The sequence below is a fragment of the Neofelis nebulosa genome, chromosome 7 (genome assembly GCF_028018385.1).
Source record: "Neofelis nebulosa isolate mNeoNeb1 chromosome 7, mNeoNeb1.pri, whole genome shotgun sequence".
In the NCBI taxonomy this organism is placed as follows: Eukaryota; Metazoa; Chordata; class Mammalia; order Carnivora; family Felidae; genus Neofelis; species Neofelis nebulosa.
The window spans coordinates 10,891,964-10,964,052 of NC_080788.1; positions in this window are offsets into that span (position 1 = coordinate 10,891,964).

The window sequence follows — 72,089 nt, forward strand, 5'->3', positions numbered from 1 at the left end:
ATTATTTAATTCTGTGCTCTTAATAACCCTCAGCCCCCTTATGTGCATGATGTGATTTCCCCAAAGTCACAATGTTACTAAGGAGAGCCAGGATACAAAGTACAAATGTTACTAAGGAGAGCCAGGATACACACAAAGTCCGTCTAACTCTACTACCCACATTTTTTCCCATTCTTTTCTGCACAAGAAGAGCTGAGGAGAAGTGTCATGGTCGCTGTTTTCTTCTTCAGATCATTTCCCAGATTTCCTTTGGAAAAGCTGTCACTCTTTTACTGAGAACCAGGAAAATTTGCTTCCCATCAAAAGAAGCAATAAATGTAACAAGAAATAAAAACAATGGTTAACTTGCTGACTGTGTGTTAGGCACACTCATATACTTTGTAACAGCGTTATGAGGTTATCTGCTATTACTGTTTCTATTTTATAAATAAGCACTGGCGCCAAGGAGTTCAAACACTATCCCAAAGTCACGTAGATTAGTAAATGGCAGAGTTGGCCTTTGAATAGAAGCACTCTGACTCTGGGGACTTAACTGGTATGCAATCAGCCTCACGAGGACCGAGGGCTTAGCTCAATGGCAAGGCAACAACATTCCTGGTGAGTCCATTGGTGAGTCTATCCGGAAACTGGTCCAGGCAGCGCTTTTGTGGCAGATCGTATTTTCCAAAACTAGTTGCAACAGTCCTACCCATCCTCTGTGCTCTGTTTAAAAGATGACCTCAGTGCTCCTCCCCTTGAGCGATGGAGTCTATCTCCTCCCCCTTGGACCTGGGCACATCTTTGCAGCTGCCCCCATGACCGGCCTGAAATGAGTGACTTTCTAGGCTGAATTGTAAAATACCCAGCACTTCAGTCTGTTCTCGAAGCACGCTTATCCTTATAGCCCACCAGCACGCCGTAAAGAAGCCTAAGCAGGCCACGGAGGAGCCCGTGGAGAGGAAATCAAGTTCCCCTGGCCACGGTTCTGGTTGAGCTCCCAGTCAACAGGCAGCACCAACCTTTCAGCCACATGTGGGTGCCACCTTGAAAGTCACCCTTCCAGCCTCCAGTGAAGCGGTCTCCTAGCACAGTAGACATTGCACAGAACAGAGGTGAGCTGATCCTTCCCAGCCCTACCCAAAAGGCAGATTTGTGAGCAAAATCAATGATTATTATTGTTTTCAGTCCTTATGTTTTGGGCTGGTCTACTTTGCAGTAGTAAGTAATGTAACGGCTTCAAGAGCAATGTCCTCTGAGCATTTTGTTGGTGGCCTAGCAGTAGTGGTGGTGATGGTAAGGAAGGAGTGGGCAAAGGAACTAATATTTATATGGCAGGCATCTTACCAGGCCCTGCCATATGCCTTATCTGCTCTGTTTCTGAAATTGATTCCATGAAGGAAGGACTGTTGTTTCAAATTTGCTGGAGAGGCCAGCCACGTACTCATTTGACACTCCGCACCAGCAGACATGCAGTGGATTCAACTGGAGGGCTTTCTGAATCCAAGCACGTGTCTTCTCACTAACGTCTTATTTCTACATTGAACCGAACCCTGATACCCTAAAATCGAACTGAAGGCGTCGAAGTAAAAAAAGCCCAGAAGTGAAAAGGTTAATGAAAAACTTAAGATTCCCTCAAGTCTCAGATAGTAGAGTGAACATCCATGTGCATCAGGTAAATGTCTGTGATTTCTGGGCATCTGGGTGGCTCAGTCGGTTGAGCATCCGACTTCAGCTCAAGTCATGATTTCACATTCTTGGGTTCGAGCCCTGCGTCGGGCGCTGTGCTGACAACCCGGAGCCCGGAGCCTGCTTTGGATACTGTGTCTCCCTATCTGCCCCTCCCCTGCTCACACTCTGTTTCTCTCTGTCTCTCAAAAAAAAAAAAAATAAAAAATAAATAAATAAAAATAAAAATATAAATAAATAAATAAATAAATAAATAAATAAATAAATAAAATGTTAAAAGAAATTAAAAAAAAAAAGCCTGTGATTTCCAACTGGGAAATAATAATAGGGGTGGTCATGGCAATGATGATGAGAAACTGGCATTTATTGAGTAAAAATTAAAGGTATGCATACTCTATGAAACAATGAGTGAGTTTCTACTGTCAGGTGCTTCATGCCTAGGATTTCACCAACTATCCTATGATGCAGGTATTTTTTAACTCCTGAGATTCACACACGCCAAAGAATCATCTGGAAGGCAACAGTGAGAGACCATCTGACTGTGAAACCCTACTCCATATACCATCTGAGAGAAGGAGCCTTGGCAAACACATATATAATCCTGACGAAATGCATTCCCTTGTCTGACAGTGAGCAGACAGATGGGGGACAAGGCAGGATGGACACGTTTCCCAGGAGCTGGATATCAGGTGGATTCGAACTGGGGGCAGTGGGTGATTGTGCTAGGGGCTCTCAGAAAGCTACAGACTGCTACAGTGAGACTGTGTGATGTGAAGATCTCACCCGCCATGCCCCATTCTGCATTTGGTGGCTGGTGCAGCCCCAGGGGGCATTTCTTAGAGGTCTGATGCTTGAAAACGCCAGCGGTTGAGACCCCCGTGCTATTGGACAAAGCGGGAGATGTTAAAAGTGTGATGCTTGATCCTACTTACACAGACACTCCTTGTGTCTTCTCTTATTAAAATGTACACGGCATCTCTCTGTCAACCTGGGCATCTCTGATCTGTTCTGGAGAATCTTTGAAAGGGGCCAGCCGGCCTTGAAGGGCTGTTCCACCCCATCCCAAAGCAAAGTGTGTCCCAGTAACTGGACAGCCGTGCAGCCAGGCCCAGCTTGTAATTTCCCCAACAGCAACTATTTCAGAAGAAAATTGAAGGCAAGGGGGAGAGGAGGTTGTGAAAAATGTTTCCCCTAACCTGATGGTAAGGGACCATTTGTGGAGGAAAACACGTTTAAAAATAGAGTCACCTGTTTCCACTGTTTATTCCAATTCCGAGGCGAAGGGTATCTGCTTAGATTTTTAAAACGGAGGGAGTAGGGAACAAAACCCTTGTTGTCATAGGAATAAGAGTTCTCTTCCGATCAGAGGAGGATGAATTCAAGTGAAAAATTGCAATTGGGAGAAGGTGAGATATTCTTTTTTTTTTTTTTTAAACTTTTTTTTCAACATTTTTTATTTATTTTTGGGACAGAGAGAGACAGAGCATGAACGGGGGAGGGGCAGAGAGAGAGGGAGACACAGAATCAGAAACAGGCTCCAGGCTCCGAGCCATCAGCCCAGAGCCTGACGCGGGGCTCGAACTCACGGACCACGAGATCGTGACCTGGCTGAAGTCGGACGCTTAACCGACTGCGCCACCCAGGTGCCCCAAGGTGAGATATTCTAAAGGAACAATCATCCATTGTCCTGCAAAAATCTACAGCCAGAGAGAAAAAATAAATGCAGAAGGAAATGTAGAATGCAGAATTCTGCATGTCTGCGTACATTTTCAGTAGCAACGGGAATCTTTGGCTGACGTGGTTTAGAGGCTAACTCCAGTATAATTTAAAATCAATATCAAAATGACTTTTCATCAGTTTGACTCATGTTGCAGAAATGACTGGGGACCTGACAGTGGCTTGCAAGCTTCAGAGAAGGTCTGTGGCTGTTGAAAGCCCAGCAGTAAAGGTGCAAGATTTCTGATGTCTTTGAAAGAGCTGGTAACAAATGTTTGATTCTGAGCTTTGGAGTCAGACAAGTTTGCAGTTGAATCCTGCCTCCGCAGCCAATTGTCTAAAGTAAGCTGGGGCCCGTTCTTTCTGAGCAAAATGAGGACAGTCATACCTGCTCTGGAGTTAAATAACCATGTGTTTATAAACTCAAAACCACGCCTGGCACATAATGGAAACCCACTGATGGACAGTTTTTATGGCTGTGATAATCCCACGCGATTTGGTCCGGTTGATGGGCCTTCTCACTTCTTCAAATCCATTCAAGCCACATACCTGGTGTTCAGGTATTCTGAACATGGATTACATGGGATATCAGGTAAGATTCAGTTTGATAGCATGTGACAGATACCCAAAATAATAGTAGGTTAAAAGAAGATAGAAATTTATTTTTTCTCTTACGTAAAATAAGACCTCACACCCTTAGTTCAGGGCTGGTGATGGCCTCAAGGACCCAGGCTGCCTGTAGCCGGAGGTTCTGTTTGTAAGATGGGCAGGAGCAGAGGTGTTTCTGGGTAGTCAGCGATCTGTGCTGTATGTGGGTTCTGTGGCGCGTCTTCCTCCTTAGACCTGATTATGAGATTTCGGGCTGTATCATCTCTCCCCAATGGAAGGAAAGGGAGAAACATGCAAAGTGGCCGCACTAAATAGAACTGTTTTTTCTCTATATTGTAATTCTAGTGTGCTTGCCAACAGAAAGAATTCACCAGCATGGTACTAAGTGCATTGAGTGTTGCCAATGCTGGTATCATTGATATTGTAGATCACATTATGTATAATATTTTTTTTTCCCATGGTACAGTATTCTAAAGTTAGCCAAGCAGTGCACCTGTTCCTGGCCCCGGAGCCTGGGTTAGAATCCCTTCCCACTGTAGGGAATCCCTTTGCCGCACTCGTGACAGTGTTAAGGTGCAGCGGCCTATTGATAAGCCAGCTGTCTCAAGTGCACTGTGTGGAGTCAGGCCCTGGTGGCTATAACTCTACGGCACTGGTTTGGTTCCAGGTCACTTGGAGAAAACAAGCCAACAGAACATGGACCATCTACTGGAGGAGCTGGGGGAGCGGGTCAAGGGGGCATGGTTTACAACCTTGACTTGCTGACTGTGGCTTGGGAGAAGGACAGCATTTTGTATTTGTTCCACTAATGCAGCTTACCACCACATTTCAGATAGTCATGGTAAACCTTTCACAACCTGGAAGATGTCGAAAGCAGCCATGCTTACTTTTTTTTAAATTAAATCCTGCACACGTACCCACACACACACTATTTATATGTAGATAATATTTTTGGATTGATATAGGATTTTATTTATAGGATATTGGATTCATAAAATCACATATTCAATATTTTCCACTCTTATTTGAAGTTTTCATTCTCCCCAAGAACAAAGAAAGATTGAGGCTAATTGTTCCACGAGGTCTTTTCCAGCAATGACATTCTCTGAATGCATGTAGTTAAGCACGCTCTACAAGGCATTGACAGTCAGCCCTCTTGACTGTGTGAATGTGGTCACTCTACTTAGTGAGTCACTTGAAAAAATGCAGGAATTTAAGGTCATGCAGTCTGAATCTCTAAGGAACTACTAAAGTGGATAGAGGACACTTCGTACTATAAAACTTTCTCATGAGGCAGGAACCAGGAAGGATCGTCAACATCAGTAAGACTGATGTTTGCAGTAAGAACCAACCAATTACTTAACGAAGGGGTGGAAGTGAGAAGCAGAAGGTAGGATTTTAGGATCCCTTAATAAATATTAACTAGTTTTACCCTGTGACTTGGGTGTTGTTTGTTATCTGTACCTTGACGGTAAAGAAATGAAGTTGAACAAAGTTAAAATGTTTCACGATTACCACTATTTGAACCCAGCTGTTTGCCTCCAAGGCTTGGGCAATTTCTTCCATGTAAAAAAAAAAAAAAAAAAAAAAAAAAGACCACCTAAGCATTCTGTAAAAATAAATAAAACATAGTCATAGAATAAATTCAAAAAGCAAACACTAGGAAAAAGCAGAATATATTTTATTTAGAATAAAAGCGTAATTGTGGGAAAATGAAGCAAAAAGACTGGAAATAAACCATTCTCAGGGGTTTTGAGAACTAGTTGTTAAACTGGTGTTAGCTTGATATCAGCCATTAAGGGTGTATTTACACCGTGGAAATAGTATATAAATATGGCTATAAGTATAAAAAAGACTATGAACACGGCTTTATTTTTCCTCCAGAAAGCCAGTTTGCAGGCATACTACTCACTGCTCATGCCCTCCATGGTTTGTGCATCGTGTTTCGTATCGAACCATTTCTACAATGGCATAAATTAGCTTGTAACCCAGAAGAAATGACTATGGCAGGGTTAATAAAGGATGAATGAACTCAACCAAAACCAGTAGCTTCCAGAAAACCTGGCTTTCCAGACATGGCTTTCCCTTGTCCCTGCTGATGTCTTTGAACTCAAGAATTGCCTGTGGGTTCAAAGGAAAGGTCAAGTCCCAGATGTTTTCTCCACGTGCAGGGCCATTCTCAGCTCCACCTTGCTCACTGGAGAGGGTGTGCACACAGGTTAACTAAAGAAGATGAGCTGTGTGTGCTGGGCTGTGGATCACACAGCACATTTTCCCAAAGGGTCCTTGCTGGAAATCGACGCATCCTTTTGTCACACGTGGTCTTCTGGGACCTGGTGTGGCTTAGAATTTTTCTTTCTCTCTTTCTCTCTCCTTCTTTCTTTCTTTCTTTCTTTCTTTCTTTCTTTCTTTCTTTCTTTCTTTCTTTCTTTCTTTCTTTCTTTCTTTCTTTCTCTCTCTCTCTCTCTCTCTCTCTCTCTTTCTCTCTTTCTCTCTTTCTCTCTTTCTCTCTTTCTCTCTTTCTTTCCATTCTGGAAGCCCACTTCCAAGGAGGAAAAATACTCAATTTAGGAAGATCTGTAAGAGACCATTGATCTCCTCAGCCTGCTCGTGAAAGATGCACAGCAAAGAAGTCGAACCCCTCTGCCCGAGCACTCGAAGGCTGCCCAAAGGTACATGGTCATGCTTGGCTGGTGCACCCTGCACACACCATTAGGCACGTGAAAAGGGAGCTGCATTCAGCAGAGGGCTTCATCCATCTGCCATAGTCCTGACATGGATATCCTGATGCTCGATGGCAAGTGCAATTATGTCACTGGTGGGGGCTAAGCCAAGGCTGTTACAGGACACCTAGTGCAATTGTGGAGTAATGTGAAAAGGAGGAGACCAGATAAAACAGGCAGCTTTCAATCCAAAGTCCAGAAGGGCACACAGAGACTTTTTTTAGGCTGTTGCCTGCCTGGTGTGCTGAGTCACAGCCCTAACTTCTTTCGTTGGAAAGGTTGCTCGTATCAAATTATCCTGCACCCAGGGAGGTAGAGCAGCCCCATTTGTCCTGGTAGCCTTGTTCCTGTTGAGTCACTGAAACTACAGACTGAAAAGACCTGTTAATTCCTCTGTCCGTCCTCTGGGGCCTGATATAAACCAGATTATTATATGCATTGCCTCTGTTTCTTCTTCCATCTGGTTCTGATTAAGACAGTTGAGAGGATATCCATGGCCTGATTTGGAATCTGCAAAGCCTAAGAATGATGGTGGTGTCCAATCAAATTACCCAACCGTGATTGAATCACTACACTTGGTTAGGCACCGATGCAAAACTCTATTTACGGAAATTCTTCTTTGTATTCTTCTCTCAGCAGTTATACTTCCTCAGCTAATTCATTTTCTCCAGAAAAGGGTAATTTATTGATTTGGGTAAATAAAAAAAGTAATGTACGTAATAATAGTTAGATACTGTTTATCGATCCTGTGTCCCTGATGTTATGCCATGTGCTTTATACTCAATCTCATTCAATTCCACTGCCCCAAAACTAGTCATTATTCTTTCATTTTCTAAGGAGGAGAGAGAGACTCTGAGAAGTGAAGAGCTGGGTAATCTATCCCAGGCCCCCTTCAGTGGTCATTCAGAGCCAGAATTCACCTGGGCCATGCTTTTCGCATCCTGCCTTGATGCTCCCCTCAGTGACAGCTTTATCAAGACCTTTGTGCCCATCTCCCCCAGTGTGATTTTCAGAAATAAATTTGTAAATGTTATAATCATTCTTAGTTAGGGGGAGAAGAGGAAATCCAGATATCCTCGGGAAAGCAGAGATTGGCAGGAGAACCCCCTGCCCCAGCTCATAGTGAATATCAGAGAAGCACCCACCAGGGTATCACAGATGCCCCTGTCCCTTACACACTCTAAAGGCCTGGGGGAAACGGTTGTCCACAGACACAGAAGGCTGTGGTGCTTGCCTGAGTAAGGGAAAGGCAAAGGTCATGATGCCGGCCATTTTCTCTGGAAACACACAGCACTCTGTGTAGGTAATCACTCTGGTGATAGCATAATGCTTCAAGCAGAGCCCCACCATAGGCGTGAAGGCATAAAACACTTTGCTTACTCTGTTTACACCCTGGCAAATTAAAATGTATTCCCAAATCAGCTTTGTCCTTCCCATTAAACACATGGGGTAGGGCAAATTCTTCATGTACAATGTTTTTCTCCAGCACGCGGGTCGATAAATGCTATCACTATGGAATTCATCACGGGATGTGTCCTGCATTATCCACTGACATCAAGAGACTCTCCTTATTTTTTTTTTTTTAATTTCACCATCAAAAGCATGTAGCAAACACTGCACATTTGTTATGCTCTTTCTCTCTGTGTGTCGAAGGTTAATCACATAGTAAGTCTGAAGGCTCCGTTTCCCCTATTCCTTTCAATTTTATGAGGTATTACATTGGCCTTCAAGGTTTAAATCAACATATATCAACCAGAATTATAAACCAAACTCCATTTGAGCTTTCTGATTGCATGGGCTTTCTGCCGGACTCAGTGACAAACGTGACCTCCAGAAGAGATGTAAAGAGCTCTCTAGGAAAGATTGGTCAAGAGATTTCTAAAAGTAAAATATCTTCAAATTTAAATTCTGAAGTTATAGATTTTATAGTTTCATCTCCTAGGAAAACACATCTACTGAGTATTTTCTTATGTTCCAAATATTCTCAGGATCTCTCGTACACATCATTTTCATTTATATGTGTGATCTATTATCATCCTCCATTTTTCAGCAAAGGAAACTGATTGAAAGGTTATGTGAGAGACACAACTAGAGTCTGAAATAAGCCTTGTCTTGCCCTGAAACTCATGGTCTTTCCAATACTCTGGGCTGTAAAGCAGGGTCAGCAAACTATGGTCCTGTGGCTCCCCACTTGTTTTTGTAAATAAAGTTTTATTGGAACACAGCTGTGGTAATTTGTTTATGTATTGTGTATGGCTTTTGCAATACACGTGAGAGCTGAGTAGCCATGGCCGAGATCATATGTCCCACAGAGACTGAATTATTTATTGTCTGACCCTTTACAGAAAAAGTTGCTTGACCTCTGCTGCAAAGAGTCCTGATATATTCCAGAATACACAGTGATGAATAAACATGGCTCCTACTTTGCAGTAACTCAAATTCTAGTTGAAGAGAACAAAAATCACTCTGTAACAAAGTGACTCTGTAACAGAGATGTTCTACCTCAACAGAGTTTGGACTTCAAAATAAAGGAGCATCTTTTTATTCTTGTCAATAAATGGCTCAAGTCTCATAACACTTTGGCAAGAATATCATTTTTCAACCTCTACAATTGCCTCTCCTTGAACATCCCAAGATTCCCAGAGCCTCCACAGTCCAGGGCATCAATCCTAGATACAATTAAAGTTTGTAGAAAGAAAATTGGGGTCACTGATCAGTGCCTCATACCATTGTGACAGATGGAATGTTACGATGTCACTGCTGAAATGCAGTTGTCTGGTCTGGAGAACCGGTGTATATGGGGTACATTCCTCCACAAAACCCGGTGTCTTCTTTTGTACTAATTGCTACTCATTGACTTAGAGATCATTCTGAGTTAAGGGCCTTCCTTTGTGTTGGTTGTAATTCCTCTAGCACAGGGTCTCTTGTTTCTTTGATTTTTGACACTTCCCAAGGACATCTGGTGCTGAATCAGCTGGCTCCAAGGCCACTTGTCAGAGTCTAAGTCCTGAGTCATTGGACCAGTTGGGTCCTCGGTCTGGGATGTCATAAATGCAGGCTTCTAAACTGAGGCACCACCCTGTTCTATCGTGCTTCCAGTGAGGCTTGACATTGCATATTTCTGTTTCTTCCCTAAGATTTTTAAATGCCCCAATTTCCATTTTCCAGGCTTAGTGGCAGAACGTAAGCCTTTCCTTCCAGTCTCCCGAGAGCAATAAATCATTTCTTTGACCCTTTTGATTTGGCCAAATTCAAGACACTGTCAGCCAATCTGTTATATCATCCCCGTTGTTATGCTATTGAATGGGGGCAGTCTTCAGCTGGTCCAGTACTTTGTGCAAGTTAAACTCATTACTTGATGACTTAAAAAAAAAAAAAAAAAAAAAAAAAAATATATATATATATATATATATATATATATATATATATGCTTTATTGTTTAGAGCAGTTTTAGGTTCACAGCAAAATTGAGCTGAAATTCCAGAGATTTCCATATATCCTCGTGTCTACATTTGCATGGTCCCCCCACCCCCACCACTATCAACATCTCCCAGCAGAGTGGTACCTCTGTTCCAGCTGAAAAACCTACATTGAAACATCATTATCACCTGAAGTCCATAGTTTACATTAGGGTTCACTCTGGATGTTGTACCTTCTCTGTTGTACCTTCTTGATTGCACATTCTATGATGTACATTCTATATATAATGACGTGTATTCATTATTATGGTACCATACAGAGTATTTTCACTGCCCTGAAGATCCTCCGTGCTCTACTTATTCATCCCTTTCTCCTCCCTAACCCCTGACAACTTCTGATCCTTTTGCTGTCTCCGTAGTTCTGCCTTTTCCAGAATGTCGTAGAATTAGAATCATCACAGCATGTAACCTTCCCAGATTGGCTTCTTTCACTCAGTAATGTGCATTTAAGGTTCCTCCAGTTCTTTTCATGGCTTAAAGAGTTTCTCTGTTTTTAGTACTGAATAACATTCCATTGTCTGGATGGACCAACGGACATCTTGGTTGTGTTCAGGTTGTGGCAATTAGGAATTAAATGGGTGTAAACATCCGTGGGTGGATTTCTGTATTGATATAACTCTTCACCTCCTTTGGGTAAATGCCAGGGAGTATGACTGCTGGATTGTATGGTAGTGGTGTGTTTGGTTTTGTACTTGATGCCTTTTGAGAAGCTCTAGTCTTCAGGTGCAGACATTACACCTGTGTATGACTATTGAAGAGAGATGAGATGTAGCTAACTGAAAACTTTCTTAGATTTGCCTGTTGCTTTACACTGAGACAGACTCCCCAATCCGTCGATTCCCTCTCATACCTCGAGGCAGAGACCAATGGATAATTCCATTCTTGCTCAAACATGGAACAGGGAACTATTTTGAGTCATGCAGGGAACACTACCAGTTCATTGTTATCCTTATTTTTAAAATATTTTTCTATGGCTGTAATGCTCTTAGCTAAATGTTGTTTGGTTAAATATTTCACTTGAAGGTCCCTTTGAGGGGAACAGGGTATGATCCAGGACATTTTTACCCCAGCTAAGTGGAATACTTCACACAGAAGTAGACTCTCAAAGTCCTTCCATAATCAGAGTGGATGCCATAGGAAACTGATTACAGAGGAACATTTATCTCAATAGGCCTTGGGTTTTTATTTTTACTTCTAGTCCCTGAGTCTCTAGTAGGATAAGATTCTGCATAGCAAATGAAGTGATAAATCACCACAAATGTGTTCCCAAGATTTCAGCTCATGGGTTAAAAAAACAAACAAACAAACAAACAAACAAACAAACAAGGTTTCCACACTTAACTGGACCTATCTGTGTTACTTCCACATGAACTTCCCATGTTATAAAGTTATTCTGCTGTATGATCTAAGACTTACCCTCACAGTTGAAATGATGTCCTCAGATCTCATGTCACCCCACCTCCCACCCCAACCCAAACATGTTGCATTACTTACTGGTTCTTCGTCTCTTCAGATGACCAACACAATCAGGAAATTCTCCATGGGCCCTGAGATGATTTTCCCAGGCCATCTTCCAGCTTGAGTGGGGAGTGTGGTGGGGGGTGGGGGGGGGTGGAGTAGAGTGAGAGAAGACTCCAGTCCTGATAGAGAATTTTAACTCGAATGAGTGAGTTTAAAGCCTGAACCAACTGAATAATTACCCCAAACAGACAATTTGAAACTGGGAGGGATTGAGTCACCTTCAGTGGAGATTCCAAAATTACTGCCAGGAAGGGCTAGAGATTGCCATCTTTTTGGAAGGGAGGAGTAGAGAACTATGAATTTTGACATGCGTTGAACTTCTAGTGACTCCTTCTAAGTGCCAAGATCAAGAAATGCTCAACATCAGAGAAAGTGGCAGCTCCAAAGTTATGATGGTGCATAAACATCGCTGGTGTTTATGACAATGTCTGGTCATTCTCTCCTTTGGGATACGTATTCCTTTAAAGCTGTGTGTGTGTGTTGGGGGGGGGCATCTGACTTGCTTTAAACAATCAAATATGAATGGAAATGATGTATATCATTTCGATCTGGAAGCATTTATGGAGTGCCACACATACAGTTCTCCACATTTTCTTCTTCTAACTCTGGCAAACCCTGAAGACTTCTGTTAAGAAGCTGATGTCATACGATGATGGAGATTCTATCATCCTGGGATTGTGAGTGACTATTATGGATTCATATTGAACGTGTATCATGAGTGAGAAATAAATCTTTGTTATTTTAAGCCATTGAGATTTGGGGGTTGTTACTACAGCTACCATATCCTGATGAATGAAGAAATTCAATTATAGAAACATAAAGTTCTGTACATGCACATCTAATTTTGTTTGTAAATTTCAAACCTGCTACCCAGAAATTTAATTTATATGAATTTGACTATAGCTGCTCAGCAAGGAAAATAACGAGGTTGAAAAGTGTGGCTGATTAATCCTGATCTCTTTCAAGGAACACACATTCCAACCTGTGATATAAACCCGCTGCTCTTTCTGGGGGTGTGGGTCCCCTACTCTGCACATAGTTAAGAATCTTCACCCTGAGGCACTCTAGCCCTTAAAGGAATATATTTTGGGGCTCCTGCGTGACTCAGTTGGTTAAGGGTCCAACAGGTCATGATCTCATCATTCATGAGTTTGAGCCCCACACCAGGCTCTGGACTGACAGTGGGGAGTCTGCTTGAGATTCTCTCACATGCCCTCTCTCTCTGCCCCTCCCCCACTTGCTCTTTCTCTCTCTCTAAAAATAAATTTAAAAAATAAAGGTATATATTTTTTTTCAAACAAGATAACTCAAACACAAATGAATTCATTACTTCATCTGGAGTTTTATTTAAAAAAAAAAAAACCTCTTCCCACATTGAAGCAAAATACAGGCTGTGCCACTCGTTCCCCATGTTAACACAGGGAATGCAGTTTGTGAATGGGGTGTCAAGTCTTACTATCAGGCAGAAGTCTGTTGGTGAAATTAGGGGCTTCCTGAACCTACCATAGATCATTCTGTAGGTCCTCAGATCTGTTGTTCAAATGCAGGCGAAGGGTCAGTGGGATCAGCAAATGATGCATTAATCAGGCCACTGGGGTCCCTGATCACTTGGCCACACGTGAAGGCTGAAGACCCACAAAGTGCTCGGTGTTGGGAGACTGGGCCCTCCTCTGGTCCTGGGCCTCCCCCTTCCTTGTTGGTATTCCCAGTGAAAACTGAAGTTTCAAGGTTATGTCAACTAAAGAGTTTTAGGAAAATGGAATACTTTTCCACAAACGTCCTAAAATACTCACCAAACCTTAGGAGGTCTTTAATTCACTTGAACAGGGCCAACTGGTAATTGTAATGGTTTTAGGGGACTGTTGCCTGTTCATTCTTTTTTTATGATACCATATGCCCTACAGATTTAACTGAGGCCACAGAATTGACTTATCCGACAAGGGCTCATTTCAGAGCTCTTCCTCCCAGGTAGTTTAGTGGAAGGATAGTTCTAAGTTCAATTATATCATCCAGATGTAATATAACAAGATATAGTTATAAGATACCAACACTTCAGGATGGCTTATGTCCAAATCACCTTTGTGATTCACACCAGGAAGGGAGAAGAGGTTCCTAATTATTTTTTTGAAGGGTCTCCTTTCAAATGGTTAGAACTCTAAGTGAAAGAAAAATACTTTCTTTGTTCTTTTTCATGATACCCATTTGATAATACATACTTCTTAATCCTTTACTGGATAGTTCACTCTCTAGCAGGAAGTCCAGAACGTTGTACTGTAAAGTATCTGATAGAATTAGATAATCCAAGCATGTCTGGATTTTACCTGTTTTTGTTTGTCTGTCTTCTTGTTTGTTTTTAACTAGCTCAATGGGGGAAGCATTTGGACATGGAATGCCAAAGCGTATTGTTCTGTTACCCAGTAGATTTTAAGGTCTCAGAAATGATCCCTCTCAGGCTCCAAAATGTTCCTAGGTCTTGTGGCCCTATTTGTTGCCATTTGCTCTGAACGCACGCATTTTTTCCTCCTATTTTCCTGGTGCTAGGCATTCACAAAATAAAATCTCTCTGGATTAAATTTAAGAGCCCAGTTGAGAAAGCTTCAAGATGTGAAGCTAGAGAGGCCATACTTGGCTCCTCTCCTTTCTATTTTCTGTAGTCTCTGAACACAGGTGGTGCAGGGGAGGATCCCCCAGAAAATTTGGCTCTGGATAAGCATGTTAAAATCCTGAAATGAATTCCTAGCAATGCAAACATCTTTTGCATATTTTCTGGATCAAAGCATCTAACTACTGTCCCCACCTCTCTTTAAAGTTTTCCATCTTGGCAATCAGATAATGAGGAGAGGCTAACACATTCCAATTTGGTAAATTTTTGTAATGTGGAAAGCTTTACGTGATTCTTTTAAAATGTGCCTGAAAGCAAGGGATGAGGTCGAAAAGGATAAAAAGGACTCAGTCTCATTAACCGAGTACCTTCTGGGTGCCGAGAATGGCGCTGGATATTTTACTTACTCCTTCTGGGGCTCTCAGTAAGTACCCTGTGCCTAAGTTAGTGTCTGTGATAGAACCCTACATCCTGAAGTCCCAAGAAAGTATGGGAGTTAGACTTTGAAAACTAGAGTAGTGGTTCCTTTGTGCTCCTATCTAGGACATTTGGGGTGCTTCTTCCTAACTCAGAACTGGCCATTTGTATCAACCATAACTCCCCCTCTCCCAACCCAAGTATAGCTGTATTTATTTCTAGTGCACAAAGGGAGGCTGTGAAACCACACCGTTACTATTTTTAACAAACAAATCCGAACATATACTTCAAAATGGATGGTGTTGCCTATGACATAGTTCCTATCAGATACTAGATATTTGTGCCAATGATGTTTTCAGGGCTCAGGGTAGTACCGGGGCCGGGATGGCCTTTTGGGAATTGCCTCCAGAGTGTTTGTGTCCTTTTAGGATATTCTCAGGATCTGCACATCTTCTGCTGTGGAGGAACCATGAAACAGGAAGCTGGAAGTTAAATAGACTCTATTATTATGAATTAAAAGGATGGGGTGAATGAAACCCCCTCTGAGTGTCCAGACATGGCTTGGCCAGGACTGGAAGACAGAGTCTCTGGTTACTGAATATGCTGGTTAGGGAGGAAGGGCTGACGACAGTCAAGAGCTGGGGCTCGGAAGTAGGTAAAACTGAGGACACAGATAGGACTGTGTTAGCCTGAGTCCTCTGAGAAGTGGGTGTTGAGATAAGGTGAGGGGAAATACCTATAGGAGAGAAAACAGGAGGCTGGGAAGGTCATTGGACCTCAGTACAAGCCTGATCCCCAGTGATGGAGAAAAGGAGAGAAGGTTGGGCAGAAGTTTCCTGGATGACCATGTAGTCTAAGGGAGGTTTAAGAGGTTATTGGGAGTCCTTGAGCCAAAGCTCACCTATCATTGGCCATCAGAGGAGTCCCACATCTGCTTGGTGTCCCTGCCTTGCTTTGTGATATGCTGGGAGTAGCCGGTGGAGAACACTTTACTTCCATGCAGAACATAGAAGCTGGAGCCCTTGGGTAATTAACGTTGCTGTTTACTGTTAATAGAAGCCTTCAAGGCACTTTTCCACGGTGTCCAAAATAGTGAAGAAGAACCCTGAGAAGGAAGAACGACAGCCAAACAATATGATGCCTGAGGCTCCTAGTGAATCGGAACTGAGTTTTGAAGCCAAAATGATCACTGGTTCACTGATGAGGTGGGAGGTGGGGGACCCCAGGTGTAGGGGGGATAGCATCGACGCTGGGCAATTAAAATGGAAGACGCTGTGGGTGAGACGCTCCTCAGCAGCTGCCCCCCATCTGAGCCCAAGTCCAGGCCAGTGCCTTCCTGCTTCCCAAGGGAGCTCTGGAAGCTTCTGAGAGATACTCAAGCTGTACAGAGTTGGTTCTGATTATGAAGAATGACATGAGATCCTCAAATGAGGCCCTTTTCTGGTGTGACTAGTAAACTGGCTTGAAAGATAATGTCCCAGTTCCAGAAATAGTTTGATCGACGGCAGCATTGTTGGAATAACTGTTTATTTTCCCAAAAGGACTCCTTTGAAAGAAACAGTGCTCATTTGTACACATAGGGTCTTTGTGGTTTTGTTCCAAAAAAGTACTTATTAATACTTAACTAGCAACTGATTCCTCTTGAGGGGTGGTTCACGACTGTTTTTATCTGCCTACCCACTTAACACACCCTACCTGTTACCATCAATAACATCTTTTACTATTTCTGGTTATTTTGGGGAGCTGGCCCGGAGAGCGTTCAAAAGCCACTCCCCCAGTGCACCCCTCCCCACCATTCCTGATCCATCACCAGCACCAAGGAGAGGCCTGATGTTAACTATTGGGAGGTCTGAGATGGCAAATGTACTTCATTCCTCCTGGGGTCAGGATGGTGCCAGAAGACAGGAGATTTTCTCCAGGACTCCTTTGTTCCTTTCTTGCTGTTTAATTGGATAAAAATTCTCCCAACCTCTTGTAGGTACTGTACTAAGTGATAGCATAGCTTCTAGTAAGGTCCCTGTGGGTATAAGGGTCTTGGGAAGGATGAAAAATGCATACTTATCTTGCTGGTATATAATAAAATCTAGAATTTACAATTTTGAGATGTTTGATGTAAGGCACCATGGAGGCTGGCTATTTGGAATATCAATGGATGAGGCAGACTCTCTGGAGAAAGAGCAAATGTCCCCAGCCCTCCTTTGTCACATAGATGGCATAGGGCTCTGCTGGGATGGAGCCAAACTGGGGGGATGGGCATCAGGAATTCTAGTTCATAAAATAATTATGGAAGGGCCTCTCAGTGTCTGATGTTTGTTCTTGCACATGATTGGGAGTAGGGAGTTTGGAGTAGCTGCACATCCCCACGAGAGAGGGGTATCCTGTGGCCAATAAAATCTCCCAAGATTCTGAAAGACAAAACCTTTGCCTTAAGTGACCATACATCTGAGTCCTAGGGCTCATAGCTTCTAGGACAAGTGTGCACGCACATGTGTGTGTGTGTGTGTATGTGTGTGTGTGTGTGTGTGTGTGTGTGTGTGTGTGTGTGGTAGTGGTGGTCGTGGAGGGGAGATATGTTTTTTCTAAAAGTCCCCTCCCCTTTCACTCTACTACCCCTTCTAACTTTGAAAATAACTACTCACATATCAGATTGAAAGTTACTCAAAGTAAGACCTGGGTTATACTTTCTCATTTTGCAAATGGTAAAAACTCAATTAATATTGTTTTATTTATTTATTTTTATTTTTTTAGCGTTTTATTTTTGAGAGACAGAGGGAGACAGAGTGTGAGCAGGGGAGGAGCAGAGAGAGAGGGAGACACAGAATCCAAAGCAGGCTCGAGGCTCTGAGCTGTCAGCAGAGAGCTTGACGCGGGGCTCGAACTCAAGGACCATGAGATATGACTTCAGCCGAAGTCAGCTGCTTAACTGACTGAGCTACCCTGGCACCCCTGATTAATATTGCCTTTACGTACATTTCTGGGTTGACCTTGTTACTACCTGGTAGGTGATTTTCCATACCCATGAAAGGTGAAATTCAGGATCCTCTGTCTGGGAGAGAGCAGGATGCTCCACATAATATCTCACAGTTGTTGGCAATCTGTCCAAAGTAGAAAGTTCTAGGCCAAGGATGCATGTTCCTTCCCTTGGGAGAGAGCTAGTTTGGGTAACCCAAGTTCAGAAAACTTTTAAGAGATAAGTAAGAGGTGGGCAGTTGGGAAGAGGTAAGAAACAGCCTAAGCAACTCACTGCCTTCCCCAAAGCTCACGCTTCCTGGTTACAACACAGGTGCCTAGAGTTTTGGACTTGAGAGTGATGTTCCGGGGAGTGTGTGCAACAGGACCAGGATTGTACGTCTAGTCCTTCTCAGAGATAGGACCGTCAGAGCATCTGGATGGAAGGGAGATGAAATTTCAGTCCCTAGCAAGGATGAGTATTTGCTGATATTCAACATATTTGGGCCTTGGTCCCTTTTCTGACCTGCCAGCCCCTGAGCCATCAGTGATAAATCACCAACATTCAAGGAACACACCCGTGCACACCACTGCCCAAAGCATTCATCACTGTCTTTGGCAAGGACTGGGGCCAAAGCAGGTGCTCAGATTGGATGGCAGAAGGGTAAAGGAAAAGAGGAAAACCCTCCAAACCAAATTCCTCATCCTTTGTCATTTTGTCCCTGACAAGGTCTTCTTATTAAACAAGTCCTTGTGTTTGGTTTCCAGAAGTCTTCTTGTCTTCACCATCTGAAGTGCTGGCATCTCCCTTTCTCTCACCCTCCCGTGCTGCCTTTATATTTCCATCATTGTACTCGTCACTATGAGAAGCTATCTTCTTCACTTCTTTGCTTATTTATTGTATATCTTCATCTTCTAGAAGATATACAGGCAGAGAAAACAAGGACCATATCTGCCTTGTTCACTGCTCTGGTTGGCATCACACACACCAGACAGTAATTACACGTTCAATGATCACCAAACTTAAAGCACACAGTATTCGTCTATTAGAGAGTTGTTAGATGAGCACTTAAGGTCCCTCTAAATCCTGAAATCCAGTGACCCATGGCATTAATTTGTGAGCTATCTACATTTTTTAATTTTCTCATAAATACTCCATATTTTTTAAAAACAATTCCTTGGATACACAATGGAGTACTACGTGGTAATGAGAAAGAATGAAATCTGGCCCTTTGTAGCAACGTGGATGGAACTGGAGAGTGTGATGCTAAGTGAAATAAGCCATACATGGAAAGACAGATACCATATGTTTTCACTCTTATGTGGATCCTGAGAAACTTAACAGAAACCCATGGTGGAGGGGAAGGAAAAAAAAAAGAGGTTAGAGTGGGAGAGAGCCAAAGCATAAGAGACTCTTAAAAACTGAGAACAAACTGAGGGTTGTTGGGGGGTGAGAGGGAGGGGAAAGTGGGTGATGGGCATTGAGGAGGGCACCTGTTGGGATGAGCACTGGGTGTTGTATGGAAACCAATTTGACAATAAATTTCATATATTAAAAATAAATAAATTAAATTAAATTAAATTAAATTAAATTAAATTAAAAAACAAACAAAAAAACCCAATTCCTCGGGAAAGCCTAGCAGCACACCCCCATTTTAAAGATCAGCGGCGCCTGGATGGCTCAGTCGGTTAAGTGTCCAACTTCAGCCCAGGCCATGATCTCATGGCTCCTGAGTTAAAGTCCTGTTCAGGCTCTGTGCTGACAGCTCAGAGCCTAGAGAATGCTTCAGATTCTGTGTCTCCCTCTCTCTCTACCCCTCCCCTGCTCACACTCTGCCTTTCCCTCTCTCTCAAAAATAAACATAAAAAAATTTAAATCAAGGGCCACAGGGATATAGCACTGACTATTCATACAATACACTTACTTCGTGTTGTGTTATTAATATGTTGTTTTTTCCTGTTATGCTCTTACTTTTCCACTAGTCAGTTCTCCTTAAGAGAGGAAGTAAGCTTATCTTCTCTACATCCACAGCGCCTGACATATTCTCTGCAACGCAGTAGGCATACTCCATGCCCAAGTTCAACAAGGCTTGCAGGGATGTACCAAGACACATCCATGGTCTTGCTTTGCTGCTTTGCTTCCGTCTCCCAGAGCTTTCAAACTCAGGGTCCTGGTCTGTGAACTGTCAGGTGAGACAGAGAGGACTCGGACTCTTACTCTCTCCGGGACAGAGCTTCTGGTCTCAGGCCACTGAAAGAGCCAATATGTCCATTTCCAGGTGTGTTTCGTTTCCCCCATCACGTGAGCGCGCTAGCATCGCACCAGGGCACTCGCTTTGCAATCATCATCCGGGTCAGTCGGTGCCAAGAATAGTCACAGAGAAACCACTTCTGGGACTCACAGGGTGTATTGCTGACATCGTGTTTGTCAAGTGCCAGCAGCTCCATGTGAGCCCTCCCCAACCAAAAACAAAAGTGATTGTGGTAATGAGGATGGCAGCAGTACCAACATCCATAATCAGGACAAAATTACAAAGTTAATAGTGTTAGGTTCAGATAGAGGCAGTGACACCAACGTGTGTTCTTTCCATGTGCACTCCCAAACTCAAGGCCTCTGATTTCCTAAGAAGATTCTATTTTATGAGGCTCTCAGGGCAGCAGACAGGAGTCACGTGGTCTCTTGGCTTCCCCCGCCCCGTGGTGGAGACTAAGGCTTCAGAATCACTAACAGTGAGTGTGTAAGAAAGTAGCTAATATTCAGGCTCAGCACTCCACACGCAGAAAACACTTGATACAGGGCACCCGGGTGGCTGAGCCGGTTAAGCGTCCAACTTCAGCTCAGGTCATGATCTCATGGTTTGTGAGCTCAAGCCCTCAATGGGGCTCTCTGCTGTGAGCATGGAGCCTGCTTCAGATCCTCTGTCCCCCAATCTCTCTGCTTCTTCCACACTTACACTCTCTCTCAAAAATAAATTTACAAAATCAAACGTAGAAAATACTCCATAGAGACTCTTAAATACAGAGAACAAACTGTGGGTGGTTGGGGGGTGGGGAAGAGGGGAAAATGGGTGATGGGCATTGAGGAGGGCACTTGTTGGGATGAGCACTGGGTGTTGTATGTAAGCCAATTTGACAATAAATTATAGTCACAATTAAAAAAATAAAACTGTTGATAATAAAAAAGTACTCTATACAAATTATTGGCGGATGATGTGTGATGTCTAAAGATTTTGCAAATTTTAATTGATAGAATGGTCAAGTATTAATACCATGTCTTGGAAAACAGGTTTTTCCTGTTGTAAAAGGATTCTCCCTGACACATACTATGAGAATTAAAAACTAGCGCATGAATAAAGGAGGCAATCTGTCTACTGGAAGTCGTTGAAGATGTGGTAACCAGAAATTGAGTTTAGCTTCCCATCCTGTCCTCTACCAAGATGGCAGTGTCCCCATCTGAAACCCACAATGGGCTAAAGTAAAGGCAGGACTAATTTACATGACTTTCCCTGTAAATAGGCATCAGTGTGGCACTGACCATGATAATAATGCATTTTGGAAATTCGGTGTGGCCTTTGGACATGCAAAACCAACGTGTGTACTTTGAGTCATTAGCTGTTAGGGGTATAGAGGATCTTACATATTAGCTTCCTACTTATATAAGTATCGTTCATATAAACACCATTGAAATGCTCATCTGTATTTAATAAGCAGTGTTTTCAAAATGAGATTTTTTTTTTTGGATACCATTAGGGTGGGGAGACTGGTATTCTTTGAGGCAGACATTCGAATTCTGGGCAGACAGTTTTTCCTTATAGACTCCCTCCCACACTTGCGAAGAGGTAGCCCTGTTGGTCCAGGTTCTGACAAACAAGCCCTCATTCTCTTCAAGGTTGTGAAGGTTCTGAATGCCTGACCAAGCATCTTCTCCTATCTAGCTTTTTCAATGTTTATTTTTGAGAGAGAGAGAGAGAGAAAATGAGTAGGGGAGGGGCAGAGAGAGAGGGAGACACAGAATCCGAAGCAGGCTCCAGGCTCCGAGCGGTCAGCACAAAGCCTGACACGGGGCTCAAACCCACAAACCGTGAGTTCATGACCTGAGCCGAAGTCGGATGCTTAACCAGGGGCCCCGCATCTTCTCCAGTCTAAATGGAGACAGCTTCTTCCCCCATTAGTTACATGGTAAGATTTCAGTTCCTCTCACCAAGCTGGTCATAATTTTTCTGGGTAGATTCCACACTTTTAGTGTCCTTCTCCAAACAAGATGCCAGAAGCAAACTCAGCCTGAACGCAGAACAGAAGGGAAATCCAACCTGTAGCCCTTTTGACAGCTAGCACATCTCAGTCTCCCCATGCCCCCCTTTTAAAATTATATTAAAAACGCTTCCATAAGATCTACTCTCTTGACAGGTATATATGTGTGCACGACAGTGTCATGTACAGGTACAATGTTGGGTTCTCTAAAACTTATTCATCTTGCATGGCTGAAATGTTATACCCTTTGATTAACAACTCTCCATTTCCCCTCCCCCCACCCAGCCTCTGGCAGCCACCATTCTATCCTGTGCTTCTAGGAGTTTGACTTTTTAATTTTATTCTCATTTTGTTGTATACAGTCAGTGTTTATTTGGATGAAATTACATATACATGTATATGGCTTTACTCCTTATTTCTTCCTGCAGCTCAGATGTTTGTTCTGGGCATGGCTCCTTCCTGAAATACATACTTCAGATGTTCTTTTAGGATAAGATTTGTTGGTAAATCTTGGTTTTTCTTTTCCTGAAAAAGCCTTTATTTCGTCTTTATTCTTCTCTAATTGTTTTAGGTTGGTTGTTTCTCCCAGCACACCGAGGCTGTCCAGTCTGCCAGAGTCTCCACCGGTCCCTATTAGACATCGGCTGGCTGCACACATCTGTACTACCTGCCCTGTCCTGTAAGTACAGTGATGAACTCCTAGGGAGCTAGTGCTTCACTTATTCTTTTCTGTGCATAAGCAGCTCAATGATATGTTTTAGTTGAATAAACAAGTCTGCATTCACTGCCTGGTCCCCACACATTCCCTCTTCTGCCACCGCCCACTCAAACTGTAGCCATCTGCTGTTCTAATAACCGCAGTGTCCATTGGTCCAGGTGAGTGCGGAAAAGGAACATAGTGGGACATGGCTGAGGGAGGGAGATGGGCCAGGAGGAAGATGTGGCTGAGGATACGGGCTGCAGGTGACACCGAGGGGTATGCGAGTGCCCTCCTGGCATGGAGGAAATCATCTTCCCCCTTATACGATGCCTCCCTAATTGGCTTAATAAGATATGCCCCAATTCCCCTCATTCCTGTTGCTAAGTATTCAGATCTCAATGACTTTCAGGTTTGAGTGGTTAAGTGTCTTAGAGCTGGGAGCACGGTCCTGCCGGTCAGCTACTCGGAGTTAATTTCCCTTCCCACATCCCCAGACGGCACCGGCTTGGGCAGAGCGTCTCACAGCTCTGGCAGCATTGGAGGGCCCGGCTCATGATTCTGTTCGCTAATGGGGAGGAAATGGCCCAAAAGCTGCAGATCACTCTTACCCTTCTGGCCCGCTTTAAAAAAAAAAACAACACACACACACACACACACACACACACACACAAACAACCAAAAAATTCAGGCCTGGCATTCTATTATTTCCTCTTAATAAGGGCCTGGAAATGTCAGCCTCAGTGATTACACCAGCAGGTGCCCAGACTTCAAAGTGGGCACCTGTCACTGGAAAGATAATTGACTTCATTCAACCAATTGTCTCTTGGTTGTAATCGAGCCGTTTCATTCAAATGGATCTTTCAAACTGTTCTTTTGAGTAGGTGGGGGAGGCCGGCAGCCCAGTGGATCACAATTACTGCAGCCAGGGAGGCGGGAAGCAGAGCTAGCGCAGAAACAGAGGTAGCCAAGAGCGGTTAGCCTTTCTGAAAGCGGTGGCTGGCCTGGAGGAGAGTTTGTCGGTGGAAAAAAACCCAAAGAGTGATTAGGGAGAGGCGGGGGAGCCCCCACTATTCAGCTATCCAAGCATTCTTGTGTTTATTTAGCTTGCCTCCTGGCTGCAGACAGACACTCCCGAGTCTGCACACTGTTTTCAGCAGCAGGTACCCTGAGGGGATGGAGGGGAGGACGGAGCTCTGTGCCCAAAGCATCCCTTTCCTCCTCTGGGGACCGAGAGTCAATGTAAACGTCAAAGAGGAGAGAGTGTCTGTGGACAGAAACAGGGTAAGTGTCTATGCTCTCCCACAAGGAGCTAAAGCCTCGTCGGTCATACGGTGTGTGTCTCTGAATTTGACAGACCTGGTCATCCACGGCACAGAAGGCTAAGATTTGAGCCAAAGGGAGCCTCGGGCACCCACCTATGGAGTTCGGTGGCTCCCGATTTCATTGCGGTGTAGACAAAACCAATGTTGGCTTTTGATGGGCCATGGGAGGGTGGGACCGCTGAGTTCCAGCTGTGAGGACTCGGGAGGTGCTATGGGGCCGGGGCCCATCACCAATTTTAGAGTAACATGGGTGAGGGTTGTTCAGTCTACGAGACTAAGCTCCGTCCACAATGAGAAACCTTAGCTGACCTTGGTTCCTGGCTCAGCTGCTTAGTTACTGTCTGGCCTTGAGCAAGTCACTTAAGTCTCTGAGCCTCAATTTTCTCAAGTAAGAAAAGGGGCAGTTAGCCCATAGTGAGATGGAAGGAGATGATATGTTAAACCACGAAGCTCCATGACTCAAATGAGCACCCACTTAAGTGCTCAGGGAAACAGAGGTCTCTTCTCTCCAAAAAAAACAGGGTGAAACAAACCCCACATCCTGCGTTCCTGCAGTCCCCTACGCTGGTTTCATGCTGATGTGTGCACGGGGACACGATGAGGGTCTATTCCCAGACACAACATTGAATAGCAGGTTCTCGCTGATCCCACCAACACCAAGGATCTCTCCCATCATCATTTCTGTCTCCTATAGCCATCATTTACATACCAAACATCATCTCCTCAGATTGTCCAAGTCCCGAGTGTCCTTGTGTAACACCCAGTGTGGTGCTTTATACACGGTAAACGTATAAGTGAAAACATTGGTATGCCTGGGGCTCTGGTAGTGTTTTAATATCCCTGGGGAACCAGCAACATCATCCTTCGTTGCCAGGGCTGATTGACTCTCACTGGGAAAAATATCTGATAAAATTACAATGGATGCTACCAAGCCCTAGGCAGGTAGACCTCAGTTAATGTATCCATCTTCCATTATGGAGGCATCAGTCACTGTTGACTGAGATGCAAAGATCAGAAGCATCTGGATGGCTTAGTCAGTGAAGTGTCCAACTTCGGCTCAGGTCATGATCTCAGAGTCCGCGAGTTTGAGCCCCACATCGGGCTCTGTGCTGACAGCTCAGAGCCTAGAGCCTGCTTCAGATTCTGTGTCTCCCTCTCTCTCTGCCCCTCCCCTCTTCATTCTCTCTCTCTCTCTCTCTCAAAAATCAATAAACATTAAAAGAAGAAAAAGAAGAAGAAGACATGCAAAGATCAAAAGAAGCTCTTGTACAGGAGGAGAAATAGCTTCCTGGGAAGCTAGTGTAAGGAACTGAGTTGTAACCACAAGTGGGTCAGCCTCAGCCAGACCCCAGGGAAGAGGGAAGGACAAAGCAGGGAGAGGGTCCACTGTGTGGTTCAATCAATGACATCTTGTGCGAAGGACTGGGGAGGAATCTGAGAAAAGTTTGTAAGAGGAAGAGAATGATGTCTGGAAGGGGAAGAAAGGGGTACGCTGGGTTGATCTCTGATTTCTCCGTAAATTTGCCGCTTGGTTTGAGGAAAACAAAAGCGGTTACGTATTGAGAATGTCCAGTGCTCAACCAAACATGTGTAAGAGTAAATCGGAGCCTCACCTCCAGAGTGCTAGGCACTGAGCCCTGGACTGTCTGAGTTATAACATAAGAAGTCGTGTCAAACAGGGGAGTGCTGGTATTTTAGCCCTTGTTGGTATTACTAGGACGATAGACCTGTTTTCCTCACTGACTCTGGGGAAGGTATTAGAAAGAATCATGGACGTTGTCTCTCAAAGCCATCACCGCTGAAAAGAGCCCCCAGAAACCAGAGTCCTGGACAGAGGCAGATACCCACCAAGGCCAGAGTCATGAGCGTGCAGCGAGTAGAGTCCGGCAAGGCTCTGCTTCCAGCAGGCCTGTGCTTAGGGATAGTGGTCCACCGGTGCTGTCTGGAAATTCTTAATAATTTTATCATTGAATTTGGGTGATGTGCGTGTAGCTCAATAGGATAATGGAGCATGCGCCAGAGGCTGGAAGCCTCACCCCCTCCCTGACGTGGGTCTCTGCTGCCTGCTGCCCTGGGGACAGGATCAGGGAGGAATGAGCTCGGCAGCTGTGCACCGAGGCACAGGGAGAGGCCTGGGCACCTGCAAAGGCCAGCACTCACTCCTTAGGTGTCCCCATGATGAAGGGGACACAAAATTAAATGGCAAATAAAAAAACCCCAAAAAACAAACAAACAGAAAACTAGGCAAAGTTGAGGTAGAGATAACAAAAGAAAGGAAAAAAAGGCTCTTCCCACTTTTGGGGGGCAAGAGGCCCCATTTTTATTTCATTTCATTTTCACTGGGCCCTGCAAATTGTGTAGCCAGCTCCCATGCTTGGTCTTTGGACACCATGTGTAAGGATTCAGGGCCATCCTTCTCATGTACTTTGAGACATGAGCTCCCAACGGTGGGCTCACGGAAAGAGAAAAGCAGAGTGTGGAGGTAAGAGTCTGCAGTCAGTGTCTGCCTTTGACATATTTGTTGTGACATATGTATTATGTTTCAGGTAATGGATAACTACTCATCCTCTTTAGGGACTTGATAGTGTTCCATATAAAGAGGAAACACCTGAAACCATGGCTTGAGATATGACTGAACTTTCAGATTTGGGATGACATCCTTGTAATTCCCTAGATTAGCTCTGGTTTATAGGTCCATTAACTTCAGTGTCAGGTGAGACTTTCTTGTGGTTTGTTTTACTTTGAATATCAACCATTATAATACAATATTGCACTGTATATTAGATCACAGTGTTCTTTTTTAACATGACTATTTTCTCTGCAAGCCTTCCATCAGCCTTACTGACAGAGAAGGATAACTTTAATACTGGCTGTTTTATGTGGACGCACTCGCACGACAGCGTACAGAATATACTGTTGTTTTGTTTATCCTTTAGCGATGGGGATGGGTAGGTAACAGTTGAGGTACTCTTTCAGGATACACACTCCAGAGGTAGTTTTTATTTTAATGAATTTAACCAGAAGCTCACATTCCAGGGGAAGCTATTCCAAGCTTTCGACTATCTTTAGAACATTTGCTGATTAGCATGAATGATGTTAGAAATGATTTTTTTTTCTTTTTTTACTGGTGAAATGAGCTATATTCAGTTATGTAGACTGACTAGAAATAATTCTAGAGAAACAACCTCCCTTCCACGTATGAGTTATGAGACTAGGGTCCCAGTCAGAAACAACTACTAAAGTGGTACCCTGGCCAAAGGACTCCGTCAAATTCTGTGCCTACGTTCCCTTAGGACATAATTTCTTGTTCTCTTTAGATCACAGTGGTAAATACTTTTTCCATTATGACCTAATACATACACATGCACATTGAAAGGAAAAGTTTCGGGGCTCTTGGGCGGCTCAGTCCGTTAAACGTCCAACTCTTGATTTCAGTTCAGGTCATTATCTCACGGTTCTTGGGGTTCAAGCCCCACATTGGGTTCTGTGCTGACAGCATAGAGGCTGCTTAGAATTCTCACTCTGCCCCTCCCCCACTTGCCCTTGCTGTCTCTCTCAAAACAAATACATAACCTTAAAAAGAAAAGTTTCCAGACAAAGCACTTCTTACCCCCACTTTATATAATGCATTCTATTATTTTCTATCTGATTCAGTTCTACTATATTTCATTTTGTTAATTGCTGGTTGCAGTCCGCTCCGTTTATTTCAGAATACCCTAGCGGGATACAAATAACAGTTCTGAAAACTCTAGCCCACAGAGCTAGCAGAATCCTGCCACTAGAATATTGTTGCATATGCCATAGTGAGACTTTCCTGCAAGGTACTCATTAGAGGGCCTGACACGGCCAGGAGCGAGGGAGTCATGGGGTTACAGGACAGATGGGCACATGTTTCTGTGTAAAGGAGCTAATGAATGTTTGTGTGTGCACCCGAATGTGGTCTGGGACTTGTTTGCATCGTAACATAACAGCCAGGTAGCGAACAGGTGGAAGAGGAGACCTCTGTTCAACCTGTGTTCTCTCACCTATGTTCAACCACTGGACATTACCAATAACTGCCAGAAGGACCTAGCATTGATGGACAACTACATTGGTTTAGGTCAGTTTGCAAGTACAGTAAAACCTGGAGTGTTCTGCAAGGTGAGCAAACATTTCTAATAAATTTTAACTTGATAAATGAGTGATGTCTTGTAACCCAAGTAGTACATGATGCCGAATGTCACATGATCATAACTGAGCCAATGGTTCTTGAAATTCGCTTTGATATACAAGTGCTTTGGATTAGAAGCCTGTCTCTGGAATGAATTATGCTCACAAACCAAGGCTTTACCGTGTTACTTTAAAAAATAACATCCCTCCAAAGGGAGATCAGAGGCACAGAGTCACAGGCCAAGGATTGTCTGGAGCCACCAGAAGCTTCAAGAGGCCAAGATTGGATTCCACCCAAGGGCTTTCAGAGAAAATGTGGCCCTACTGACACCTTGATTTTGGACCTCTGAGTTTAAGAACTGTGAGAAAGAAATTTCTATTGTTTTAAGCTACAAGTGTGTAGAGATTTGTTAAAGCAACCCTAGGAAACCAATACAGATGTTACACAGACCGAGACTACAGACGTCTCTTTGATAATCCTGTCAGTTGCCCGATCCCAGCCAGAAACACCTCCCCCTGGAACAAAGGAGCAAAGATCAGTTATGTATCTTTTTTGCTAGCTTACGTAGAATCAGCTTTCAGGAAAATATTACATCTTGTCTGATCCAAAATATTTCAAAACACCACTCACCATCTCTGATGGTATTTATGGCTCAACATTCTTGATAGCAACCATATAAAATTTATTTCAAAAAAACGTGATGGGGATTCTTAACTATACACAAACTTTTTTGAGAACCAACAAGCAGATGCATATGACCAGGGCATTGCTTCTAGGAGATTTTATTTCTTTAAGCAAAGGTGACCTTCATTGGGCATTGTTGAAAGGTGGAAATGCTATCTGCATGTCAGTTAAGAAAAAGAGGCAGCCTATACATCAGGGTGTAGAAGTTTGGATATGCTCCTGAGACAAAACTGCTAACATCCTATTACCAACAACATGAAGGAGAGAAGTGGGGGAACAAAACCCTAGAAACCTAATATTTGCTTGAGAACATCAGAATACATCAGAAAATCAGAGTCCTTGGTATAGATCTTCTTAACTTTTTTAAATTGTTTGTCTCCAATTACAATCCTAGAAACTAGAGATTTAGAAAAAATTCTTCTGATGCAACTGTTTCACTCCCACAAACCACCTGCAGAGCAAGCTTCAGGCACAGAGTGACATAGGTGTATGTTGTAAGGGCAAATAATGATGGAAACAGAGATCATTGTATTTATCTTCGACGCTTACTATGAGAGGGTAAGTTGATCATTTCTACTGAATCATTCAATCAGAAAGCTTGCAAAACATCTTGAACATTGCATATGCAAATTACCTTTGAAAACACCAACATGCAATTGTCTCTGGAATCTAATAAAGCAAAAGTTTTAGGCCTGCCCAGCAGCATTTATTTATTAGGGCCAACGTGAAACATAAACATTATGTTTAGGAAGAATTTACATGACGTGAAAGTCGTTAACAATATGATAGTATTATCACGACCTTATTAGTAAGTGCTGTGGACATTTTTTGAGTATTCTGTTTATTAGACAATTTTGTTTCATTGAATTCTCTTTTTTATAATTTCTTTAAGGTTTATGTATTTTTGAGAGACAGAGAGAGACAGATCAAGAGCAGGGGAGGGGCAGAGAGAGAGAGGGAGACACAGAATCTGAAGTAGGCTCCAGACTCCGAGCTGTCAGCACAGGGCCTGATGCAGGGCTCGAACCCACAAACCGTGAGATCATGACCTGAGCCGGAGTGGAGGCTTAACTGACTGAGCCACTCAGGCACCTCTGAATTCTTCTTTAAATCTTTTTAACCCTGGAAACAACTTAATTTATTATTAGGGTTTAAACTGAACATGAGCAAACATTATTCCATCTCAGCCATCTAGGTGGAAAAAGAAACTTTCCCCCTTACAGGCACTTACTCTGTTCCTGGGGACAGATTCAGACTGGGCTGGCCTGGGTCCCATGACCATCCGTGCGTCAATCACTGTGGAAGCTGGGGGGCTGAGGTGCTTTGACTAGCAGAGCCCCTGACGTCTGTGTTGTGGGGGTCGGGAAGCATTGCTTCTCCAAAGCAAAGGTGGTTATGCTATTACCAGAGGGAGTAAAGCAGAGTTATTCAGACAAACAGGTGTTCACACATACATGCAAATACATCCACAGATGTGTTGAGACAAACTGAAAAATTACTGGGAAAAAGTGTAGGTAGCAATGTGTGTGTTAGCCACTGTTCTGGATGATGGGATTATGGGGATATACAAACATGCCTTGCTTACAAGTTGTCCAGACTGTACCATCTCACCTTGTTGTAAACAAAAGTGTTTAAGCTTCACTGACACCGGGTTTGTTACTATACATGAAGGTTTTGGCAATATAAAGCTTTGGTTGAGCCACTGGGGGTAAGAAGAATTCCACGCAGAAAATTGTGGGTGCTCTGTGACTCCAAGAAGTCCACCTGTGGGTGGGGAATGGATTCCTTTGAAGTGTGTGATGTAAATTAAATGGTCAACCAGTGACGGGGGTAAGAACAGCAGGGGGCGCCATGCAGGGAGCAGCACTGGACATGGCTTTCCTCTGGGGCTGCGAATTTGCTTCCTCTCTTCTTCCATCTCCCAGCTTACCCTGAACAGGGGCCCATCTTTCTCCCCTATGGTACCGTCATTCTCCGTCCTGGCTTGCACATTTTTCCTGACTAATTCACCCATTCAAGCTCAGTTGGGCAGGTTAAAACCTCTTCCTCTGACAAGGAATCCTTCTTTAAGTCACACGATCCTCCTACCCATGAAAATCAACACATTATTCAATTACAAACAACCCTAAAAGCTATCATTTTCTAAGCATTTATCATATACCCACATGATTTTATTGAGTTCAATAAGTCCTGGGTTACTGTTTCAAATTTCAGATGAGTAGCGGAATTATGGGAAGGTTATATAACTTGCGAAAAGTCACATTGCTTGTAGACGGCTGTCCTGGGATTCGAATGTGAGCCAGATTCTCAGCCCGTGATCTTGAAAAGGGATGGGCTCATGTTGCTTGTTGGGGAAGGTCATTGAGAGGATGTGACAGCCAGTTGACCCGTGCACTGGACCTCAGCAAGCAATGAAAGGCTCCTCACTTCCTCCCCTGTCCTTGGAATGTGCACTTTGCTTGGCTTCCCTGCTCCCAGAAGCTGCCCCAAGGATCTAGCCTTGAGAGAGTGATGTGGACTTGAGACCATCTGGACTGTGTACATGATTGAACATAGTTAGGGTCTCTGCATAAATGTTTTAGATTGGGTGGGCAAGTAGAGGATCTACTCCTCTTGAGGCCACCCAAGACAAGTCTTGTCTGCAAGCTCCCTTGCTCGTTGAACCTGCCACCTTCCGATCTGGAGTGGCCTACCTCTTTCGTTGGTCTCTTTCTGACCTCTGAGAATGGGGGCCAGTTTCAGATTCTACCTGGAAGCTCTGAAGGAGGTCACCAACCACCACTGCCACACCCTGGCTGTGACATCTTCAGTAAGTCACCTCCGCCTGAACCGTCATCTTATCGTCTATAGTCAGGATATTTCTAAATCCTGCCCGGCCTATTCTGTCATCTCTTGGAAAGTCCTAAGAGAAGGAGCTTTGCGCATTATACGTCACACATGCACACATGGGGTGTCATGGATTGAGCCTCTGGGAGACTGAAGCGGGGAGGCACATCTAGTGAGGCTCGGGGACAAGAAACTTGGAGGTTTGCACACCTGGTGGAGAGGCATACGGTGATGAAACATACATACTGAGGCTCCAGCTGTGTGTAGGCATGGAGTCCAAGTAAGATACGGTCAAGTCCTGGTTTGCCCATGCCTGAGGGCTTTCCTGGGACATGGGACTTTCTGTGCTAACCAAGATCCTGAGCAAACCAAGATGAAGTGGTTGCCCTGGTTAAGGTAAAAATGGCTTCTTAACAAGAAGTGCATGTGAACCGGCTGTTTAAAAGCAGAAGGGAAAATCACCCCACGGTAGCTGGGCTTTGAGGACATGGCAGCCCTGTTGCTCCAACGATGCCATCTGTCCAGCCCCTCGGAAGAGCAGAGGCACGGGGTGCGTTTTCCGCAGCATTGAAAGATTGGTGGGCCACCCGTTCTTCTCCAAACTCTCGCACTCTGGCAGTGGGCTCTTCCCCTTCCCTGGGCTAACAGGCACGTGGTGGTCCATTCCCGCCATAACACCCAGTCTTCTCCAGGATGAAAGGGAGAGCCCTGCCAGGAGTTAAGAGCCAAGAATGCAGGTGTTTTGCAGTTTACGCTCAGCCTTTCTTTCGAATGATGTCCCTCTAACTTGCTCTTTCCTTAGAAGGCTGTCTCTCCAGGGTGTTCCTTAGTCTTCTGACTAGCGAGTTTGTGACCTCTCCCCACCTTACGCAGTCGGGACTGAATGCCCTGAGTGGTCCTAGCTTCAGAAAGAACCTGGCTCATGTCTCCCTGCCCCCACCCAAAGCATTCCTGCTGGAAAACCCTGCAACCTCTTCTAGCTCCTTGGTGCTCAGCCAGACTGCCCAGGTTCCCAACCTCTCACTACTATCTCTCATCATCTGTGTCATTTAAAGCAAGGTACTTTGCCTGCCTTTCCCTCATTAAGAAAGTGAGAATGATAAGTACGTCACCTAAGTTAACAGGCAGTGAAAGGTTAAATAATTGAATACATGGGAAGGGCTTAGAACAGTGTCTGGAAGCTAGTAAGTGCTCAGTAAGTATTCATGTTCTTCCTTTTTACCCAGCCTAAGGTGGTATTCTCACCAGTTTCTGTAGAAAATGAGGTTTCAAGCTTCCCTTCCTTGGTGTGGTACAAGAAGCCTAAGCTTTGGAAGTGTGCGATTATCTCCAACATTATGTAACTCCCATACGTTCAGTTTCCTAGTCTGCTAAAGTGGGCTAGGAATCAACTAAGGAGGGTTCAAAGAGATGATGCGTGACAACCCTGTCCTTTGGAACCCCCACATAACTTACACTCTATCTGCAGTATAGCGCCAATCCCCCTACTGATGTTATGTTTGTCCCTAGACTGTGAGCCTCTTGAAAGAAAGGGTTGTGTCTATCCTACCTGCTCACTTCCAGGGCTTACCCCAGTGCCAGGCATAAAAGGAAAATGAATGCGTGTCTGCTGAAATGATGGCAGCTAGCACAATACTTGGCTTGTCTTTGGTGATCAGTGGATTATAGTTTCGTTCCTAAGGTTACAGAGCTGGTTAGTAGCACATGGGGACTGATCTTGACTTTTTCTTCTCCTTAAGCTGATTAGTAAAGGTGCCTTCGAAGGAACATTATTGAGAAAATGATTATAAAATGTCTTTAGTTCATGAGCAGAAATAGCACTTAAATAGAGGTTACATTATACATTTGAACTACCTTTCTGTTTTCCAAATTAAGCCCACAGTAGAACATTCATTGTATTTCCTCTTCGGTTCCAATACATGTCAGACGAGGTGGAAACTTTTAGGACACAGTCATCAATATTTCTCGATAAGAATCCTGCCTCCTTTGTAATTAAACTGCCCTTTTCTGCTAATTTGTGTGCATCCGTATAATATCCCTTTCTTCCAATTAAACACATCACTCATTGATGATGCTTCAAGTCTGAAGCCAAGACAAGTGAAAAGGGACAAGACCTAGAAGCATTCAAATTGGACATTTCCCCCTGAGTTAAGGCCTTTTTAATCCTTTATATCTTGGCAAGTAGTCACTTTCTCAGTGCTAGCAGCTGTACGATGGGAACTGATTTGATGGTTAACATGTTTTATATTTGCACATGTCACCAATGCAACACGGAAACATTTTTGAAACTAGGGAAGAAGCACGAACAGCCCATTTTTCCCAGCACAAGTTTGTAGTCTAGAGCTATTCATCTCAGATAAAACCAACTTTCTATAGCAGCTTCAAATGGAGGCAAATAATGCTTGGACGGGGACCGTCTATTCCATTGATGTGGAATTAGAAAAAGATATTGAGTCAACTTCTATTTTTGCAACATTAAATGGAAGCCCTTCTCATGCAATTTTAGAAATTCAGACACCCAACTCCAAAACAATGAAACTGATGGATCGTGGTCAAAATTTGAGATGGGATGTGTATGGAAGTGGAAACATTTTCCAGAAGAATTTGAAATGGCAGAATATGGCATGCATTTAATTAAATACTAACTGCCTTGTAAGTCTGGGCAATCGATTCTTATCAGCCTCCCCACACTGAAGTTTATTTTTCCATCTTGACTCTCTCAGTTATTCTGTTTCTCGTTTAATGAAGACTGATCTCCCAGATCCTCGTTTCATTAATGTTGGCCTCTCGTGAATGATTGAAACAGAATGGTGGTGATAATATGCAGAGTTTAATAGAGGAGAGAAAGAGCTAATTACATATGTTATCAACGGAAGCCAGGAAGGACCTGGAGAAAAGATACAATAAATCTCAGAGTCACACATCATAGCATGAAGTATGAGGCCTGCAAGGAGGATCTGTATGGTTGATGTCAAGGTCTCAGCTAGAAAATCTTGCACAGAGAGCCCTGAAACTTTTAACTGAATTGTTCCCTTCTGGTCTCTCAGATAACTTGTTAGATGACTTTTGAAAAAGCCTAATGACTCAAATGTCATACTCCAAAGAGAAGGACTATGTAATCACTGAACTGGCTGGAACTCTTAATAATCCCATGAGACTGGTGGAAGGGAGAGCCAACCCTAGGCAGGCGATCTATATGAACCATGTTCTGGAACCTTCCCTATACTGGGCTCCCACCTACTCTCTACCTCCATTACATTTTTCTGTCATATCCTCCATTAATACTCAGGTATAAATCCACTCCCTGGATATGAGGCAGCCTTGGAGATCTACACCAATGATCTCATTTCACTAGGAGAAAAATGAAGCCAGAGTTTATGACTTTGGAACAGAACGTACAACTGGTAAGTGCCAGAATTACATTTGTTGACTTTTTCTCTGTAATCAATGTCAACAGTTCTAAGAATTATTATAATTTTCAACATTAGCAGAAATGTTGAGGAAGCTAGAATAACAGTGAATGGGCCAGCCCGAAATACAGTCATGCCACACATCAAAGGGGGGAATTTCTCATGTCTGGTCCAATGTGACTTGTGGGGGAGGGGCTCAGTACCCTGTGGTCATTCAAGGTTCCAGGCACCTGCCAGTATTTGTCTCCATTATCTGTTAGAGCCATATCATCCTCTGAATTCAGCCTGCAGATCGAAAAGGCAGCCGGGAAAAGAGGAAGCATGGGGAAGGCTCACCAGTCTCAACCACACATCACTTCTGTGGCTGTTCCATCGTCAAAAATTCATCACATGGCCATGTTGAGATGTGAGGGGCCTGGAAAAGTTGGTCTAGCTATATACCTAAGAAGACAAATGGAGCACAGATTCTGGAAGGCTCTTGCAGTCTCGGCCAGTCCCAGTGGCAGCCTCCATAAATGTAGCTATGGTTACTATTAAGCTCACATCACTGGGTCAAGGTTCTGGCACTCCTACAGTGTACTTGGAGGAGAAGAACAAAGTCAAAAGTTTCCTTCTAGTTTGTCTTGCTACCCAAAGCCTTCACAGACCCGAAGGTGATGCAGGCTATTGGTCACTCTACACAGTGGCCATCTAGGGACAGGTGACCCAGAAAAACAGTGCTAAGGCCACCCTAGGGCTGCTGGTCTCTGAGAGAAGAAAAGAGAACAAACAAAACAAAGAAAAACTTAATTCTGTCCTGTTTGTTTTAAGGTCTAAGGGATTTCTAAATATTGCCAACTTTTTTTTTTTTTTTTTTTTTTGTATGATGAGAATATTTTGTTCTGGGTCCCCTGCTTTTTAGCTGTGAGACTTTGGGAAGTTATTTGAATTTCATAAGTCTCTATTTTCCCACCTACAAAATGAAGATAATAGTTGTTCTATCTCAAAGGGTTGTTCTGAGGATGGAATGAGATGATGCATGGATGTGCAGTAGTGATGTGCTGGTGCAAGGTGCGACCTTCCTTGTCCTCATCCTCCTCCTCCTCCTCCTCGTCCTCCCCCTCGTCCTCCCTCTCTTTATCTTAATGTGATTACTATTTCTATTATCATCTATAATCACATCTAACAAATTTTGTCTCTTTGATTTTCCTTTCGGCCAAGGGTAGCAGTGTGATGTGGTTGGAAAAGCCTGGACTTTGGAGTCCATGAAGGTTGGATTCACCCTGACTCTAAAACTTGCTCACTGAGCAGGGGACCTTGGGCAACTCATTTGACTCCTCTGTGTGTAATTCTTCACCTGTAAGAAAAGGCAATGATTCCTAAGAGTAAAAGGTTGTGAAGATTCTGGTAAAGCGTTCATTGCTGTGGTTGGCATGAAATGAAAGCTCATTTCCTTGTCCTTCATGGGAATTCCCAGGGGCTTAAGAATTTAGTAAGCTATAGCACCTAGGGACCTCGGAAGAATTGACATACATTCAAATAGTATTTTTATTGATGGATGTTTTATTTATTTGTTTGTTTGTTTATTTTGCCTTTATTAGTAAGTCCAATAATTAAGTGTGAAAGGTCTAGGATCTGGAACATATGAAATGCTTATAAGTTGTTGTGGTCCAAGAATGAACAAATGAATGAGTGAATGAAGAAAAATGGAGCTCTTGATCCTGGGAAAGTTAATTTATGGCACATGATGGCAAATTTTGAGTTAATGTTAAAATCAAGCCATTCCATTTTTTTGTTCTTTACTCTTTACCTCTAATCCTTTTCTCAGGAAATAACCGATCTCTTGCAAAAGGACTAATTTACTTTTTAAAAAATATTGCTTGGGAGGCGCTTGAGTGGCTCAGTCAGTTGAGTGTCTGACTCTTGATTTCGCCTTAGGTCGTGATCCCAGGCTTGTGGAATCGAGCCCTGCGTCAGGCTCCTCACTAGGGTGGAGGTTGCTTCAGATTCTCTCCCTCCCCACCGCTTTCTCTCTGACCCTCTCCCCGACTCATGCTCTCACTCTCTCTAAAATAAGTAAAATGGAAAAAAATGAAAAAAAAATATTTCTTGGGCACCTGGGTGGCTCAGTTGGTTAAGCGTCTATCTCTCCATCTCAGCTCAGGTGTTGATCTCAGAGTCGTGACTTCGAGTCCTCAACTGGGCTCCACGCTACAGGTGGAGCCTATTTAAAAAATGTTTCTTCCTGTGATAAAATATATAGTATAAAGTTTTCCATGCTAATTGGACAAGTCAGTGGCATTAAGTACATGGACAATATTGTACAGCCATCACTATTTTCCAAGCCTTTTCAGCACCCCAGACAGAAACTCTGTATCCGTTAGCAGTAACTCCCCATTGCTGCTTCTTCCCTCCCCCCCCCCCCTTGGTCATATCTCATGAACTTTCTCTTGCTATGATTTTGCCTCTGCTAGATATTTTATATAAGTAGAATCATTTTCTTTATCTACTCGTCTGTCAATGGTCACTTGGATTATTTCTACTTAAGCTATTGTGAACCATGCTGCAAGGAGCAAGGGGAAACATATCTGTGAGAGTCCCTGCTTTCAATTCTTTGGGGGACATACCCAGGGGTAGGGTTCTGGATCATGTGGTCATTCTATGTTTAACTTTTGGAGGAACTGCTAAGTTGCTGTGCATTGTGGTTGCCCCATTTTACACTCCTACTAACAAGGTGGGGGCGTTCTGGTTTCTCCACCTCCACAGCAACACATTATTCACTGATTATTTTTATTACAGCTATTCTAGTGGGTGTGAAATGGTATCTCAAAGTTTTGATTTACATTTCTCAAATGACTAGTGTGTTCAGCATTTTTTCAGACTCTTTGGCTATTTGTATATATTCTTTGGAAGAATGTCTATTCAAGTGCCTTGCTCACTTTTGGATTGTTTTTTTTGTTTTTGTTTTTGAGGACAAATTAATTTTAAATAAGCTTTCAGTTCATAGTAATTGGGTCTAAATTATGTATATCTTCAAACTTCTTTAATTTTGTTTATTTGATCTGTCAGATTTAGAGAAAGATGTTTCAAATGTTCCCACCTTAATTACAGCTTTGTAGAATGCCTGTATTTCTAACAGTTTTGCTTTACACGTTTTGATGAAAGGTTGTTCGATGCTTCGGGGTTCATTGTGGTTTTGAGATCTTGGTTAAATGTACCTCTGATGAATTGAAAATGTTTCTCTTTTCTTTTTGCACCTGCTTTGCTTGAATTTTACCTTGCTTAATGATGCATTGCTCACATTTAAGATTTGTTTATATTAGTTTGGAGTATTTTGGTCAGCTAATTTTGCATCAAACTTGGCATCAAATTACTTTATGTATATTTCTATGAACAGCTTATGGTAGGATTTTATTTTTACTCAATCTAAGGGAATTTGTTTTTACTTATTTATTTAATTTAATTTATTTATTTCAAAAGAGAGAGAGAGCTTGAGCAGGGGAGGGACAGGAGAGAGAGAATCCCAAACAGGCTCTGTGCTATCAGGCGCCCTGAGAATTTGTTTTTTAAACTCTGTTGTCATCATTAGTGTGTTGGGTATTATTCTTGCTGTCTTTTATGTACTCCCCCTCCCCGCCCCATCGAGTTCTTACGTTTCATCCTTTTTCTACTTACTGACTTTCTAAATATTCAAGTTCCCTTTGTTTTAGTTTTTCTCTTATTTATGGTCCTTAAGGTTTACATCCTATTACTTTTCATTCTACTGGTGGGTACCCTTAATTTTCTCCAAACAGAAGATGAGGAACAGATTTGGGGAGTGATGATTTCCATTTTGGAAGGAGTTGCAGGTGGTAGTATGTCACTGACATGGGGGGGCTCCACCTCCAGGTTTTAAAGCTCCAAGGCCTGGACAAAGTATTCTCCGAAGGGGTCCGCGGCACACTGTCCTTGGCTATCACAGCACTGTCCCCCTGTCTTATAACTGACTCTTCCTTGTCTATCGCTAGTGGAGGTGAACACTTTATCTTGTTCACATAGGACTGCTGTGTCAGCAAAATGAATTTTAGTAGAGACAACTGGGGCTTAGCCCTGGGGCGATCTTCCCACATTTCAGGGCAAGAACAGTTTCTTTCTTCTTTTCTTTTCTTTTCTTTTCTTTTCTTTTCTTTCTTTCTTTCTTTCTTTCTTTCTTTCTTTCTTTCTTTCTCTCTCTCTCTCTCTCTCTCTCTTTCTTTCCTTCCTTCCTTCCTTCCTCCCTCCCTCCCTCCCTCCCTCCCTCGTTTCTTTCTTTCTTTCTTTCTTTCTTTCTTTCTTTCTTTCTTTCTTTCTTTCTTTCTTTCTTTCTTTCTTTCTTCTCTTTATCTTTGAGAGAGAGACAGAGACAGAGCATGAGCGGATGAGGGGCAGAGAGAGAGGGAGACACAGAATCTGAACAGGGCTCCAGGCCCTGAACTGTCAGAGCCTGACACAGGAATCCTGAGATGAAGACCTGAGCCAAAGTCAGGCACTTAACCCACGGAGCCACCCAGGTGCCCCAGGGCAAGAACAGTTTCAATGATTTTATCTCAGCTCTTCAGAGGCTTACCCTGCAGAGAGGTTTCATGCCCTTGGGCGATTGCTGGAGGTCTGTGAGAAAACAGTGAGCTCCCGGCCTCGCTGGGCCACAGGCAGCACCGCAGTGGGCGGAGGGAGAGAACCTGCTGGTGTCTTACTGCTGCTGGTTGCCGAGCCCATGTTCGGTGAGTGCATTGAAATCTCCAGAAAGCACATCTGAGGCCAGAAGTCACGTTGCTTTTTAGTTCATTCTCAAGCACCTCTGACACGGAGAAAGCATATTTACATCCATTAGTTCTCGTCCCCTGTCCTTAATCATCTCGGGCACCGAAAGGGAGAGGGGGACACCCGGGAGGCCAATTGTGGGAGAGCATGGGAAACTGCTTCACGAAGCTGTGCATCCTCTGTGTTTGTGCAAGACAGCCTTGCTCTCAGTCACTTACCCACCATGGCAGAGAGAATTTGTGGCAAGGATAATTGAAATCAAGACCTCTCGTGGCTTACTTCCCACACTGGGAGGTCTGCTCACTCCTCAAATGTGCCACAGGGACCGAGTATGTGTATGTGGGTGCAGAGGGCGTGTGGTGGACAGGAGGAAAGGGTAAGGTGGGCAGAGGGGCGTGCTGAGCCCAGAGGGTCCCTCCTTAAAGACAATCTCACGCGGATGAGCTGCAGAAGCCTGTGTTGCACCAGAAGATTTTGCTTTCTTGCCTGGTTTGAAAGCCTGTTGTTATCTTTGGGATCGTTTTTAGAATTGCAATTAACATGGGGCATGGATTTCAAGTGATTGAAATTGTGGTATTTAGGTTCAAGACTACTGTCTATTTCAGTATTTGGTTTGGAGCTGGCTGGGTATAATTAGATACCAGTGTGGTGTGGTACCTTTGGGTTTGATTTCACTTCAGAACCCCAGACTCAGCCTCGTTTCCCCTCTAAGGAAACCTTATCTGCTATGAGAAATCCATGTTTTAGTTGCCTCCTCTTTATCCTGGTAAGGGGGTGGGGGTGGTTTCTGCTCCGGGGTTGTGGAGATGGCTGGACACATGAGATCTGACACGGTACAGAGGAGATTGGGAGTGGTTCTTTAATTGTATGTGCTCACAGCCCTGGAGAGGAAGACACCACAGGCCATGCAGGCCACGCAGGGGGTGCTCTGGGGAGCGGCTTGAACAACCAAGAGCGGAGAGAGGGAGGCTTTGTAGAATAAAGAAGATGAGTTGTCTCTTGGATCCTGTAGGAGTATGGGATTGGCTTGTTTGAGTAATTCTATGGGATAGTAGGAAACAAAAGCCCATGCTCAAGACTATGGGCTGCCTAGGGGGCTCAGTTGGCTAAGCATTGTCTGACTTCAGCCCAGGTCATGATCTCACGGTTCGTGGGTTCGAGCCCCGCATCAGGCTCTGTGCCGACAGCTAGGAGCCTGGAGCCTGCTTCGGATTCTGTGTCTCCCTCTCTCTCTGTCCCTCACCCACTTGTGCTCTGTCTCTCTATGTCTCTCAAAAATAAATAAATGTAAAAAAAAAAAAAAAAAAGAATAAGCAGACACTGTGCCTGGTACCTTGGATAGGGAAGGTTGTTGGCTAGAAGACCTTATCTGTGGGAACAGAGTTGGGGGTGGGGAGAATTTGCTGTTAGACCACTTGGGACCTTCCTTCCCATTTTTACCAGATGGCAGTATCAAGCCTTAATCTCAGGCCTGACATCACAGTACAACACCACTATGCAACTCCAAGAAAGATCATTCTTTAGATATTTATTTTTGAGAGAGAGAGACAGAGAGAGGAGGGAGGAAGAGGAAAAGAAGGAGCATGTGCGAGTGGGGGAGGGGGGCAGAAAGAGAGAGGGGGACAGAGGATCCAAGGCGGGCTGTACATTGACAGCAGAGAGCCCGATGTGGGGCTGGAACTCACAAACTATGAGATCATAACCTGGGCCGAAGTCAGACGCTCAACCGACTGAGACACCCAGGGACCCCCCCAAAAAATCATTCTTATCATCGTCTTTAGAACAGCACCTAGGCACTCCTGGGCACCCTGATGATAGGATATAAAGTTCAGATAACCACCACTCCATTTCTGTTTTCATGAATTTGGCTTTTCTAGATTCCATGTGTAAGCGACATCACATAGTATCTGTCTTTCTATTTCTGACTTATCTCACTTAGCACAAGGCTCTCCAGGTCCATCCGCATTGGTGCAAATGACAGGCTATCCTTTCTGGTGGCTGAATAATATTCCATTGTATACATATACCACATTTCCTTTATCCATTCATCCACTGATGGACGCTTAGGTTGTTTCTGGGTCTTGGCTGTTGTGAACCATGTTGCAGTATCTACTGCTTAAGTATTGTTTTATTTCAGAGGAAGAAGAACCAGATAATATCTGCTGCTTTACTTACTTGGAGATGTGTTAGATGCGGTGGTACTCAAGGTGTGGTCCCCAGGCCTGCAGCATCAGCATTACCTGGGAGTTTGGCTAGAAATGCAAATTCGTTGGCTTTATCCTAGAAACACTGCTGTCTGAACCTTGGGAAAGGGCCCGGGAATATGTGTTTTAATAAGCCCTCCCAGTGATTCTCCTTTTCTTGTAGACTGATGACAGTTACTCTCAATCTAAGTGGAAAGGAGAGAGCAGTAAGGAGAAAAAAAAAAAAGGTGAATAAAGGCCAAATAGTTCTGCGCTTCCCCTACCTCAGCCACTGGTAGATCGTAAGCCTGTTCCTGTAAACAAAACCCTTTACCTGCCCTGGAAACAGCAAAGATGGAAGAAAACTGTTAACATTACAGTTGATCCTGCAAAACGGCAGGAAAAGGAGTGAGAGTAATTTTCAGAGAAAACAGTTTTCACAAGAGAAATCAAAACGTGGGTCAAACTGATGATACCAGAATAGGTGAAGAGAGACAAAGTACCAAAAAAATCAGGGCCCGTTTGGTTTAAACTGATCAATCAATTTAAAATTGCAAAGGTGAGTTTATTACACCTTCTGCAGTGAGGGAGAATACCACCGCCCACAGAGTCTTAGTGGTGTCTCTGAGTGGGGAAATTGGAGAAGGATCTTTATCAGGCTTTTGGGTCTGAGCTGGATACTTTTATTTATTTATTTGTATATTTACTTATTTATTTAATTTATTTTTACTTATTTGAGATAGACAAAGACAGTGCAAGTAGGGGAGGGGCAGAGAAGAGAGAGAGAGAGAGAGAGAGAGAGAGAGAGAGAGAGAGAGAGAGAGAATTGCAAGCAAGCTCCACACTGCCAGCACAGAGCCTGACGTCAGGCTCGAACTCACAAAACCGCGAGATCAAGACCTGAGCTGAAACCGGGAATCAGACGCTTAACCTACTGAGCCACCCCGGTGCCCCTGAGCTGGATACTTTTAGGGCAGGTCTGCAAGATTGCAAACTGGTCAGGACTGGGCACAATTCACGGTGTAAGAGCTTTGGACGGGCGGGGGCAACATGACAACCTGAAGTAGACCTGATGAGCAAGTTGTAAGTTTTCGTAAGTAATAGAAACAAAATTAAGAAACTCATTTACAAAAATGCTTCATACTATTTTAGATCACCTCATTTAATTAAAAAAAAAATTCCAAAGAGCGCCTGGGTGGCTCAGTTGGTTAAGCATCAGACTCTTGGTTTTGGCTCAGGTCATGACCTCACGGTCTATGAGTGCACTGAGTGTGCAGAGCCTTCTTGGGTTCATTCTCTCTCTCTCTCTCTCTCTCTCTCTCTCTCTCTCTCTCTCTCTCTCTCTCTCCCCCCCCCTCCCCTTGCTCTCTCTGTCTCTAAAAAAATAATTAAATAAACTTAAAAAAAAATCTTCCAAGATTCAAACATTTCTAAAATATGACATAATCAGCATCAAAGACTGAAAGCATGATCTCCGTGCTAAAATAGATTTTATTTTATTTTATTAAGTGTTTATTTATTTTGAGAGAGAGAGAGTGCTAGCAGGGGAGGGGCAGACAGAGAGGGAGAGAGAGAGAGAATCCCAAGCAGGTTCTGCGCTGTCAGCCCACGGGGCTCGAACGCGCGAACCATGAGATCGTGACCTGAGCCAAAACCTAGTCAGACACTTAACCAATTGAGCCACCCAGGCACCCCTAAAATATATTTAAGGTATACAATGTATTGATGTAATGCAGTTCTATATTCAATATGATTACCACTAAGGCAGTAGCTAGTACCTCTCTCACATCCCACAATTATCATTTCTTTTTTGTGGTGAAAATAATTAAGAAAAAAATAATTCAACATCAGCCTTATCCTCAAAATTATGTGGCTTATTAACCCTGAATGTATGTAAAAATATTTATAAATTTTGTCAACTCCTGCTTCTTTCTGATTGAGAGAGTATCACTGCTTATCTAGAAGCAATTATGGACTATTTTCACTGCAACCAATTCAAGAGTACTTCTGTTCCATGGGTTTCTTAATTTAGAACACTATTTTTTCATGATGCTGTCCTCCACCAAAACTTGTATTTGTATTATCATCCCCCAATCAAACAACTTTTCCTTTAATGTTGAGTTTTTATCATTGAATTTGCAACACATTTACAATAATTTCAGAAGTGTTTCACTTTTGTGACAGGATGAGCTTCAGAAAGCTTTGCTAGAATTTCATAAACTGGGTGAAAAAATTGCACCACTTATGGAATCAACCTAATTTTCTACTTGAAGCATCTCATGCTTGCAAAGTGCTTGTTTTTCTAATTGTACTGGGACATGAACAGCTGTTGCTTTACTTTTTTATAGGCACAAGGAAACTTGGAATAAGTGCAAGAAAAATTATTTTAGAAGTGTCTAAGTGATCTCAATTGTATTATTTTCATTTGATCTAGATGACAAGTCATGTTTCACAGGGATATGTAAATATACTTTCTGCATAACTGCACACATGAACTTGTCCTCAGGCACAATGTTCTTTAAATAACTCTGAAATAACAGGGTATATTGGTCTCTGACCCCTGTTCATGCTAATTTGTCATCTGTGTTCCCGGTTCCTGACACAGAGCTCATAAAACCTTTGTAGTTCCCCGAGTGATAGGAGCATTCTTTGTTCTAATGAGGTGACTCTTGATGGGGCTCCTCGATAGGGCCTGGTCACCAGAAATACCAAGCCATGGTAAGAATCATGGAATTTCCAGGGCAACTTCTCATTCTCCAGGGGGGAGATGGGCTGGAAAATGAGTTAAAAATCAATCATGATCACAGGATTAAGACTCTATAAAAATCCCAAAATTATGGGGTTTGGAGAGCTCCTGGGTTGGTGAACATATCTAAATGCCTGGAGAGTAGCACAGCCCAACTCCATGGGGACACAAGTTCCTACACATGGGACCCTTCTGAGCCTTGCTCTACGTATCTCTTCATCTGGCTGTTCATCCGTGTCCTTTATTATGTCCTTCATAATAAACTGATCAATGTAAGTGAGGGTTTCCCTGACTTCTGTGAGCCATTTTAGCAAATTATTTAACTTAAGGTAGGGGTCCTGAGAACTCTGATTTGCAGCTGGTTGATCAGTATGAGTGACAAACTGGGGCTTGTAACTGAATCTCAAGTGGGGCCATCTTGTGAGACTGAGTCCTTAACTTGTGAGGTCTGATGCTATCTCCAGGCAGATGGTGTTACCAGGATTACAGGATACTCAACTGGTGTTGGAGAACCAATCAGTGTGGGAAAAACCCACACATCTGGTATGAGAGGTGTTACGAGTGAGGGTCAAGGAAAATCATGACGAGTTTTTCCTGAACAGTAGATGATAACTTTTGACACTGATGGGGATACTTCTTCAGCAGACCCTTATCTTTTGATTTTCACTGTCAGCTTATTGCTGCCTACAGGGCTTAATCTGAAAAAAAAAAAAATTACCAAAAACTGAAATGAAGTAATGTCTGTAGTTGGACACCATACAATAAATAGCAAAGCCACTAAAGCAAGAACACCCTTTCTGCACACTGTATAATTTATAATGGGACAGCTCTATCTCTCCGTCTGCACATTTGGCACACTCTTTAACTTGCAGCCTCCCTCCCTTGCCATTGACCTTGCCAACGTGAGTTCAGAGACTTTATGCATCTTGCAGACTGTGGCCCAGAGCGTGGGGTCAGCCAGGGACAGACAGTAGCACAGAATCTTTCTCTTACCTCCTCCTAAGACCAATGGCATTAGCTGTTCCCAAACATTCATGTTCAAGTGCACTTCATTTTATCATCAGTTGACTTGCTTGCAGTCATTTGAGAGACAAACGTTATGTTTGTTACATCTGGAAAAGGTTGGGGGTAGCATGTAGGTTTAGCCATTAGCATATGTGTCTTACATGTTGCCAGATTGTAAGAGAAGCTGGAACTTCAAAGTGAAACACCTGTTAAACCCAGCTTGCATTATTTTGATAGAACTGTTAATCATGATGCTCGATTAGAAAATGGGCAAATGCAAAAGTTGACGAGACCTGAAGGCAACGGAGATAAAGTGGTACTGAGCTGGGAAAACCAGGTCACATGGTCACCCTACCTACACCTACACCCACATCTATTTCTGTCTCTAAATGTCTCTTTGCTCTCTTAAGACCCAGGTAAGATGGGCTCATCTTCTTGCCTTGTAAGTGCTCAGTGCCCTTTCCAAAATGTTTGTGGCTACCAGGGCTTTGCCTTCTCACGGTTACCTCTGGCCCTAACTTTCTGATTCTTCTGAATTATTGTTCACACCTCTGTTTTCTATTTTAATTTACATTTTGGCATCAAAGGAAATTCAACTCCTTTTTTGATTTCTACAAAACAGCAACTTCTGTGACAGATATTATTGGATGTTGGTTGTTGGATGACAAATTTGGACATTGAAAGAGGAGCAAACACCTTATGTCCCAAGTGACTTAAAACTGAATATTCTGTCTCTTTGTTTCTCAAATTCCTCTTTCATGCCCTCATCCATTCTTGCCCTCCTGGCACCACCTTCACAGGACCCCTCCCTCCCTCCATCCAATTTATACAATTTTTGTTATGTCGTGTGATTAGCATTCACTAGATTTGTACTCAAACTCAGCTCCAGCCATCCTGAGTGGAAACAAATCTTTAGGACTCATTAGGACTTACTTAAGACAAATTAGGACTTATACGGAAGTCCCAAATTAAATACTGTTTTTCTTTCCTAATTTATGTGTGGTTGATGGGGATGGTTTTGTTTTTCCATATACACTTCTGTACATCCGTATAGATATTTTATACACACACACACACACACACACACACACACACACATACATATACATATATGTACATACATACATACATGTGTGTGTGTGTATTTGTGTATGTATTTCTATATTTCCTCCAAAACATTTCCCTAGCCTGTGGGTTTGGATGAGATCACATTAACATTAACACCCAAATTTCATTTGCTCACAACATCCACTTCTCTGTAGGGCCTCACTCACAGCCGCCCCAATGATGATGGTTCCCGGGCGTCTCATCACACAAATAAATGTGCTTTATTGGATGCTGCTGTGATTCTATCAGAGGCCCTCCACATCCATGGGGCTTCCAGTGGTGGTTAACATGTTTTCTGGCCCCTAGAGCCCCTCCTGGCACTTTGCCACAGTTCCTGAGATCATCACCAACGTGGTGGCAACGGGCCCAGCACAGCAGTGATGTGATCTTCCTAAGGTGGGCCAAGAGCTCATCTCCCAGACGCCGTGCCATAGTTCTTCATCTGGAGCCCCCCGTACGGTTCACAGCTTACCCATCTTTCTCCTGACCCTGTCTACAGGCATCTCCGTCCAACAAATTCCTCCTGGCAGTCATCTTTCTTCACCTACATTCCAAATGTGAATCAAGTGACATCGACACTTGTGTGTCCCTGGCCCCACACACAGCTATGTGTACATATCAGTTTAGATTCATGCGGGAAACTGGCCCCGGTTTTTTTTGTTTGTTTGTTTGATTTGTTCCTAGATTCTTGGAATCACTGGTGCAGCAAGAGCTGTTTCTTTTTTTTCTTTCTTTCTTTCTTTCTTTCTTTCTTTCTTTCTTTCTTTCTTTCTTTCTTTCTTTCTTTCTCTCTTTCCTTGATTTATTTTTGGTTGTTGTGGTGGTGGTGGCAGCTGTAGGGGAGGGCTGGGAAAAAGAACTACCATATTATAAATACTTTTGATTCTAAGATGCATCTCAATTTCAAAAACTTTCAAAAGTGAAAAAAAATCAAACTTAAACTTGAAGAAAGAGATCTAATTTAGTGGGTTTTGGGGGGTGAGGCAGGAGATATTTGGGGGAAATTTGCTTTTGTATTTCCTTTATTCCAAAAAAAACCCTGCCGTGGTGCCTGGGTGGCTCAGTCAGCTAAGCGTCCGACTTGAGCTCAGGTCATGATCTCGCAGTTCATGAATTTGGGCCCCACATGGGGCTCTGTGCTGACAGCTCAGAGCCTGGAGTCTGCTTCTGATTCTGTGACTACCTCTCTCTGCCCCTCCCCAACTCGTGCGCTGTCTCTCTCTCACAAATAAACAAACATTAAGAAATTTTGAAAAAAAACTACCTTATACCTTGGTGCAAACTTATTATATATTCAATATGTATTTATGAGAAGTAGAATTTTAGAGCTAGACAAGGTGAATTTCCTTAGTAACAAGTTGGGGCTCAAAGACTTCAGCGATGTTGCAAGGGAACAGGACCGGATATGACTCAATAGGCAATGTGCAGTTTTTCTGCCTTTCTGTTCACAACATTTTATCCAAAGGAAGATAATGTGCATTTAAAGCAGTCATTTCATCATGAAAAGCTTCTTTTTTTTTTTTAATTTTTTTTTTTTAGCGTTTATTTATTTTTGAGACAGAGAGAGACAGAGCATGAATGGGGGAGGGTCAGAGAGAGAGGGAGACACAGGATCTGAAGCAGGCTCCAGGCTCTGAGTGGTCAGCACAGAGCCCAACGCAGGGCTCGAACTCACGGACTGCGAGATCATGACCTGAGCCGAAGTCGGACGCTTAACCGACTGAGCCACCCAGGCGCCCCGAAAAGCTTCTTTACCATCAGTGTTGCTCTTATTTTGAAGAGCTGAAACATGCACTTAATTCTTTGGAAGGTGAACCGTCTGTAATTCAGCAAGAGAAGTTTGGGAATATGTTTGGGTTACTGATGTAGAAGGACAGCTATAACCAAAAGCAATAGTTTATAAATATTCATTGTGTCTTGGGGTGCCTGGGTGGCTCAGTCGGTTAAGCATCGACTTCAGCCCAGGTCATGATCTCGTGGTTCTAGGGTTCAAGCCCCCCATCAGGCTCTGTGCTGACAGTTCAAAGCCTGGAGCCTGCTTCGGACTCTGTGTCTGTCTCTCTCTCTGCTCCTCCCCTGCTCCTCTCAAAAATAAATAAAAACATTAAAAAAAATAAATAAATACAAACAGTAAAAAAAATTTTTTTTAAATATTCAGTGTGTCTAACAATGGGAATCTTTTTTGATGAAATAAGCACAAAAACTTCTGGATATATTTCACATAATAAAATAAATGTGAAATTATATAAAAGTCAAAGACTTGTTTTAGCCAGATTTATATGAGAAGTTAAAGATATCCTGTTATACAGCCATCTTGGGGTTTCTCTTTCCCTTTCAACATCCTGATTTATTGGAGAAGAAATACAACCCAAGAGAACTCACCGTAAAATTACTCACATGAGTAGGAGAGCTCTGTAATGTAGGTGGATACAACAATAAAGATTAGAAATTTTTTCTGTTAATAATCAGTTATGAAAGTGGTAGAAAACAGATAGGATTAATTAAATCAATGGAGGGGTGCCTGGCTGGCTAAATCGGTTAAGCATCTGACTCTTAGTTTCGGCTCAGGTCATGATCTCACGGTTCGGGAGTTCAAGCCTCACATCAGGCTCTGCACTGACAGTGAGGAGCCTGCTTAAGATTCTCTCTCCCCCTCTCTCTCTGCCACTCTCCTGCTTGTGCTCTCTCTCTCTCTCTCTCTCAAAATAAATAAACATTAAAAAATAGCATCAATACAAAAATAAATAATAGAATGAATGTTGTATAACATTCTTTTTGTACAAAACAAGGTCATTTGCCTGCAAGAAACTGAGAACTTAAATTTTTTTTTTTTAACCTTTATTTATTTTTGAGACAGAGAGAGACAGAGCATGAATGGGGGAGGGTCACAGAGAGAGGGAGACACAGAATCTGAAACAGGCTCCAGGCTCTGAGCTGTCAGCACAGAGCCCGACGCGGGGCTCGAACTCACGGACCGCGAGATCGTGACCCGAGCCGAAGTCGGCCGCTCAACCGACTGAGCCACCCAGGCGCCCCGAAACTGAGAACTTAAATTAAGGAAGTATTGTTACCTGTTTTAAAAAAAGAATGTTCCAAGGTAGGCAACAAAGGGCTAACTAAAGTGGTGGTTCCATAGGCACCCAGTTACCTTTTCCCTTTCTATTCCACCTTCCTTGGCCACAGTTTCCGACTCTACAGTGACCTTAGGGTCCAGGATAACCGTTTGTTTTTCCCATCATGTCACATTTGCATTCATCAGTTTCCAGTTGCCGAGAATTGAATCTACTTTGGCCACTGCACACAAAAACAACTGCGTCCTTGCACTCTAAAGGGCTTGTAGAATCAGAGAGAAGGCTGAAAAAACAACCTCCAGTTTAAGCTTTCAGGAATAAACTCCCAAGTCACATGAAAAAACCAGGCCACCGAGGGTCCTGCTGTCCCTACTGCGACCAAGAAGCTGGTTGCCTGGTGAGAGAGCTGCCCCTACATTTGCTGGATCCAGACCCACACGGCTACTGCACAGTCAGAGCCACCCAATCCCTGGAGTCACCTGACCACAAAGCTACAATGATTGGAGAGTCGGAGTCACTGCTGGTGTTTTCGGAACCAAGGTGTTTCTGCTTCAGTCGGCACCCACGACTTCAGTGACCGAAAATGGGGTCCTCAGCTAATGCTTCCCTGGCTAACTGGATCCCACACAGTGAGGCTTGCCGGCATAAACAGTAGAACGAGCACACCTGCATTCTGCTTACTCCTGCCTTCCAGATCTTTCATGCATGCATCAGAGGGGTCAAACATTTACCATGTCCAGAACCTTACTTGCAAGGAAATCTGGAGAAAGTCATTTCTTAAAATATTTTAAAATGTTTATTTATTTTGAGAGAGAGACAGAGACACAACATGAGCAGGGGAGGGACAGAGAATGAGGGAGACACAGAATGCGAAGCAGGCTCCAGGCTCCCAGCTGTCAGCACAGAGCCCGATGTGGGGCTTGAACTCACAAACTGCAAGGTCATGACCTGAGCTGAGGTCAGATGCTTAACTGACTGAGCCACCCAGGCGCCCCTGCGGAAAATCATTTTTAGCTTTCTGGTCTCTGAAATGTTGAAAGACAATGCTCGCAGGGAGTTGCAATAGACAGTAAGCCAATCTTCCAACCTGCTGAAACATTCCAGGAGAAGGAAAGGGGAGGGTCAAAAGACAGCCTCTCCCACGAGACCAGCTGCCTTTAGAAAGCTTTTCCTGAGGCCTTAACCAATGATTTCCATTTGCCATTCATTACCCACTCCTTGTAAAGGAGACTGGAAAAAGAGTATTTTAGCTGAGCATATTGCTTCCTGTAATAAAACCATAGTTTTATCAATAAGAAAAAAGTAAGTAGGAGCGTGCCTGGGTGGCTCAGTCAGTTGAGCATCTGACTTCAGCTCAGGTCATGATCTCGCGGTCTGTGAGTTCGAGCCCCGCATCGGGCTCTGTGCTGACAGCTCAGAGCCTGGAGCCTGCTTCAGATCCTGTGTCTCCCTCTCTCTCTGCCCCTCCCCTGCTCATCCTCTGTCTCTCTCTGTCTCTCAAAAATAAATAAATGTTAAAAACAAAAAAAAAATTTTTTTAAAAAAGAAAGAAGCAAAGAAGATCATGGTTACCTGGCAAGTAATTAACAGCTTCAGCTGCAGCCTACCCGTTTTATTTCTCAGCATCTATACTCGTCCTTCTTTTCTTCCATAGAACACATCACCTCTTTCCTAAGGAGATATCCCAAGTCCTCATCCAGGGAATGCACCTCACTCAAGGGCCAGAGAGAGGAATGTGGCCCTCCATATCAGGTCCAAGTGTGGTTTCTTATGTCCAGGAATGTATAAAAATAGAAAAAATTATTTGCTGCCAGTGCAATTATGATGAAGAAACAGGATGGTGATGGTTGAACTCTTCCTTTCAGAAAGGGATAATGGGCGGATGTATCAGTCACTATTTCATAGCAATGATGAAATCCTGCTGGGCAAGATTAGCAAGGCTTCCTGCTCTGGCAGAGCAGTTAGCTTATCTGGAAGTTCTGTGCTCCAGGGGGTTACTTCCCCACTGGTTCCATTCTGAGTTTGCCTCTTTCATGGGACAATATTAAATAGAGTAGCTAACACATGCCAACAGCTACCATTTTCCTATATTTTCCCTGATGTGGCAGACACCTTCTGACCTTCAAAGTACAACAGGTAACGGTTTGATCATGCATTTCCCACAGCATCACCAAGGTCAACAGCTTTCCAGATGTTAACAGGTAGATTCTCCCAGCCCAAAGCATAGCCGCCTTCCCAAGACAAGTGTAACTACGAATGTTTCTATGAATATGCACCTAGATTAAAACAGTGCACTGAGCTTTATCATGAAACTAAAAAGAAGTAAATAGAACACAAATAATTGCTTAGGAGGGAAAACAAAAAATTTTAAACATCAATCTCCTCCCAAATACAGGTTTAACACAATTCAAATTCCAGTCCTAACATTCCTGCATGATTCTTTGAAACTTAGCAAGTTCTTCTAAAGCTCATCTAGAAGAAAAATGTATAAGAACCAACTAGAAAATGTTTGAAACAAGAGAGAAGAGGGTAACTTGCCATCAAAAAACTTGTAGATGAATGCACGTAGCATTATTGTTCATAACAGGCAGAAGGTAGAAACAAATGTCCATCAACAGGTGAATGGATAAGAAAATGTGGCACATTCGTACAATGGAATAGTATTCAGCCATGAAAAGGAAGGAAGTAGTGATAAGAGCCACAACTTGGATGAGACCTCACAAACATTATGTGAAGTGAAAGAAGTCAGACACAAAAGATCGCATATTGTATGATTCCTTTTCTATGATATATTCAGGATAGATGAGTCCATAGATACACAGATTAGAATTGGGGGGAAGGGAAAAATGGAGTGTAATTACTTTAGAGGTGTAGGGTGTTTCTATAAAGATTAAAAATAAATTGAAACTAAAAAATATGGCAGTTGCCTAACATTGTGAATACACTAAATACCACTTAACACTGAATGTTAAAGTGACTAATTATAATTAATAACATGATTAAACGATGGCAAGAGGACCTAAAGAGGCATTTTTGGAAAGAAGACATATAGGTGGCCAGCCGACACACAAAAAAGATGTTCAACACCACTAATCATCGTGGAAACGTAAATCAAGAATCATGCACAACATGTATCACCTCACAGAATGGCTAGAATCAAAAGACAAGAAATAACATGGGTTGGCAAGGATGTAAAGAAAAAGGAACCCTCACGTGTTGTTGGTGTGAATGCAAACTAGTGCAGCCTCTATGGAAAATAGGGTTTTCCCTCAACAGGTTTTTGAGGGTTCTTCAAATATTAAAAAAATAGAATTATTATATTACCAAGTAGTCCCACTACTGGGTATTTACCTAAAGAAAATGAGAACACTAAATTGAAAACATATATGCTCCCCTATGTTTACTGTAGCATTGTTGATAATAGCTAAGATATGGAAGCAACCCAAGAACCTAAGTGTCCATCTTTAGATGAATGAATAATATATATATATTATGTTATATATATATATTATACATATATATATATGTATACATATATATGTGTGTGTATGTGTGGTGTGTACATATATGTGTGTGGAGATATATAGATAGATAGACATAATAGAATATTACTGGAATATTACTCGGCCATAAAGAAGAATGAGATCTTGACATTTGCACCAACATGGATGGACTCTAGAGGATATAATGCTAAGTGAATAAATCAGATGGAGAAAGACAAATACTGTATGATTTCACTCATATGTGGAATTTAAGAAACAAAACCAATGAATAAAGAAAAAGGAGACAAATTCTTTCTTTAATGTTCATTTATTTTTGAGAGAGAGAGACAAAGCACTAGCTGGGGAGGGGCAGAGAGAGAGGGAAACAGAAGATCCAAAGCAGACTCCATGCTGACAGCAGAGAGCCTGACGTGGGGCTCGAACTCACGAACAGTGAGATCATGACCTGAGCCGAAGTCGGACGCTTAGCTGACTGAGCCTCCCAGGTGCCCCAATGTTTATTCATTTTTGAGAGAGATTGCATGAGGGAAGGAGAAGCAGGGGGGGCGGGCAGAGTTTCTAAAACAGGCCCTACCCTGACAGCAGCAAGCCCAATGAGGGGCTTGAAGTGAGATCATGACCTGAGTCAAAGTCGGACATTCAACCAACTGAGCTACCCAGGCACATGGCCAATTTAATTAGCAGAGACGAAAACTGAGAAATGTTAATAATGGTATGGACACACAACTATCAGAATTGTGCAGGGGATCTGTTAATAAAAGGAAAAAAGACGTAATGGACACTAGAGGATAGAAGTAGTCTTTAAAATTTTTTTTAAATTTTTATTTATTTTTGAGAAAGAGAGAGAGACAGAGTGCGAGCAGGGGAGGAGAAGAGAGAGAGGGAGACACAGAATCCAAAGCAGCTCCAGGCTCCCGGCTGTGAGCACCAGAGCCTGACACAGGGCTCGAACCCACCAACCATGAGATCATGACCTGAGTCGAAGTCAGACGCTCAGCCGACTGAGCCACCCAGGGACTCCAAAGCAGTTTTTAACATAGCATGCACACAACATTTCTAAGGAAAAGAATTTTAAAAATATAAAGAAAGTATATAACTTCCAACAAGTAAAGAGAAAACGTGGCATGAGAGAAAATATCCATCAGTCTAATTGAAATCCAGAAAGGAAAAGGAAATTAACATTCAAGGGTTGGGACAAATGAAAAGCACAAAATAAGATGGTTAAAAAAATACATCCAAATATATCAGTCATTATAATTGATAAAATGACAAAAAAATCCCTCCCTAGTTTAAAAAGATTGAGAAAAAGTAAAAAGAAAAAAAGAAAAAACAATTATGTAGTTAAATGTTGTTTAAAGATGAAATAGAACATAAAAATTCTGAAAAGGTGAAGTTAAAGGATGAAGCAAACTGGTGTAGCCACTCTGGAAAGCACTGCGGAGGTTCCTCTGAAAGTTAAAAACAGAACTACCTATGATACAGCAATTGCACTACTAGGTATTTACCCAAAGAATACAAAAATACTAATTTGAAGGGACACATGCACCCTGATGTTTATAGCAGCACTATTGATAATAGCCAAATTGTGGAAACAGCCCAAGTGTCCATCGACTGATGAGTGGATAAAGAAGATGTGGCATATATATATATATATATATATATATATATATATAGGAATATTACTTGGCCATAAAAAAGAAGAACATCCTGCAACAATGTGAATGTAGCTAGAGAGTACTATGCTAAGTGAAATAAGTCAGTCAGAGAAAGAAAAATACCATACGATTTCACTTTTATATGGGATTAAAAAAAACAGAACAAACTATCATGGTGGGGGGAAAAAGAAAGGAAAACCAAGAAACAGATTCTTAACTACAGAGAACACATTGGTCATTGCCAGAGAGGAGGGGGTGGGGGGATGGGGGAAACAGGTTATGGGGATTAAGGAGTACACTTGTGATGAGCACTGGGTGATGTATGGAGGTGTTGAATCACTTTATTATATACCCAAAGCTAATATTATGCTGTTACCTAACAAATTGAAATAAAAGCTTTTTTTAAAAGGAAGCTTTATTCAGTCAGGCAGCCAACAAATATTAGTATTCATTAGATTCATCTAAATTTTCAGATACATATTCCAAAATCAGTAAACATTTTTTAGAAAGAATTAACGAAGGGGCACCTGGGTGGCTCAGTCGGTTAAGTGTCCGACTTTAGCTCAGGTCATGATCTGCGGGTTGTGAGTTCGAGCCCTGCGTGGGACCCTGTGCTTACAGCCCGGAGCCTGGAACCTGCTTCGGATTCTGTGTCTCCCCCTCTCTCTGCCCCTCCCATGCTCATGCTCTCTCTCTGAGTCTCTCAATAATAAATAAATGTTAAAAAAATTTTTTAAAGAATTAGTGAAGTACTAAACAATAGGAAGCAAATTGACCTATATTAATAGCAGCTTAAGATGAATTTAAGGCAACAGCACTAATGGAAATAAAACTGAGTTTCAGGGTACCTGGGTGACTCAGCTGGTTAAGTGTCCAACTCTTGATCTCAGCTCAGGTCTTGATCTCAGAGTCATGAGTTCAAGCCCCACATTGGACTCTAAAGCCTACTTTAAAAATAAATAAAATTTAAGGGGGCACCTGTGTGGCTCAGTCGATCAATTCTAACTCATGTCTCAGGTCTTGATCTCATGGTTGTGGGTTCAAGCCCCATGTTGGGCTCTGCGCTGGGCACGAAACCTACTTTAAAAAAAAAAATCTGACAGTTACAAAATATACAAAATATCAAAGGTTGAATTCACAGAAAAGATATTTAAAATATAAACTAGTATGAACCCAACAATTTAACTTCAAAATGTATTTGATAGAGAATATTGAAGGAACTATGAGGAGAATCGTCAAAACCAGTCTACCCTGTCAGTAACTGATAGGTCAAGTGAAGAAAACTCAGTGAAGAAGCACCTGGGTGGCTCAGACAGTTAAGAGTCTGAATTCAGCTCAGGTCATGATCTCACGGTTCATGGGTTTGAGCCCCATGTCGGGCTCTGTGCTCAAAGCTCAGATCCTGGAGACTGCTCCAGATTCTGTCTCCCTCTCTCTCTGCCTGTTCCCCACTAGCATTCTGTCTCTCTCTCTCTCTCTCTCTCTCTCTCTCTCTCTCTCTCTCTCAAAAATAAATAAACATTAAAAAAAAAACAAAACAATGAAGACTGAAAGTTTTGATCAACACAATTAAGATGCTTAATTAATGGACTTGGAGAAAATTTCACTATTTAGTGAAAAAGCCAAGTGACTGAAGAATAATGGAGTACCATAACACACACATAATTACAGGAAGTTGAAAAATTTGCAAAACCAACAAAACCATTATTTGGGAAATCAACATCTATGGTAAACCTATAAAAAGAAACAAATAAGTTGAAAGACAGAACGTTTTTAATTTAGGTTGGTTTTTTTTTATTAAAAAAAATTTTTTTAATGTTTATTTTTGACAGAGAGAGAGAGACAGAGCATGAGCGGGGGAGGGGCAGAGAGGGAGGGAGACAGAATCCAAAGGAGGCTCCAGGCTCTGAGCTGGCAGCACAGAGCCTGACGCGGGGCTCGAACTCACAGACAGCGAGATCATGACCTGAGCCGAAGTCGGACGCTCAACGGACTGAGCCACCCAGGCGCCCCTATTTTAGGTTGTATCTACCTACTCCCTATAATGAAAGATGGGGATAATGTGTACCTGTCCACTTCTTCTGACTTCCTTTCTTTTCTCTTGTATTTTCACGGTTCCAAACATTAACGTTGTATTCTGTAAATACATGTGTGAGAATGACTGGATCCCTGTCCTGGACAGCAGTTGGCTTCACCCAGTTTCAACAAGATGAATATTCCAAGACTGGCCTCGGGTGGCTCCTGCTCATACTTCCATAAGGATATTAAGGTGATCAGCAAGATGTCAACAAGAGGGTCGCTACTAGTAGGTTTCTAGACTCCTGCTCTGCAGAGTGCCTCTTTCTACTCCCTAGGCAAGGAAACTAAGGAAAGTCTCACCTCCAAAAGTCTGTGAACAATTTAAAAGGAGAAATTTGGGTAAGACGAGCTCTTCTGGCATGGACATGGGACAAATTTACTAGTTTGAATAATAGCACAGATATATAAAGAATATGGTTCACACTGCTCAGTTGCCCCAATCCCAAGTGGCTTTGAATCTACTGGCAGCTGAGAGCTCTGTGGCTCTTGAAATCTAAGAAAACTACCTGTCTCAGGATGGGGCACTGCTTATTAATTTCCCACCTGATAGTGAGAGATTTCTGTGTGTCCTTAAAAAAACCACAAAACCCACTGTAATTCCTTTTTCTAAACCATACAGATAAACTGTGTATTCATGAAAATCTAACATGAAAAGTCCCTTTGTCATGGACAGTCTCACCTTTCCAAAATCCAAAAGTCATTTTTAAAAATCTGGTAAATTCTACCACAGAAAGTATATATAAACACCATAAACAAAGTCAAAAGAAAAATGTCAAAACGGGAAATATGTGCAATTTGTATCAAAGATAAAAGCCTCTTCTTCCCCATGAAATGATGGACAGAGGAGGTGCACAGATTGTTCACAGAAAAAGACACAAAAATGGTCCCTAAACACAAAAAAAATGCACAAAAAAGGATAACCAAACATTAGGAAAAAGCAAATAAGAGGTACCATTTTTTACCAATTTGACAAGCAAAATCCAGCATGTTGATAACACATTCTGTTGATTAGCTGTGAGTAAACAGGCTCCAACATACAATAAGGGAGTCAGAAATGGTATTACTCCTATGGAGAAAAATTTCAGCCTAGATAATGCTGACTCAGAAATTTTACTTCTGGGAATTTATTCCATACACATTTTTTTTGTTGTTGTTACAGCAAAACATAGCAAAAGCCCAAGTCTTATCAAATGTTTGCTCAGTGCTGTCCAACAAAAATGTGAGTCAGTTTGTAATTTTTAGTATTCCGGTGTCTACCTTCAAAAAAAATAAAAATAATCAGGTATACTTTATTTTAATAACCTATTCGCCCAATAGAGACAAAAGATTTTCACTTCGACATGTAATCAATATAAAAAACTATCAATGAGATATTTTACATGACTTTTTTTCATACTAAGTTCTCCAAAGCCAATGTCTATTACACACAACAGACATCTCAATCCAGGCTAGCAAGACCTCAGGCATTGAACGGCCACATGTGGCCAGGGGCAGCCCAGTTAAATGGTTAAATAAATTATTAGTTAAATAAATTATTAATCTTAGACTGAGTTCCCCAGAGAGTGAAACCTGCTGCAAAAATGTGAAGTGAGGCCAAGAAGATACATTCCAAATGAAGGAGCTTAATGAAACCAGCACCACCACTCGGTGTCAAGAGTGTTTTCTGGGTGCTGGATCCTATAATGCCCATACAATCCTGTAATTCAACTATGATGCCTGCATCTCAGGTCAGTTCCAGGGGATAAGTGAAGGAGGAAGTAAGAATCTATCTGTAGACTCCTGTCGCCCACTGGGCAAAGGTTCATGCCACAGGGTTTAATTCCAGGCATTTATAGGCTGTGCATTCCTGGGCACCCACCTCTCCTGCAGCATCCCAGTCCCAGCTAACCTGGAGGACTGGGGCAGGAAACATCAGAGAGGGTGGTAGGCGAGGCATCTCTAGGTTGCGCACTCATGAATTTGATTGTATGACAACTAATTATCAAAACGGTGAGCCTGGAAAAAGTGGATAATGGTCCCAGAGACAAATGTGACTCAGAGGATCCGGAGTGATTCATAAGACGTGTCTGAGGTGCACACTGAACATTCTCTAAGATAGATCACCTACCTCATGGTAGGTCACAAAACAAGTCTCACCAAATTTAAGATTATAGTCATTCCATACTTCCCAAAGTGATCTATAGATTCAATGCAATCCCCACTGAAATCCTGATGGTGCTTTTTATAGATGTGGTAAAAACAATCCTAAAATTTATTTTGAACCACAAAACCCTAAAGAGCCAAAGAAATTTTGTGCAAGAAGAACAAAGCTGGAGGCATCACACTCTGATTTCAAAACATATTACAAAGCTAAAGTAATAAAACAGTATGGTAGTGGCATTAAAAATAGACATAGACACTCATGGAGGAAAATAGCGACCCCAGTAATAATCCCACACATATACGGTCAACCGATATTCAACAAGGATGCAAAAGGTACACAGTGGGCAAAGGACAGTCTCTTCAATAACTTGTGTTAGGAAAATCAGATATTCACATACAAAAGAATGAAGCTGAACCCTTTTGTCTCACCACATATGAAAATCAACACAAAATGGAGGTAAAACTTGAAACAGTAAAACTCCTGGAAGAAAACATAGGGAAAGAGCTTGCAGGCCTTGGACTGGAGAATGATTTCTTAGACATGACACAAAAAGCATAGGAAACAGAATGAAAAATAAACAAGGGACTACATCAAACTAGAAAGTCTCTGCACAACAAAGAAAATAATTAACAAAATAAAAAGGCAACCTAGGGAATGGAGAAAACATTTGCAGACCATACATCTGATAAGGGGTTAATTATCCAAACTATGTAAGAAACTCCTACAACTCAAGAGCAAAGAACCCAAATAGCCAGATTAAAAGAGGGGCAAAGGAACTGAACAGATATTTCTCCAAAGAAGATATATGAAGGCCCAACAGAATATGAAAAGGTGCTCAGCATCGCTAATCAATAGGGAAATGCAAATCAAAACTGCAATGAGAGATCACCTCACACATATTAGAATAACAATTATTAAAGAAATAAAAAGACAAGTGTTGGCGGGGGTGTGGAGGAAAAGAAACCCTTTGTGAAATGTTGGTGGGAGTGTAAATTGGTACAGCTACTAGGGAAAGCAATTCAAAGATTATTTTCCCGAAAACTTTTGAAATAGAATTACCAGTTGATATAACAATCCCAATTCTGGATATATACTGAAATCAGAAATCTGTATGGAATTGAAATCTGAATCTTAAAGAGATAGCTGCACTCCCTGGGTCACTGCAGCATTATTCATAATAGCCAAGACATGGAAATAATCTAAAATGTTCAATTATAGAGGAATGGATTTTTTAAATGTGGTATGTACCTACAATGAGATGTCATTCAGCCTTAAAAAAAGAAGGAAATCCTACCACTTGCAACAGTATCGCTGGACCTGGAAGACATTATGCTAAATGAAATGAACAATAGAAAGATAAATACTGCATGATCTCACTTATATGAAGAATTGAAAAGAGTCAAACTAATAGAAGCAGAGAGAAGAGGGGAGGCGATAATCAAAGGGTAGAAAGTTTCAGTATGCAAGATAAATAAGTTCTGGAGTTCTACTATATGGCATAGGGTCTATGATGAACAATTCTGTTTTGTATACCTAAAAATTTACTGAGAGGGTGGATCTTATGTGAAGTGCTTTTACCACAAAAATAAAAACAAAAGTAAACATAAAAACATACAAAAGCCAAAGGGTCAGGAAGAAACTTTTGGAGGTGATGGATAAATCTATGGCATTCACTGTGGTGATGATTTCACAGGTGTACCCTTGTCTCACAGCTACAAGTAATCTTTGCATTTCCAAATTGTCATACAACGGAAGGTTGGAAAGATTAAAAAAAACTAACACAAGTGATTTTTCTAAATGAATCAGGATAGGATTGATGGAGAAAGTGGTAGAAGGAAAACTTAATAGATACCTTTTATATAATTTCAATTTTTATCCCTCATGACCATATTTACCATTCAATACAAAAAAAATTGAATAAAATTGTAAGTCTGAATAAGGTAGTCAGGTGAGTTGTTCTCAAGCACTACTTTTTATTTCTTTTGGTTTCATATCATAATGCATTCAAGGTTTCCCACCGGTTCTTGTACCATTTCCTCTCCCTTATTGAGATTTTATTTTCCATCCATGTTTTGATTTATCTTTGTTAACTAGATTCAATCAGTTTAAGAGTTCAGGGATCCAGGAAACTCTAAGCTCTTATTTGCTTGGGAATGTCTGAGTTGTTCATTTTGCTCTGGTCTGTTTTCCTGAAAGGCTAACTGGACCATGTTAAACATCACTGCGCTGTTTTCTGGCATTAGCTGTTTTGGGGAAGAAGTATGAGGTCAGCTTGAATTCTTTTCTCCTTGACGTGACAGGATTTTTCTACCCAGTTGACCATAAGATACATTTTTTGTCCTTGACGTTCAGGTTCAAGAAGCTATGTCTCGGTGTTTATTTTTTGTATCAGTTCTTGGGAAAGTTTTTGTCCTTTCGATCCACAGATTCAATCATGTTTCATACTTGTGGTTTGTAGTTGTACTCTTTTCCTTGTTTTATTGAGGTCAAAAATACTTATTTTCTGTTTCTTTCTCTTTATTATTTTCAGTGGTGCTTTCTTCCAACATTGTATTATGAAAATATTTGTGTATGCCGAAAAGTTGGAAGAATTTTACAGTGAAAAAGAATCATATTATCTCCTGCATGGGTTCTATAATTGACATTTTGCAATATGTGCTTTATTACATAGCTGTCCTTTCATCCATCTTCAATAAATTTTATTTTTTTAATGCATTTCAAAGTAGGTTTCAGATAACAGCACCCTTCCCAGTGAGTTCTTCAACATGTATTTTGTTAACTAGAATCCATTATTTGTTTTTCTTTCACAGTAATTTAAAAAAATTAATATACACCCAAATACATTTTAATTCCATGATTTTGATAAATGCATAATGCATGTAACCTAAGCCCTTATCAAAATATAAAATATTGCAATGACCCCGTGTCCATTCTCGGTCAACACCCACCCCTAGTCTTTCCTCCTAAGAAGTAACCGCTATTCTGATTTTTTCCACCATAAATTAGTTTTGCCTATTTTAGAACTTCATATAAATGGAACCACACAGTATGTACTTTTTTGTGTAAAATTTCTCCTCCTCGGCATAATGTTTTGGAGGTTCACCCCTGACGTTGCCTATATCAAAGTTTCTTGCTTTTTATTGCTGTGCAGGGGCATGTTCATTGTATGAGTATACTGTAAGTTTTTCTCTATCCATTCTTCTGGGGATGGACATGGGATTCCAACCTGGGGCTATGATGCATAAAGTTGCCAGAAACAGTTTTACACCTGTATTTTTGTAGCTATATGTTTCCAATTCTTTGAGTAAATACCATGTGGAATGAATGGGTGGGTCAAATAGAGGTATATGTTTAATTTTATGAGAACTTCAAAATTTTTTTCTAAAGTGGTCATATCATTTCATATTTCCACCAATATCATACGAAAGTTCCAGTTACTCCACATCTTTGCTCATATTTGGTGTTAGTTTTAATCTTAGCCATTCTGGTGGATCTAGAGTGATAGTTCAGGATGGTTTGGTTTGCATTTTCCTGACGAATAATCATGATGAAAACTCTTCCAGATGCTTACTGTCCATTTCTATATCTCCCTTTGCTAAGTATTTGTTAAAGTCTTAGGCCAATTTTTAGAGAAGTGTTTGATGTGGATGTTTTATTTTCTTGGATTATGGCTCTTTGTAAGACATATGTTTTTCAAATATTTTCTTTTGGTTGATGGCATTTTAGTAATTTTAACCAAATCTTTAATCAAGGTTTAGATTTACATTTAGGTCTCTGATGCATTTCATGTTGATTTTGATGTATAGCATGAGATAGGGGTTGAAATTCATTTATTTTACACATGGATATCAGTTATTTCACCACTCGTTTACTAACAAGATTTCCTTTCCGTATTGGATTGCTTTGGTTCATTTGTCAAAAATCAAATGACCGTGTAAATGCTGGTCTATTTCTGGGTTAAATATTCTATTGCATTAATCTATTTGTCGAACTTTTTCACTGTCTTAATTAGTATAGCTTTATAGTAAGTCTTAATGCTAGGTGGTTTAAGTCCTCCAAATGCGCTCTTCAAGCAGACAGCATAATCATATTCAGTCTCCCAATCCATGAACACAGTATGTCTCTCTACTTTCTGGTCTTCCATTTTTTTTCAGCAATGTTATATGGTTTACAGTGTATAGGTACTGCTGATCTTTTGTTAGCTTTCCCCAAGTATTTTATGTTTTTTGACAGTATTGTAAACGAATTTGCTACACTTTAATTTTCCAATTGTTTACTAAGAGTACATAGATATACTTTGGATTCAGTATATTAACCATGTGTCTTGCAACCTTGCTAAATTAACTTACTAGTTCTAAAGTTTGGGGTTTTTTTTTATTAATGTAACTAAGTATGTCAATCTTTTTTTGACTGTTTCTCAGGTTTAGGTATCGTTTACAAAAGGCCTTTGTTATTATTCCAAGATTAGGAAAATAAGGTCTTATTTTTCTAATCCATGTATAAATTTTACATTTAGACTTTCATTCTACCTAGTATTTAGTTAAATGTGTGGCAAGATGAGAATGTAGCCTTATACCAATCTAATAATTGATACAGTAAATTGTTTTAACACCATTTATTCATTAAGTTTCCATCTTTGCACTGAAACTGAATTGTTATCTTTATCTTACACTAAGTTTCAAAGGCTCTTTTTCTGGAATTTGTAGCTTAGTCTATTTATTTGTCTCTCTCTCTCTATATATATATATATATATGTATATATATATGTATATATATAATTTTTTTTACCAGTATGGTGGTTTTATTAATCATGGAAGTTTACTTAAAAATATGTTGGCTAATTCTATGCATTGACTCCTCCAGATAAATGTAGAATTAATTTAAATTTTATGCAGTATCCCATTGGGATTGTTATTAGAATTGAACTGAATTTATGGACCAATTTGAGATAACCATGTATCTTTGAATATTGAGTATTTCTACCCAGAAATACAATTTACATCATTTTTTAGAAGTTGTTTTATGACTGTGGTAGGTAGAGCTTTATCATTTTCTTCACATAGATCTAGGTTATTTTCCTCAAGCTTCTTGTAAGTATTTTATAATTTGCTATTGTCATGGGATCTTTGTACTTTACATTTTCTAACTGATTTTTGGGAAGCAATTGATTTCTCCAATTTCTGTCTTTGTTGAGTTTACAATATAATTGAATATAATTGAATTCAAATCCACAAAATATAATAGGATTCTTAAATAGCTACTCAGATAATTGCCACTTCCGTAGAGAAGAGAAGGGAGGCTGTAAGATACCAATGAATTGCCTTGTACTCTGAAAGCCTGCTGCATGAACAACCTGAGACTCACTTGCATTTTGTATCTGCAGTTGAGAAACATCATAATATATACCAAGAGTTTTGAATTTAAAGGGTTCCTTTCACATTAAAAACACAAGGTTCACAGAGGCACCTGGGTGGCTCAGTCAGTTAAGCGTCCAACTGTTGATTTAGGCTCAGGTCACAATCTCACTATTTGTGAGATCAAGCCCCGAGTTGGGCTCCGTGCTGACAGCACAGAGCCTGCTTGAGATTCTCTCTCTCCCTCTCTCTGCCCCTCCCCCCCAATAATAAACAAGCTTAAAAAATTATAAAAGCACAAGGATCACAGAAATGAACAATTGTGCTTTCCTTGTTAACTGTTTTTCTTTTATCAAGTAGAAAGTTACAAAAAAATTAATCTCCCAGTTGTTCCATTTTTGCTGATATATTCTCACCTATAGATCATGTTTGTGAATCTAGTCTGAAGATTTTAAATTGAGTTCGTCAATTTACCAGGCCTGAGGGATACAAAGCCTAGCCCCCAGCTCCCCTCCCCTTTTTCAAAAGCAGCAGTTTTTTATGAAGGGGCGAGCAACCTGAGTTTAGAAAAATCCCAAAGAGGGGCGCCTGGGTGGCGCAGTCGGTTAAGCGTCCGACTTCAGCCAGGTCACGATCTCGCGGTCCGTGAGTTCGAGCCCCGCATCAGGCTCTGGGCTGATGGCTCGGAGCCTGGAGCCTGTTTCCGATTCTATGTCTCCCTCTTTCTCTGCCCCTCCCCCGTTCATGCTCTGTCTCTCTCTGTCCCAAAAATAAATTAAAAAACGTTGAAAAAAAAAAAATTAAAAAAAAAAAAAAAAAAGAAAAATCCCAAAGAGTATGCTAATCAGATCTCTTCTTGGACACAAAGAAACCTTGCTAATTTTTAAATGCTGCCTGCTATCCAAATTACAGAGTGGTTACATTTTTCCATTACATGGTTTTATAATATTTAAGCCAAATACAGTTTTCTGGTGTTAACAAAGGGATGAATAGGCAGGAATATATACCCACCTGTGCCTCTTTAAAAAAAACCTCACACATTTGAATCCACAAATGTCACCCAATTTTCTAAAGTGCCTCACCAGCCTTTTATCCTCATAAAACTCCATATAATGAGGCTAAATGCAATGCAGATGTCAGGGGGAAATGCACTAACCACTTCCTGTCAGCCATACAGGTATTCAACAAGCCCTCTCCCCAAACCTTCCTACGGTGTCCCAGGCATTTATCTTCTCTGTGGGAAGCACTTCAATCTGACAGCCCAAAGTGTTTTGTTTCATTTTTAGTGTCTCATGAAGCTTTTCTGAGGTAAAAAAAAAAAAAAAAAAAAAAAAAAAAAAAAGCAGATAATGTGGCTAACAATGATTACCACTCTTTATTTTCCTTATTCTTGGGGTGAAGGCTGCCCTAATTTCAAATCTCATCGTCAAAATCAGACACAGGCTAAAACATTCTCTGGACTTCATGTCCTATAAAGACTCTAAGCTGCCCAATCAGTCTCTTTCACATGCTCTTCGGGGTTTATAAATATTGTCATGAATGATTATCAGTCATTATCAATATGACCTTGGGCTCTGGTTCTTTGAAGACTTTTAATTTAATTTTTTAGTGCATGTTCTTACATTCCAACTTACTAGCCCAACCTTGTATTAAATGACCTGCAACCATGGTCGTATGTATTGTGGGCTGTGGCATCTGCCTTTCAATGTGTCTCCCTAGTGAAACCTAAGGGAATTCATTCAATACATAACTATTTAGCTCTTACTATGTGCCGGTCAATGCCCCCTGCCTTCTAAGTCCAATGGGGATGTGATCAAGTCAAGAATGAATTACACAAGACATCCAGATGGCCAACAGGCACATGAAAAGATGCTCAACGTCACTCCTCATCAAGGAAATACAAATCAAAACCACACTGAGATATCACCTCATGCCAGGCAGAGCGGCTAAAAATGAACAAATCAGGAGACTATAGATGCTGGGGAGGGGCTGTGGAGAAACGGGAACCCTCTTGCACTGTTGGTGGGAATGCAAACTGGTGCAGCCGGTCTGGAAAACAGTGTGGAGGTTCCTCAAAATTTTAAATAGATCTACCCTATGACCCAGCAATAGCACTGCTAGGAATTTACCCAAGGGATACAGGAGTGCTGATGCATAGGGACACTTGTACCCCAACATTTACAGCAGCACTTTCAACAATAGCCAAATTATAGAAAGAGCCTAAATGTCCATCAACCGACGAATGGATAAAGAAGATGTGGTTTATATATACGATGGAGTACTACTTAGCAATGAAGAAGAATGAAATCTGGCCATTTGTAGCAACGTGGATGGAACTGGAGAGTGTTATGCTAAATGAAATAAGTCATACAGATAAAGATAGGTACCATATGTTTTTACTCTTATGTGGATCCTGAGAAACTTAACAGAAGACCATAGGGGAGGGGAAGGGGAAAAATAGTTACAGAGAGGGAAGGAGGCAAACCATAAGAGACTCTTAAAAACTGAGAATAAACTGAGGGTTGATGGGGGGTGGGAAGGAGGGGAAAGTGGGTGATGGGCATTGAGGAGGGCACCTGCTGGGATGAGCACTGGGTGTTGTATGTATGGAAACCAATGTGACAATAAATTTCATATTAAAAAAAGAATGAATTACACATAGTGAGATAGGGTGAAGGCGAAGGAGGGGTGTTCATGGAAGATGAGGGGTTAAGGAAGGCTTCCTGGAGGACATTATTCATTTCAGGGTAACTCCTGAGGATTAATGTTGAGAACCTGGAGGGGTAAGAATTGGGGGAAGCAGAGAAAAGGGAATGTGAACAGATCTGGAGGCAGAATATAGCTTGGTACATATAAGGATGATCAATCATGCAGACGTGAGTCTGGAGAAGAGTACTGAGCTGCAAGTACTGAAAGTTTTAAGAGGCTACAGGTTAAGGGATTTCCTTGAGGACAGTGAGTACCACACATGCTAAGAGGCTTTATGCAGAGGACCACACTGGATTGCAGATCACTCTGGCTACAGCATGGGAAATGAGTAGGTTAAGGACTAGTTAGGAAGTGGTATTGCAGTACTCCAGGCAAGACATAAAGGTTTGGTTTAATAAAAGCTATTGCCTATGTAGGATGGAGAACCACGAATGACTTGAAAATGATGAAAAGGAAAAATTGTCAGAACTTGGGATATATTGGCTGCGGCATGAGATGGGGAGAGAAATCAAGGATGATTTCCACGTTTCCAGCTTTGCAGTTGTAACTGAACCGACGTGAGTTCATTCCTTGGTAAGTCAGAAACTGCACCAGGTTGAGATGCCCCATAAAGAAAACTTTTATTTGCAGCAAATGAGGAGGTCATAGGGAATGGCTTCCGAAGCCGTGACTTCCCGAAAGTGAATGAATGGGCGTCTTTTGTTTAGAATTAGGATGAATATTTAGATAGGGAAGCCTTGTAATCCTGTGCATAGGTGGGCATAAGGTAGTGAATGTGTCTTAAGGAAACATGCCTATGTATATTGTATGGTATGTAAATGAGGCTGAGGCTCCTCCCTAGGTGGAGATTTTAGTATTATAATGAGGTAAAAGGTGACTGTGGGTCATTCCAGAGGTCACTCCATCGTCTATCCGCGCAGATGCAAGTCAAGTTTAGCTCAAATGGTCTGGGCGGTCTGGGCCAGCGGGAGGTCTTGTCTAGGCCATTGCCATCACCTGGGGGGTGGTCTGGGGTCTCATTTGCCTGAGTTAAGAGGAAAACCCAAAAGAAGAGCTTAGGGGAAAATGTTAAGACAAAGGTTAGTGAATATAAGCAGGTGGGTGGTAAAGGCCAGGTCTTGGGGTCTAGTGACACAATGACATGTTTTATTGAAAAGCCCATTGCAGATTTCTTGGAAGAAGAGCACAGTTTTTGGATACACCCTCAGCTCAGTCCCTTGTTAGCACTGTGTGTCCTTGTATTAATTCCTTAATCTCTCTGAGCATCAATTATCTATGAAATGAAGATATATTGCAAGGATTAACTGTAAATGCCAGCATGTTGAAAATAGCCTAACAGTACTAATCATGTATTTGGGCATCAAGAATGAGAGCAGCTAATATAATTGGCATCTTTGTGGTATTAAGTCTTTCTCTACACAAAGAAGGTGTATCTCTATATTTATTCTGGTCTTTTTTAATGGTCTTGCGAGAAAAATTTTTTCTAAGTTTTTGCTCCTATTTTAAGTGGGGTATTCTTTTTTATTACATTTTCTAATTGTTCCTTGGTAGTGGACTAGAAATTCACTTCTGTGTTGTGATTTTCCATTCATCTAATTTGATTATTTCCAATAATTTGGCTACTGTTTTTGGAAAAGTTATGCAAATAATTCTGTCATCGATAAAAGGTTTATTTCTTCTTTTCCAATTCTTATACCTTTAAATTCTTATTACACTGACTAAAGCCTTTGTACTGATACTGTGTAATAGAAATATAATGTAAGCTCCAGATGTAAATTTTCAAAAAACCTAACAGGCTTTATTTTTGAGAGCAGTTTTAGGTTTACAGAAAAACTGGAGATTACAGAGAGTTCCTATAGACATCCTTAATCCCCCACCCCCACAGTTTCCCCTATTATCAATATCTTCCATTAAGATACATTTATTGTAATTGATGAAGTATTGATACACAATTAACTAAAGTCCATAGTTTACATTAGGGTTCACCTTTTGCAATGTACATTCTGTGGGTTTTGACAAATGCACAATGACATATATCCACCATTATAGTATCAGACAGAATAGTTTCACTGCCTTAAAAATTCTCCTTTGCGGGGCGCCTGGGTGGCGCAGTCGGTTAAGCGTCCGACTTCAGCCAGGTCACGATCTCGCGGTCCGTGAGTTCGAGCCCCGCGTCAGGCTCTGGGCTGATGGCTCGGAGCCTGGAGTCTGTTTCCGATTCTGTGTCTCCCTCTCTCTCTCTGCCCCTCCCCCGTTCATGCTCTGTCTCTCTCTCTCCCAAAAATAAATTAAAAAACGTTGGAAAAAAAAAATTAAAAAAAAAAAATTCTCCTTTGCTTCACCTTAATCTCTCCCTCCCCCTGAACCTCTGGAAGCCACTAATTTTTTTACTGTCCCCATAACTTTGTCTTTTCCAGACTGTCGTATAGTTGGAATCATACAGTATGTAGCCTTTCCAGATGGACTTCTTTCACTTAGCAATATGCATTTAATGTTCTTCATGTCTTTTCATGGCTTAATATCCTTTCTTTTCCCTTCCTTCCTTCCTTCCTTCCTTCCTTCCTTCCTTCCTTCCTTCCTTCCTTCCTCTTTCTTTCTTTCTTTCTTTCTTTCTTTCTTTCTTTCTTTCTTTCTTTCTTTCTTTCTTTCCTTCTTTCTTTTTCTTTTTTTTTTTTTTTAATTTATTTATTTATTTATTTATTTTTTAATATATGAAATTTACTGTCAAATTGGTTTCCATACAACACCCAGTGCTCATCCCAAAAGGTGCCCTCCTCAATACCCATCACCCACCCTGCCCTCCCTCCCACCCCCCATCAACCCTCAGTTTGTTCTCAGTTTTTAACAGTCTCTTATGCTTTGGCTCTCTCCCACTCTAACCTCTTTTCTTTTTTTTTTTTCTTCCCCTCCCCCATGGGTTTCTGTTACGTTTCTCAGGATCCACATAAGAGTGAAACCATATGGTATCTGTCTTTCTCTGTATGGCTTATTTCACTTAGCATCACACTCTCCAGTTCCATCCACGTTGCTACAAAAGGCCATATTTCATTTTTTCTCATTGCCACGTAGTATTCCATTGTGTATATAAACCACAATTTCTTTATCCATTCATCAGTTGATGGACATTTAGGCTCTTTCCATACTTTGGCGATTGTTGAGAGTGCTGCTATAAACATTGGGGTACAAGTGCCCCTATGCATCAGTACTCCTGTATCCCTTGGATAAATTCCTAGCAGTGCTATTGCTGGGTCATAGGGTAGGTCTATTTTTAATTTTCTGAGGAACCTCCACACTGCTTTCCAGAGCGGCTGCACCAATTTGCATTCCCACCAACAGTGCAAGAGGGTTCCCGTCTCTCCACATCCTCTCCAGCATCTATAGTCTCCTGATTTCTTCATTTTGGCCACTCTGACTGGCGTGAGGTGGTATCTGAGTGTGGTTTTGATTTGTATTTCCCTGATGAGGAGCGACGTTGAACATCTTTTCATGTGCCTGTTGGCCATCCGGATGTCTTCTTTAGAGAAGTGTCTATTCATGTTTTCTGCCCATTTCTTCACTGGATTATTTGTTTTTCGGGTGTGGAGTTTGATGAGCTCTTTATAGCTTTTGGATACTAGCCCTTTGTCCGATGTGTCATTTGCAAATATCTTTTCCCATTCCGTTGGTTGCCTTTTAGTTTTGTTGGTTGTTTCCTTTGCTGTGCAGAAGCTTTTTATCTTCATAAGGTCCCAGTAATTCACTTTTGCTTTTAATTCCCTTGCCTTTGGGGATGTGCCGAGTAAGAGATTGCTACGGCTGAGGTCAGAGAGCTCTTTTCCTGCTTTCTCCTCTAAGGTTTTGATGGTTTCCTGTCTCACATTCAGGTCCTTTATCCATTTTGAGTTTATTTTTGTGAATGGTGTGAGAAAGTGGTCTAGTTTCAACCTTCTGCATGTTGCTGTCCAGTTCTCCCAGCATCATTTGTTAAAGAGACTGTCTTTTTTCCATTGGATGTTCTTTCCTGCTTTGTCAAAAATGAGTTGGCCATACGTTTGTGGGTCTAGTTCTGGGGTTTCTATTCGATTCCATTGGTCTATGTGTCTGTTTTTATGCCAATACCATGCTGTCTTGATGATGACAGCTTTGTAGTAGAGGCTAAAGTCTGGGATTGTGATGCCTCCTGCTTTGGTCTTCTTCTTCAAAATTACTTTGGCTATTCGGGGCCTTTTGTGGTTCCATATGAATTTTAGGATTGCTTGTTCTAGTTTCGAGAAGAATGCTGGTGCAATTTTGATTGGGATTGCATTGAATGTGTAGATAGCTTTGGGTAGTATTGACATTTTCACAATATTTATTCTTCCAATCCATGAGCAGGGAATGTCTTTCCATTTCTTTATATCTTCTTCAATTACCTGCATAAGCTTTCTATAGTTTTCAGCATACAGATCTTTTACATCTTTGGTTAGATTTATTCCTAGGTATTTTATGCTTCTTGGTGCAATTGTGAATGGGATCAGTTTCTTTATTTGTCTTTCTGTTGCTTCATTGTTAGTGTATAAGAATGCAACTGATTTCTGTACATTGATTTTGTATCCGGCAACTTTGCTGAATTCATATATCAGTTCTAGCAGACTTTTGGTGGAGTCTATCGGATTTTCCATGTATAATATCATGTCATCTGCAAAAAGCGAAAGCTTGACTTCATCTTTGCCAATTTGGATGCCTTTGATTTCCTTTTGTTGTCTGATTGCTGATGCTAGAACTTCCAGCACT